This window comes from Eptatretus burgeri, chromosome 13 (genome assembly GCF_056783735.1).
Source record: "Eptatretus burgeri isolate ZD-2024b chromosome 13, Ebu_testis_v1, whole genome shotgun sequence".
Lineage (NCBI taxonomy): Eukaryota > Metazoa > Chordata > Myxini > Myxiniformes > Myxinidae > Eptatretus > Eptatretus burgeri.
The window spans coordinates 15,287,012-15,354,142 of NC_140973.1; the positions used below are offsets into that span (position 1 = coordinate 15,287,012).

General features: G+C 44.8%; 3 protein-coding genes across 6 annotated transcripts in view; 2 read left to right on the plus strand and 1 right to left on the minus strand.

The window, feature by feature from the left end:
- Positions 1 to 19,948, minus strand: part of LOC147013908 (uncharacterized) — a 53,826-nt gene extending 33,878 nt beyond the window's left edge. The window contains exons 1-5 of the mRNA XM_085851235.1: positions 19,739 to 19,948; positions 9,179 to 9,228; positions 3,860 to 3,961; positions 3,464 to 3,718; positions 1,223 to 1,351 (exon numbers count right to left, since the gene is read on the minus strand). Of these exons, the coding sequence (XP_085707361.1) occupies positions 1,223 to 1,351; positions 3,464 to 3,718; positions 3,860 to 3,961; positions 9,179 to 9,181 (489 nt within the window). The 5' untranslated portion in view covers positions 9,182 to 9,228; positions 19,739 to 19,948. The remainder of the gene's footprint in view (positions 1 to 1,222; positions 1,352 to 3,463; positions 3,719 to 3,859; positions 3,962 to 9,178; positions 9,229 to 19,738) is intronic.
- A 13,500-nt stretch (positions 19,949 to 33,448) lies between these two features.
- LOC147013909 (uncharacterized) lies at positions 33,449 to 59,013 on the plus strand. 4 transcript variants are annotated; one of them, XM_085851237.1, is made up of 16 exons: positions 33,449 to 33,756; positions 35,419 to 35,548; positions 35,739 to 35,886; positions 44,014 to 44,067; positions 44,166 to 44,257; positions 45,691 to 45,774; positions 45,891 to 45,946; positions 46,056 to 46,127; positions 46,238 to 46,450; positions 51,118 to 51,275; positions 51,772 to 51,900; positions 52,028 to 52,149; positions 52,260 to 52,370; positions 53,812 to 53,892; positions 53,984 to 54,695; positions 58,203 to 59,013. In XM_085851237.1, exons 2-16 carry the CDS (start codon positions 35,516 to 35,518, stop codon positions 58,253 to 58,255), a joined length of 2,118 nt encoding a protein of 705 aa, XP_085707363.1. In that variant the 5' UTR covers positions 33,449 to 33,756; positions 35,419 to 35,515; the 3' UTR covers positions 58,256 to 59,013. The 4 variants fall into 4 exon arrangements, with proteins under 4 accessions (XP_085707363.1, XP_085707362.1, XP_085707364.1 ...); XM_085851236.1 differs by having other exon boundaries at positions 33,452 to 33,883; XM_085851238.1 differs by having other exon boundaries at positions 33,674 to 33,707.
- A 4,398-nt stretch (positions 59,014 to 63,411) lies between these two features.
- The window catches only part of LOC147013910 (alpha-soluble NSF attachment protein-like), a 17,452-nt gene continuing 13,732 nt past the window's right edge, over positions 63,412 to 67,131 (plus strand). The window contains exons 1-2 of the mRNA XM_085851263.1: positions 63,412 to 63,715; positions 66,414 to 66,496. Coding sequence (XP_085707389.1) covers positions 63,618 to 63,715; positions 66,414 to 66,496 — 181 coding nt within the window. The 5' untranslated portion in view covers positions 63,412 to 63,617. The remainder of the gene's footprint in view (positions 63,716 to 66,413; positions 66,497 to 67,131) is intronic.

Below are 67,131 nucleotides of genomic sequence, written 5' to 3' on the forward strand. Positions count from 1 at the left end.
AGCAAGCAGCAGCTTCTTCACTCACTGCAGATCTGTGTAAAATCACAAACTGGTCCAACACGTGGAACATGTCTTTCAATCCGGACAAATTTCACACTCTCACTTTGTCTCTCCAAAGGGACCATTTGGAAAACCCCCCCATCCACTTTCTCAACAATCCTCTGGAAGAAATCCTTCCTTTCAAGCTTCTAGGTCTCACTATCTGCCATGATCTTTCCTGGGAAAGCCACATTTCCAAGCCGGCCTCCAAAGCCAGTCGCCGACTGGACATCCTCCGTCGTCCAAAATCCTTCCTCAGCGCACCTGAGCTCCTGACCACAAACAAAGTTTTCGTCCACAGCCTGATGGAGTACTGTTCTCCCCTCTGCTCACCTTCACTCTTTTGTTCCTCTTTTACCCCACCTTTGGAACAAACTCCCACACTCTCTTCAATTCTGATCTTCCCTCCAGGAGTCCAGGTCTTCAAAACTGTTGTTCACCAACATCTCTTATGTAGTCCTCCCATCAGGAAGGAAAGCAGGAAATTTAAAGGAGGTAGGTCTGGGGTGGATTAACAGGGGTAGAAAAGATCAAGGATTTGGATGGGGGACGATAAGAGGAGGTGGTGAACTGCTGTTTCGAAAGCCTGGAGGGAAGAATGGGAGGGTAATCCGAAATTCCTCTTCCCCGCCCCATCCCTCTCTCTTCCACAGATATAATGTCTCTGTTCCCCACTGTTTTGTCCTTCCCACTTCCACCCCTCTTGTCTCATACCCCCTTTGCTGTGCGTTGTGTGTTAGCTCTCATACGAACCTCGACAAGGCATACAAAAAAAAAAAAATCCAAAACCGCAATCTTTTCTTCCCCCCGCTAATCCACCCAAAACCCACCTTATTCAAACTCTCTACTTTCCTTCCTGAAAGTTCCTGTCGTGTCCATCTTGTTTACCCTGTGTACTCCACCCCATCCCTCTCCCTTCCACAGATCTCCTCAGGTCTCTGTTCCACACTGTTTATTCCTTCCCTCTCCCGCCCCTCTTATACGTTCTGTGTGTTAGCTCTCATATGAGCCTCGACATTGTATTTAAAAAAACAACAACAAAAACATTTACGCTGCCTTTTTGAGCACCCTCTTGGTTTCCCCTCTATTACACTTTCCCCCTGCATTACAGCCCAATGGAATACACTTGCTTTTCAAGCACTTTTCCTGACAACCGTTGGTGAAACAAATCGGGACAGCTTACCTGACAGCGTTTATCCTGCAAAGTCGGTTGAGAAGATCTGTCACCTCTGCCACGACCTCGACCACGGCCACGGAATCCACGGACATCCCTACCACTCACTGGAGGGTAATCCATTTGTGGATCCTGGCGCTGTAACAAAATCCTTTCCTGCTGGGATTACTATAGACAGAGCAGTGGACAGCAATGAACACTTGAATGGGAAAATGTGCAAATACCAGGTGAATATGTAAGCACATAAGGATTTTTTTTTTTTTAAGTACATCAAAAAATAATGGGAACGTGAGAACATTCAGGCAAACCATTATACATATATGTATATATATATATATATATATATATATATATATATATATATATATATATATATATATTTATACATAAATAAAATCACAGAATCATTGAACATCCATAAATGAAGAAAAAAATGAAAAAAAAGAAAAAGAAAAAAAAATTGCAGGTGAGCGACTCGAGACAATGTCCCCATTGCAATATGAGGGAAGGTAAGCACGGTTTTTTCAAATAATTTTTTGCTATATAGAAGCACACAATATGAGGGAGGCATGGTTCATATGCTTACACGGTGTGTAAGCATACCCCACTAGTATACACACACACTGGCCTGCAAAAGTATTCAACTGCCCCTCCAACTTTTTCATATTTTGATGCCACCTGAGCTTATCTCATGATTCTTTCAAATCAAGCTTATTGTAAAGCATCTTAACAAACGATTGCAAGAGTGATTAAGCTAAAAATGCAGAAAAAAAAAATGTGAATAAGTTTGCTTTACAAAGAAAAATCAGATGATTCTAAGTTACATAAGTATTGAAACCCTTTGCTTAATTAACCCTTAATCACTTCAGGAGGAAATTCTTTGTTTGAAAAGTTACAAAATAAGTTTAATTGGTTTCACCTGTATGTAATCATTGGTTTAACTTAAAAATTCAATTCCCACTCTTTTCTGAGGAGTTTTAAGGTGCGACTCACTTGGTCGACCAATAAGGCAAATATGAAGACCAAGGAACTTTCCAAGGAAGTCAGACATAAAGTGGTGGAGAAGCACCGTTCAGGAGAGGGTTATAAGAAGATTTCAAAGTCACTTTTTATCCATTTGAGTTCGGTGAAATCCATGATTAAGACGTGGAAGACGTATAGTACCACCCAGACTCTACCAGATAAGGTCGCCCATCCAAACTCAGCAGTCGGGCAAGCAGGAAACTGATTTAGGATGTCACTGTAAATCCAACAATGACTGAAAGATCTGCAAGGCTCTATGTCCGACATGGGGGTCAGTGTTCATCAATCAACAATATCCCATTCCCTTCACAAAGCTGGCCTCTATGGACAGGTGACAAGAAAGAAGCCATTACTGAAGAAGACACATCGAACAGCTCATATGGAGTTTACGAAAAAGCATCTTAATGATACTGCAGGCATGTGGAGAAATGTTGTGGGTCAGACGAGACAAAAATTGAACTTTTTGGTCTAAATTCAAAGTGAAACATCTGGCACAAACCTAACACTGCACATCATCCAGTGTACACCATCCCTACTGTCAAGCATGGTGATGGCATCATCATGTTATGGAGTTACTTTTCAACAGCAGGGACTGGCAAGCTTGTCAGGATAGAAGGGACAATGGACGTTGCAAAGTACAGGAGAATCCTTCATGAAAACCTGCTCGAGTCAGCCGTGAATCTGAAACTGGGTAGGAGATTCACATTGCAGCAGGCCAATTATCCGAAGCACAAAGCTAAAGCCACACTGGAGTGGCTGAATAAGAAGAAAAATAAATGTTCTTGAGTGGCCTGGTCAAAGTCCTGAATTAAACCAAACTGAACATTTATGGTGACACTTGAACATTGCAGTCCATCAATGATCCCCATTAAACATGGCAGAGCTCGAGCAATTTTCACGTGAGGAATTGGCAAAGATTTCACTATCTCACGGTGCATAGCTTGTGGAGACCTCCCCAAAAAGATCATTCATGCAAAAGGTGCTTCCACCAAGTACTGACCTCAGGGGCTGAATTCATTTGCAACCAGTGAATTTTGATTTGTACATGTCTTTTGCAGGTATTGCTGACACGTAACCTTCTTCAACTATAACAGCGTTTAGTTTGGTCTCTTCGGTTATGAATAAAGAAGTTCATTTGGAAAATTCATTTCTATATACTGTATATATATGAATGTATAAAAGCAAAAGTTTGTACCGCAGAACAATAATGATAAAAAAAAAATTCACCGGAGGTACACCCTTTGGTTTTCTCATGGCAGGATCATTGTGTGTCATTTCTTGCTGCTTTCGGTCTTCGTCAGAATCTTTTCGCTGTCGTTCCTTGTCCCGGGTCGCCCAATTTCCACCACCCAGTCTCTTGCCTTCATCTGAACTTCTCCTCTGTGATCCACCACGAAATGGAGGCCGTGAAGGTGAGGGCGGTGCTTTTAGATCAATGGCCATACCTTCTGCTTCTGCATGCTGCTTGTCTGCCTGGATTTCCTGCTCGCCACAATCATGGGTGAGAACACCAAAGTCACAAGAAGAAACACAGATGTCTTAATGAAGAAATTGATCAAACTCATTGCAAGAGTTAGCTCATCCACATGAATGAAAAATAAAGAAATCTTTCATCATAATCACCGCATATCTTTTCATGATCGCTTCATTTTTCTTGCGAATTGCTTCCATGCGCTTGTCCAACTCCACATCTTTATCAGGCATTTTGGAACCTGGCACAGATGTCTGACAAAGAATGGGAAAGAGAAACACGTTCCTATGCATACGTGAAATACCTTGGAGTTTGAACCAACACCACCACCACCACCACCACCACCACCACCACCACCACCAATGTACGACTCCCAAGAGTAAGGGTAATAATTTATTGTTTGTTCAGGGTGCTGGCAATAACTAGCTGACTCTTTGCAAACATTGTGGGATCTTTAACATACACCAACTAATGCAAACAGATGGGACATGAGGGACAGCACACACATCCTGCATGCAAAACACGAAGATGACAGTTTATAGCTGTGTCAAGAGTTGAACCCTGGCTAGACAGCTCAGAGCCAAGTGCACACACCTCTGGGCTATCCTGCCAGCCTTGAGGGTTAACAGTAGTGGGTGAAAATACCATATACAGGCTGAATCAAAAGTCTGGAAACATAGGAAAGTTCCTTTGTTTATTTTTTGCTGTCCTGATGATGTTTCCAATTCCGGATTTTTGACCCAGCATGTACTGTATATACATATCTACACTAATAAATGTAAATGTGTGTGTTCATAAAGTACAACATTCTCTCTGTAAACTTCCCTACCCCCACCCCTCTCTCTCTTTGAACAATCTTCCCTCCACCCCCTCCTAATACAGTGCGGCACCATCTTCCCACACGTCTCTCTGTCTCTGGATGGTGGTTATCTCCATACGTGTCTGGATGGTGGTTATGTCCGGGCGGTGTTTGTCCCCGGGCATTTCCGGGCGGTGTTTGTCTCCGGGCATTTCCGGGCGGTGTTTGTCTCCGGGCATTTCTGGGCGGTGTTTGTCTCCGGACATTTCCGGGCGGTGTTTGTCTCCGGACATTTCCGGGCGGTGTTTGTCTCCGGACATTTCCAGGCGGTGTTTGTCCCCGGACATTTCTGGGCGGCGTTTGTCCCCGGACATTTCTGGGCGGCGTTTGTCTCCGGACATTTCTGGGCGGTGTTTGTCTCCAGACATTTCTGGGCGGTGTTTGTCTCCAGACATTTCCGGGCGGTGTTTGTCTCCGGACAATATTTATAGTATGAGCAGTAGAAAATTGATTTCAGACATTATTTTATTTCCATATTTACCGTTATTCTATGCAAAATCATTTTGATGAGACAGTACGAATCGTAATTAGTGCTCCACCGCACGTCTGCCTTCCCTTCCCCTCACACATTTTTCTATTGATGTTGGAGCAGTGAGTCATGAGAAGTCGGTGGCTTATGCCAATGGAGAAAATTTGGGAAAGCGGGAAGCTCAAGACCAGGAGCGGCTGCAGAGAGGGGGCAGAAAAGTCTGACAGGAACAAGATTTTTGTGTGCAGTCACATTTGGACACATGAGGGACATGAATTTAAATTTATTTGAAAGCAAAAGTGGTGGGAGTTGGTCCCTGGGCTGCAGAATTTGGACCAGGAGAGGTTAATGGGGTCAGCCTTGTGGGGAATTGCCCCCCTGGGAGATTGAGTTAGGCCAGGCAGTTGGGGAGTTGCACTAGCAGAATTTGGACGTGAGGTACGACCCGGGCCCCATGGAAAGTCTGGTGGAGTGTGGCGCCCCCTGTCCATCGGGGTGCTGTCTGAGCGAGTGTTACGGGCCAGTGGGGTTGCCGGACCCTCGAGACGGTTGAGATCTCTGGGGGACCGATTTGGTTCCTTCTGCACCCCAATGGACAGGGGGACGCCACACTCCACCAGACTCCTCGTGCACCGTGAGGACCACTCGGGAGAAGTGTTGCGGGCCGTGCTCTGGTAGCGGCACCACTGAGGTCCAGTCAGAGCCTAACGAGGTGACCGCTCGGGTAGGTGGCCTAGCGGCCTCTCCCTGAGGCTCTGGGACAGCCAGCATGTGGCGACCTATCATGCTGGGCTGATCTATGGATGTGGTTCGATCCGTATGGACTGGGTATGAGTGCAGCCCACCGGAGAACCACCAGAGTATCGGAGGAAAGTTATGATGGAATGTTTGGGAAAAGCCCAGAGTGACCCACATGGCCTTCCACAGATGGTTCGCTGAGATTAATGGGTTCTCAGTTTGGGAAAAGAACCCTGGGTTTTTATTGGCATGGGTTATATATGGGAAGATAGGCTGTACCTGCTGGTATTGAACGGGCTCCACAGTGGTAAATGGATTTGTTGTGTTAAATTTACATTTCCACATTGTCACGACTCACCATTCTTTGCTATTGGGGATATGCAGGTGAGTTGGGGAATTGGTATGGGTGATGGGCAAGAATGATCATGAGAGCAAAGCATGTGCATTGAGTGGAAAGGGTTAAAATGTAATGTGTGATGTGTGTTGTGAATAAAGAATTGTGTTTTGTTTGAGTGTTTGTCATGATTAGCGTGTATGCAGGCCATGACAGGGTGGGTACCCAGTGCCTGGTGTTGTGGGTGATGGAATATTGAACGACAGCAGGGGAAGGAGTGCCAATTGGGGTTTTATGAGTGGGGAAGGTGTGTGTGTCCACAGGTATGGATCGGCTGTGGAGGAGTGGTGACTGTGGCCTCTCCCAAGTAACTCTTCCCTGGCAGCCGGTGGTGTCTGGAGTTTGGGGCCCGTCGTTGGAGGGTCTGGTTTGGGCGACCAACAGGTAGGGAGACCCTTGGCAACATGGGGAGAGGCCAGGAGTGTCTGTGTTGGAGACCTTTTCTGGTGGAATGTACAAGAGAAGGCTGCTTGGCTGCTGGAAGCTGAGAAGTTGGAAGGGAGTGGGTGGGGGGGGGGGCAAAAAAGTCACAAGTCGAACGACTTGCTTTGGACTGTGGCAACCACAGCTTGAAGTGCCCCCACCATCTTGTTTGTGCAGGACCTCCCCACCACTGAGTTGAAAGCCATGCCTGCAGTGTGTAAAGGCAAAGCCATGGCCTTGCTCATCGAAAAATAGTGTTGCTGAGTATTGTGCTTGTGATGGAATATAAATGATTGTTTATTGATGGAAATTCTTGTTTGCTTCAAAATCTTGTGTCCCAAGCCCATCGCTTTCTGTACCCACCTTACCCAGTCACACCCAGCTGTTCTTGGACTCAGTGTCCTATTCTCTCCACAAGGTGGAGAGTTTGCTGTCAAACCTTGACTGATTCTGTGACCGGTCCAGATGGCATCAGCCCATTTGTCCTAAAAACTTGCTCCGCTGCTCTTGTTCAACCTCTCTCTGTTCTATTCACCTGTTCATTTGCTCAGTCATCTGCCTTCTGCTTGGAAATCGGCAACCATTACCGCTCGGCCTGTCATCCTTCCAAGGATGGCAAAATGAGTACAAGTGTACTGGTATAGGGGCACAGCATCAGTGGCATAGTCACGCCCCAACAAAATGATAGCTACCTGGCAGCCAAGCTGTCATATGCAAGAAGAAGAAGAAGAACTGAAAACATTTTTTACTCATTGTAATCATCTAATTTATTTTGCCTTCAAAACCTCGGTATAGAATCAGGGTATTACCATTGATTGAAGCTTGAAGAACGCGTGCCAAGTGGCTTCATCAAGCAATCCATGAAACGGTTGAAGAAGCTTTTAAAAATGAAATGTTTAATTTTTATTTGTATTTATTTATGCCGAAGTGACAGGTCGTATCATGGAAGAACACACAAAAAGGAGAAACATCGTGGAAAATAAAATTTCACATTTTCAGCGAGCAAGCCATCGCCTGTTGCACTGCAGACAATGTGCGGCCAACACACGCGAATGTCCCTTGAACTTTGTTCAAGTCGATTGATAAAGTATTAAATGACAATGCAAATATTGTAGAGCGCTCGCTAAGTGGCCTAAACGAAATGGTTGATAAGTAACGGCTTGCTTGATACATGATTAGCAATCACCGAACCATCATATTAAACATAAACCTCCCGGAGATGCCCAAAATGTCAATTATGTCCGAATTGGACAAATGAACACTTTTTCAGAGTTGGAACTGCTGCTAAGTTCGATTCTGGAGCTTAAATTTTGTAATTCAGATTAATTTAAGAGATTCTCGAGGTTATCGCATGTGCGGAAATGAAATAAAGCCACGAACGCTGGCGTCTCTGGGCGTTTATAAGCATTATAATATACCCAGCAATTCGTAGCAACGATGAACAGGCATTCGATAATACGAGTGAGGAAAGTCAACAAAAAAAACGTGATAATTAAGAAATTGTTGTGACCTGATCCAAATCAGGGCATGGTTGAGCAGGCCAAAAAACATGGTGGCTTCAGACCCCAGTTAGGTAACTCAGGATACGCCTTAAGACCCCAGAGAGTGAAGTGGCCAAGGAGTGCCTGATAAAGGATATAATTTTAAAAGGCCGTTAATTATTATCTTCAAAAGGGGTGTTTTTATTTAACCCAAACACCCACTTTTCAGTCACGTACTTCCTTGGAGTATTCTTGTATGCACGCAAAGTTTCAGGTTGATAGGTTTCATGGTTTTGGAGTAATGAAGGGGACACACACACACACAAACGCACAATTATGTATTGAATCCCTTTTCTTCTCCTCTGCTGCCGTCGTACCCTCCATGAGATCAATCTTCCATAGTTATATTTGTTTGTGAATAAACCCCATTTTAAAAGAGCAAAGGTTCTCTTGTGCACAAATCCACCATTATTCAAACACAGTCCAAGGGAGTTCAAAACTGTTCAGTCCATCTGTTCTCTGTCCGGTGGCCGATGTTAAAAACGAATCGATTTGATTTGGTGAAGATCTTGATCCGGGCGGAGGTGTGCACTCCACCGAGTGCCCTTCTCGTTGTTATTAGACACGGCCTTGGAAAAACGCCAGAAGCCATCGATACACCTCAACACCGAGTTTGTTATGGGGAGTGGCACAGGGTGGGGATTGGATGAGTATGACTATTAGTCCCCTTTGATAGTTTGGTTGATATTGGATGAGCAATGACCGAATGTATCGCGGTCAGACAGACACTAAATTGCATATTTTAGTACGTGTGGTGATGATACAATACTTATATAGTACAGTATGTAGTATATACCAACTAAAATGGTTTAACTCAAGGCGTGAGTGGGACAAATGCAATATCCTGCAAGATGTGCACAATTGTAGTTACAGTACCAGGAGCCAGAACTTCATGCCAAAGACAAGAAACATTAAATGCAAAGAGTTTCACGACATCGTGTAAAGGCAAGATCGACTTGAGAGATTAAAGACAGCACAGAATAAATAAGTTCCTTATAAAACGAGTTAAACATCCAACCCTGTGAATGGGATGTCATTAAAACTTACCATCCGAGCTTCAAAGTTGCTGCTACAGGGTATGGAACTTGAGAGACGACCTGAACACAGGCATTGGCTTGTAAGACAAACTACAGAGCAGTCAGAAAATTATTCCCTCAATCTCATACGAGTGATGACAACAATGGGTCGATCATTATGCAAATTACTTGACATCCAGTCGTCTGTTGATAATGAAATCAATTAATAATAATAATAATAATAATAATAATTGTATTTATACAACACCTTTTGCCAATGGATACAAGGTGCTAAAACATCCAATTTTCAATCCCCGTTCCACTCTTTGGGAACACAGCTCGACCCTGAGTCTTTACGGGTTGTAGTTGCACTGTGAGTTGGAACATCACTCTGTGAGCGGCATAAATTTAAATGCGGTAGTATGATGGATACACTTGGACACCATGGCCTGTCATGCTATTTCAGTGCCGGTCGATCTTTTCGACATTCGGCCTTAAACGATGTGGTCAAATGTGCCCTTCATGGGGCAGGGATACCATCTGTCCTGGAACCCCTTGTTTTAGACCTTGACTAAAACACCCGCCCGGATGGCTTGACCATTGTCCCATACAAGAATGGGAAAAGCCTAACCTGGCATTGCACTTGTGTCAACACTTTCGCCAAATCGCATGTTTACAATACAGCCTCAACGGCTGGAGTGGCCGCCACCGATTCGGAAGTTCTGAAAGGCAATAAATATGCCAGCCTCAGCCAAACTTATTTATTTGAACCATTCGCCATTGCAACAACCGGGGTGTATGGCCGATCTACGTCCATCATCATTTGTGATACGAGTAGAAGGCTTGTTGCATCCACTGATGATGTAAGGCAACTGGTCTGGTTGAAGTGGCAACGGAGCTTGGCCGTCCAGCGGGGAAACGCCATTATTATTCTGGATTCGGCACAGGAAGAACAAAATCCGCATTAACACCATTTTAAAGTCCCTGTTTTTTTTAGGGGGGTGTGGGGGTTTTACTCATTTATTTTTATTTATTTATTTTTTAAAAGGTGCTAAAAGAAAGAGAAAAAGATGGGGGTGTGGGGAGATGAAAGCAAGTGGAGGTGTTGCCTGTAAGGCACTCAATTCACAAGAGACATTCGAAAGAAAAAAAATCCAACTGCATGGCCATTCCTTGCAGAACTGTCTCCTAAGGTACATAATCATGGTTGTTTTTTTTTTTAAAATTGCTCAGCGGGTTCTCCGGTGATGTCCTCCATGACTGGTAATGGTCCTGGTCAGGGACTAGTCCACATGGCCTCACCATTTCCGTTGTTAGCCAAGGCTCTTGGAATATCGAGGGCATGGAAAGATGAAGAATGATAAAGGACAGCATCTTGCTGCATCTATCCTTTGACAATACAGTAAAACTTCCTCCAACGCGGGGGATACGTTCTGGGATAACCTCGTGTTGGAGGAATCATTAAACGTATGGGGAAATTGGAGATATGTTCCAGGCTCCCAAAAAACTGACCCGAAAACAGCCTTTCTTGCTTTTTTTTTTAAAGTTTCTTTGTATGGAATGGTGCAGCATTATTAAATAAACATTAAAACAAGTGTTAGTATCATAATCGTAATGTATTATTGCAAAATAACACCTTATTGTGAGGTGCTTGTGAGAGGTTTGGGTGATTATTTGCTGCTGGAGGGTGTTCAAGTGCTGCTAGTAGTTGCTGAATTAGGCCTAAATAATTGTTTTCGGCACTTGCTTTGCCTTCCGTTTCAACTCCCTGTGAAGTTCTGTGTAGGGATTTATCTTCGGCCTTCCGTACCGTCCTAATGGTTGATTCATTCACGCCATATTGCCTGGCCAAAGATGGAGCAGAAAGTGATGATAATTTATTCAGGATATCAAGTTTGACCTCCATGGTCATTATTTTTCTCCTCTTCTTGTCTGGTTGGTTCAAATTGGGTCTTCTGGGAGCCATAATGATCGATATAAGTTCACTTGATGGCGGCAGGTTTATTTATATAAACGCGCATTTTATAATTTCATTTATATACATGTGTAGAACGAGCTGCTGCTCGTGTGTGTGTGTGTGTGTGTGTGTGTGTGTGTGTGTGTGTGTGTGTGTGTGTGTGTGTGTGTGTGTCTATACATATAGTGTTTCGGCTGTGGAAATTCGCAATACACCATAAAGGGTCCTTAGATCAGTTATGACGCTAAGTTTAAGTTCAGATAGTTCCCCACCATTGTTTAAAGGGATTTATTCGTGTTCACCGGGCTGCGACCCTTTGAGATAGCCGTTTTTCTCTTTCTATTGTTATTTTGAACAAACCTACACGCAAGCAACAAGCCGCGTTGAAAACCGTCAAACGAAAAAGGGAACCAAAAGAGTTCCAATGGGCACGCGGATTTTTCCCGCCTGTTTTTCTGAGGAGTGTGACGGAGGCAGGGGGAGGGCAGCTCGCCGCCGATTGGTGGATGAACAGCGTGAGGCGGTCGGGGTGAGGGAACGCCCCTTTTTGGGAAACTTCCAGAAGGGAGGTGGAGCCAGAAGCGGGGTGGGGCGAAGGGCGGCGCCTCAGATTATAAAAGGGCAGACGCGCACGAGGCTCGCTCTCTCTGGTCCATGAGCTCTCGCCCTGTGGTCCATCATCCGTTCTCTCTCTGGTCCTGAAGCCCCTTCTGCCCTTCAGTCTTTTCTTGTTCGGTCGTGGGTCGTGAAATACCAGCAGCAACGCCGGAGAGAGCTCGCTGACCACGCCAGGGGCCCGAGGTCAGGCGCGGCTACGCAAGGCCGTGGGGAGTAGACGTCGCGACCTGCCCACCATCACGCCACGAGGGAGCGGGTAAGACCCTTCGGTCTCACGGGACCCATTCGGTCCTCCAGGTCCCGTGCCATAAAGGTTTACCAACCCCGTCTTCCTCCCTGCCTATGGGGAGGGTTTTTCTTTGTTTTCGTATGCATGCTGTGGCACCGTGTCCTGCCAAGTAGAAACTGTGTAAGTGACTGTGCTTGTAACTAATAATAATCGTAGTCGGTGGTATTGCTTTTGCTTCTATGTGCCTGTTCATTGCATGACTGCCTTGGTTGTATATTCATGTGCTGTTTAAATAAATGTCCTTGTGTGAAATGTATCCCGTTCGTCGCCTTTTCCCCTTTTGAAAGTGCCATCTTGAATCGCGGAATAAATTAGTAGAGGGTTTTGAACGCCCGGTAAACAGATTCACATCCGTCGAGGTCGGTGATAACACAGCTCGGTTATCAGTGTAGCATGGAACGGACTGCTTAAGCGGTTCGTGTCCTCGACCAACCTGCGGCGAGGTACGATCGCCCGGTCGACTACTCGTGCAGGTACTTCGGTAGGTCGAATTTGGCGAGCAACCCTATCCTGCGCAGGTGGGCAATGGGCACGATCGTGGTGAGGTTAAACCCCCACCCGTGACTGACTCCTGGCGGTAGTTCCACGAGGGTCACGACTGAATTGTCCGTCCGGTGGGAGACGTGGTTGTGATTGGAGTTACGCAATTGCTTGCACTTCAGGCGGGCCAGAATTCGTAACAATATATATATATATATATATATATATATATATAGCTCTGGAAAATATTAAGAGACCACTGCAAAGTTATCAGTTTTTCTGGTTTTACGACTTATAGGTATGTGTTTGAGTAAAATGAACATTTTTGTTTTATTCTATAAACTACTGACAACATTTCTCCCAAATTCCGAATAAAAATATTGTCATTTAGAGCATTTATTTGCAGAAAATGACAACTGGTCAAAATAACAACAAAGATTCAGTGTTTTCAGACCTCAAATAATACAAACAAAACAAGTTCATTTTCATTTTTAAACAACACAAAACTAATGTTTTAACTTAGGAAGAGTTCAGAAATCAATATTTTGTGGAATAACCCTGATTTTCAATCACAGCTTTCATGCATCTTGGCATGCTCTCTACCAGTCTCTCACATTGCTGTTGGGTGATTTTATGCCACTCCTGGCGCAAAAATTCAAGCAGCTCAGCTTTGTTTGATGGCTTGTGACCATCCATCTTCCTCTTGATCACATTGCAGAGGTTTTCAATGGGGTTCAGGTCTGGAGATCGGGCTGGCCATGACAGGGTCTTGATCTGATGGTCCTCCATCCACACCTTAATTGACCTGGCTGTGTGGCATGGAGCATTGTCCTGCTGGAATAACCAATCCTCAGAGTTCGGGAACATTGTCAGAGCAGAAAGAAGCAAGTGTTCTTCCAGGACAACCTTGTACGTGGCTTGATTCACGAGTCCTTCACAAAGACAAATCTGCCCGATTCCAGCCTTGCTGAAGCACCCCCAGATCATCACCGATCCTCCACCAAATTTCACAGTGGGTGCGAGACACTTTGGCTTGTAGGCCTCTCCAGGTCTCCGTCTAACCATTAGACGACCAGGTGTTGGGCAAAGCTGAAAATGGGCTCATTAGAGATCACCTGACTCCAGTCCTCTCCTTATGATGTTTTGCAAACCTCAGCCTGGCTCTTCTTTGCTTCTCATTGTGCTGTGTCACGTGATTGGGTTTTCGTATATCATGCCTCGCCCGCTAGGGGTGGCAGGACTGTGCTTCTGGTCGCGCAATAAAGCGGAGTAGATGGTGGCCCGCGTGCTTCTTGCGTCCCACCGCACCTAGTACACACTAGTTGGCTGACGAAGATGGGATCATACGGACTTATGCCCGTTTTCGACGGGGACGACTTCGAATCGTTTTCAGAGCAATTGGATTGCTATTTCCACGCGAACGATGTGGTCGACGAGAGCAAGCAGAAGTCAATCTTGCTCGCTTTGCTTTTGCCGGAGCATTATCGGCTGCTGGGTGACTTAGTGGCACCGAACAGGCCCCGGGATGACGGGCTGGCGTTTCGGGACATCGTGGAGAAAATGAAAGCACACATGGCGGTTGAGCAGACTCGCGGGGATGTTCGAGCCATCACCGGCCACGCGGGGTCGCGAGCGCCCCGGGACACGCGCACGACCTTCGATGCGGGTCGGACGTCGCCGCGCGGCCACGCGTGCGGCGGGGTGACACCGCGGACATGCTTGGGATGTGGAGGTCGACACCTGCGCCGTGCATGCCCGTATAAAGGCAACGTGTGTTTGAAATGTCACAAGGTGGGTCATTTGGCGCGTGTGTGCCGTGGGGCGTCAGCCACCGTTAAAGTCGTGGACGGCGATGTGCGACGCGACTCGGGGCGGAACCAGCGGCCGGTGTTGAGCCTGGGTTCAGTTGGCCCGACGATGGCGCGCCCGATGATGGTGGAGGTCGAAGTGAACGAAACGCCAATCACGTTCCAGGTCGATACGGGAGCAGCGGTGTCGCTCATCGGCGAACAGACCGCGCGTAGACTCAACGGCTTGAAGCTTATCAGGTCAAACCTCGCGCTGTTCACGTACACCCGCGTGAAGATAACGCCAGTCGGGATGGCAGACGTGTCTGTGCGGTATCAAGGCCAGGTCGTCACGCTTCGGGTGTACGTCGTACGGGGGAGGGGGCCGTCTCTCCTCGGCCGAGATTGGATGACCCGCATCAGGCTAGACTGGGCCGCAGTTCACCTTGTGCAACCCGTGCCGAGCCAGTGGGAGGATCAGTTGGAGGAGATTCTTCAAAGACATCAACGGTTGTTTAGAGACGACCTTGGGAAACTCAAGGGCATGGAGGCGAAACTCTTCTTGAAGGAGGGGGTGATTCCTCGGTTTTGTAAACCGCGTCCGGTGCCGTATGCCCTGCGGGACAAGGTCAAGGGTGAACTGGATAGGCTAGAGGCCTGTGGAGTGATCGAACGGGTGTCATGCTCGGACTGGGCCACCCCGGTTGTCACGGTGCTGAAACGGAATGGGGACGTCCGATTGTGCGGGGACTTCAAATCCACAGTTAACCCGGGGCTCAGCGTGGAGCAATATCCATTGCCGTCAATCGATGAAATATATGCGCGATTGGCGGGGAGTCGATACTTCACGAAGCTAGACCTGCGTGATGCATATTTTCACCTGCCGATGGATCCCGGGAGTAGCGAGCTTTTAACAATGAACACGTGTCAAGGACTCTATCGATATACCAGACTCTGTTTTGGGATTGCTTCGGCTCCAGCTTTGTGGCAGAAAGCTATGGATCAGGTTTGCATTGGCCTGCCCGCTCAGACCTACCTGGACGATGTACTCATTGCGGGGAAAACGGCGGACGAGCATCTGGCGAACATTGCCCGAGTGCTGACGAAGCTAGAAGCGTGCGGCCTGCGCTTAAACAGGGACAAGTGCGCGTTCTTCAAGCAGCGCTTGGAATACCTCGGGCACATCATCACGCCGGAGGGGCTGTTGAAAGGTCCTCGGAAGGTGGAGGCGATTCAGCGCATGCCACCGCCTCGCGACAAGACGCAGCTGCGCGCGTTCATTGGTATGGCCCAGTATTACCAAAGGTTCGTGCGCGAGCTCAGCTCACAACTTGCGCCGCTGACGCGGTTGCTCAAGAAGGACGAGCACTGGATTTGGGGGCCTGCACACCAGGCGTCGTTCGACCGCGTCAAGCGGCTGCTCACAGAGGATATGGTCCTCGTGCACTACGAGCCTGCGCGTCCGCTCCTATTGGCATGCGACAGCTCTGCATATGGCATCGGGGCAGTGCTCTCCCACAGGATGGACGATGGTTCCGAGCGGCCTGTTTGTTTTGCATCCCGGACCCTGTCCACAGCAGAGCGCGGATATGCCCAGATTGAGCGTGAGGCTCTCAGCCTCGTCTGGGGTGTGCGGAGGTTTTATCAATATCTGCTGGGACGGCATTTCATTTTACAGACGATCACAAACCGCTTCAATTCATCCTGAGACCCGAACGCGGAGTGCCGGTGGTAGCAGTCGCGCGAATACAGCGGTGGTGTCTGTTTCTGGGTGCTTACGATTATGATATTCAGTTCCGAAGCACCGAGAAGCATGCTAACTGCGACGGGCTCTCACGCTTGCCGTGTGCGGAGGGTCCACCTGCATCTGAGCTGGGCGACCGGGTCGACGTGTTTGCGCTGGACCAGGTCCAAAGCGGGCCGGTCACGGCCAGGCAGGTCGCGGTGGAGTCGGCTCGTGATCCGGTGCTTGCCCGTGTCGTCCAGGCGATTTCTACGGGGAATTGGAGCGATCTGCCTTCGACACCGGCATTTCGACCTTTCACGTCACGCGCAGCGGAGCTGTCGTTGGTCCAACGGTGCATAATGTGAGGAATGAGGACCGTGATTCCACCGAGGTTCAGGCAGCGGTGTTTGGAAGAACTGCATGTCAGTCACCTGGGCATCGTGAAGACCAAGAGTCTTGCTCGTAGCCTGTTGTGGTGGCCGGGGTTGGACAAAGACATTGAGCAATTGGTTAAGCGTTGCACCACGTGCCAGACAGATGCTGATAACCCGCGTCGAGCTTCGAGTCTCTGGCCTGTGCCAGACCGAGCTTGGCAGAGGGTCCATGTAGATTTTGCAGGACCGGTTAATGGCAAGATGTTTTTGATTGTGATTGATGCATTCTCTAAATGGCCGGAGGTTGTAGTAATGCAGCATACTTCAGCAAGCATTACGGTAGAGAAGCTGCGGATGATCTTTGCTAATAAAGGGTTGCCGGAGATCCTGGTCTCTGATAATGGTCCGCAGTTCATCGCGGGTGTACTTGATGAGTTTATGCGCCAGAATGGTATTCGACATCTAAGGTCCGCACCGTATCATCCTGAGACGAATGGCCAAGCTGAGTCGTTTGTCAAGATGTTGAAGCGGGCTTTACGCAGGGGGGGTGTTGCACCTGTGCAGACGGTGGTCGATGTCTTTTTGCTCCATTACAGGAACGCAGTTCATCCTGTCACAGGTGATTCGCCTGCTATTCGTCTCTATGGACGGGCTTTGCGGTCCAGGCTGGATTTGCTGCGACCTGGAGGGTCGGGGAGTGGGGCTGTGTCGCGTCCGACGCGGCTGCGCAGCTTCGAGGTGGGGCAGCGGGTAATGGTGCGCGATTATTTCCACGGTTCCAAGTGGGTGCCGGCGGTGGTCTCTGTGGTGCTGGGGCCGGCGAATTGCATGGTGCGGACTGATGATGGGGAGGTGTGGAAGCGGCACGTGGACCAGATGCATGATTGCTGTTCAGCGTCACCCCCCCCCACACCTCCCCGAGCCGAACGTTGCGGGGCCCCCACCGGTAGTCTTGCCGGCACCTGACGTTGTATCGCCAGGACTGGCTGGGCCGGCGCCGAGGGGGTCTTCGCCTGATGCCGTCCTACCCGGGGACGTCGAGCAGGCTGGGCAGTCGGGGGTAGCTGGTGTTGCGGAAAGTGCGAGTCCGGCGAGGGTGTCACCTCGACCGAGCCGGGAGGCGTATGAGCCTGGGCTGTCTGGTGGCGCTGCCCGTCTGAGGCGGGTCAGGGTGCGGCCGCGGTACTTGGAGGATTATGAGTGTTGATGGGTTTCTGATGGTCATGTTGTGAGTATCCGTTCGTTATGTGACGGGTCATTTTACGGGGGGAGGAGTGTGCTGTGTCACGTGATTGGGTTTTCGTATATCATGCCTCGCCCGCTAGGGGTGGCAGGACTGTGCTTCTGGTCGCGCAATAAAGCGGAGTAGATGGTGGCCCGCGTGCTTCTTGCGTCCCACCGCACCTAGTACACACTACTCATTGATGAAGGGCTTTTTTCTGGCTTTGCACGACTTCAGCCCTGCCCCTCGGAGCCTGTTTCGAACCGTCCTCGCCGTGCACTTCACCCCAGCTGCCGCTTGCCATTCTTTTTGTAGGTCACTTGATGTCATCCTACGGTTGTTGAGTGACATTCGAATGAGTTGGCGGTCATCCCGGTCAGTGGAAAGTCGTTTTCGCCCTCTGCCCGTCTGTAGCTTTGTTGTCCCCAATGTCTGCTGCTTGACCTTGTTCTTATGAACCGCAGTCTTTGACATTTTAAGGATGGAAGCAACATGACGCTCACTGTATCCCCCTGCCAGTAAAGCCAGAATTGAATCCTTCTTTTCCTCACTCAAAACTTTTCTTTTCAACTCTTTTGGCATGGTCAATAGTTATTTTTTTTGATTCCAATTACTTTTGAGGTACTACTAGCACTGTTATGGCCATCCAGCTGGTCCTATTACAAGAGGATAGTGATGACCACAGCAGTGGTTTTTATACTTTTCCTTGTTAAGTAAGATTCGGTTCAGGTGATCACCTAATCAGTACCTTACTAAGTAGAATGAGGTGTGCCTGTGTTGGAATTCAACAGAAAATGGAATGGAATGGCTGCCATACATGTAGAGATGCTGATATAAAAAAAATTTGTTGTGGTTTCTTATTTTTTTCCAGAGCGGTGTATATATTTTTTTTTTATAAATAGTAATTAAGTGAAGTTATAAGGAATAAGGAAAAAATAATAAAATGTTTGGGAGAACACCGACCGTTTTTTTTCGAAATTAATCCAGAATGTAAATTCGAAGTGCGATCACGATGGCGGCAGGTGGCGACTCGTAACATCGTATGTATAAATTAAATATTAATTAACCCTTCTCCACACAAGGGGGGGTTCTTTTAGCCTAAAAACACCTCCCTTGTGAGGACAAGGGTAAAGTACAGTACAGTAACAAGGAAAAATAATATATATATATATATCTTGGTGGGGGAAACACCAGCCACGATCGCATAAATGTGAAACACACCCTCACGTTGGGGAGGTTTTGGATGCATTTGATTCAGCGTGTAAATTGGAAACCGCGCTCGAGGAGGTTTTACTGCATGCAGTTTATATAGAGGGGGAAACAAGAGAGTTTCAAGCCAACCACGACTCTACAGATGATGGTCCTGGTTTGCGAGCGCAGAGAAACTGAAGCAGTTTCAGCTTTCCAAGTCCACGAATTGCAAGCGTCATCACGCGTGCCATTGCGAACATTTCACGGTCAATGTGGACGGAGCATGGACTGAGAAGAAAGAGGAAGCGAATTGTTGTTGAAATTATCTATCTATAATTCCAGCAATCTCTGTGTCTGTGACCGCTGTTTCTCGACAACCGCTGGTCCGATCTAAGTGAAACTTGCCAGGTATATTGCTGGGGCCCTATGGACGTGCCTTTTCAAGGTTTGATATTAATCGGAGAAGCGGTTCCCAAGTTACGGCCATTTATTTGCCAACCAATGACAGGACACGGTGCTATGACGTCACGATTGACGTCATTTTTTTGCACGATTGACGTCACGTCTTCGTTTGATATGACGTCACAATTGACACTGGGGACCTGAGTATGTGCCTCCACATCGGATCACTCTCAAGGTGGGTATGGAAACGGCCTGCGTGGTTATTTTTTTTACGCACGTACGGGCCCGCACTAGTAACTAATAATGGACATTTTAAGTTACCTTCTCTGGATGGAGGGGATGATAGATTGCCCACATAACTACTCTCCACACAGCACATCAATTCAGAACTTCCGGGTTGGGGTTTTGCTGCACCTGGACACGCAAGATTGGCAGTTCTTCCTTCCAGATCATTAAAGATAAGTTTTTCCGGACCTGATGCATGGTATCTTTCTGTTATAATTTCGTCCCCGTGTTTTCGTCCAATTTTCCATGTTAAATCATACCTTGTGATGTTGTGTTGTCGAATCGGTGTCCATGTGGCTCAGGCCTTGTCCTCCGATTGCCGGCATGCGACTTATGTCTGCTCTGATGCCATGTGCCTGGTTTTGCTGCTTTTCTCCCAAGTAGTGTTATTTCAGCCTCCAACTTTATCTCTGTAGACCTTGATAGAATAAGGACCCCAACAAATCCCACACACTGATCCTGTCTCTCCAGTTAGTGTGTGTGCGCTCAGTCTGAGAGGTTGGTGGTTCAAACCCCTGCCGAGTCATAGCAAAGACTTGAAAAATGGTCCATGTTTCTTCCTTGCTTGAGGTTCAGCATTTAATGGGTTAAGAGCATGTACAATCCCCAAAGGTTGGCATCTGTGGGGAGGAGGAAATTCCTTCTTGGGAAATGCTCTGCTGAGTGCAGTGATAAAAGCGGCACCATTGTTGTGATGTCGTTGGTACACAGAGTACCCTCTCTGATGGCACTTCCCCCTAGCTCAGTGTGTGTGTGTGTGTGTGTGTGTGTGTGTGTGTGTGTGTGTGTGTGTGTGTGTGTGTGTGTGTGTGTGTGTGTGTGTGTGTGTGTGTGTGTGTGTCAGCTCTACCATGAAACTTAGATCATGTATTAAAACAAACAAACGAAAAAAAACACTTGAAGAGGTTGTCACTCAAACTGTTGGACCTTACCATCAGCCATTATCTTTCTTGAGCAGACTATATTTCCAAGATGGCCTCCAAAGCCAGCCGTCGACTGGGCATCTTTTTTCGTGCAAGGTCTCTCTTTGGCCAGTCTGAACTTTTGACAACCTAACCAACAAGGCCTTCATTATTTTTTTTTGGGGGGGGGGAAGTCTCTTTTTACCAACCTCCATCCAATTTCCCATTTTGCTCTAACGAAGGATAAGGCCCAAAACATCAGCTTCTCTTCCCTCCACGGTGGATCAATCATAATTTAAGGTATTTTATTTCCTATTTATTTGTTTTTACTTATTTTGCCACCCGTGCAGATCACAAATTTTGTGTCGACAGAAGCGATTACATTCTTTCTTTCATTCTCTTACTGTGACCGTCAGCATTACAACATGCCAGACCTCAAACAGCCTGTAAACCAGCTACACTGGAAATTGGCGGGTCACCTCTCTCCCTTTTCTCCTACTCTCAGAAATACTTCATTCACAGCTTGATGGAGCACTGCTCTGCCTCACCTCACACCTTGCCCTTCTTGATGCTGTGAAATGCCAGGCCCTCAAAATCATTGGGATCTCCCATGACGAAGCTGAGCATCTCTGCCTGTTACTCGTTGGTGGCCTCTCTGGATTCTACCACCTCCTTTTTGGTCTTGCACCCTCTGACCTCTCTTGGCTCTGTTCCTGCCAGGTTTCTGCAGAGCCCACATGGTCTGCCAGTAACCCTCTTCTTGTTAAACTCCAAAGCTCCAGCTGACTGCTCATTTCCACTCATTTGTTCCTCCTTTCACTCACCTGTTGAACCAACTTCTCTCCAGGTCTTTAAAACAGCTGTTCACAACTACCTTAGGTCATCACTCATCCATACTCATGATATCTTCTCCCTCATATGACTTCATTCCCAAGCACTCCCTTTTTCCAGGTTATTAGAGTTCCACCCCCCCCCTGCTCCCCTGTCATTTGTGAGTGGTTTGTAGGTTTGTTCCTTTTCTGGTTCATCCCCACCTTCCCCTTCTTGCTGTGTTTCATTCAGCTTGTTCACCCTCATGTGTCCCTCTCTCCCTTCCCTTGAGCTCACTCTTCTTGCTTCACTGCTCTTGGTGTTTCCCCTTTTCTATTCTTCTTTCGCTCTAGCACTTCCACAAGCATTGATAATGTATACAATTAAAAAGTGGAATACAATTCTAGTCCATTTCAACAATACGAGTAAGGCACGAAGCTTCAAATGTAGATCCAAAAACATCAATCGAGTTTCTGTATTTTTTTCTGAAAGCATTTGTGGTATCATTACATGACCACCTTGAAGACTTTGAAAAGCAAGAAAAATAAATTTCAGACACGTCAGAATACAAAGCAACCAGAAGTGACTGTTCAGGAGCAGACAATATGACTACAGTGACTCATAAGAAGACAGTCTTCTTGGTTGGAGAATGCTTCCACTGCAAGACATTCTTGGTCTTCTAATATATATATAAAGCTCATTTTAACCATTCACTGACTGATATTAATGTTTGGTACCTTCCGGTTGACGTAGAAAGCTGAAATGTCAAGTGCCAACGAACATTGAAGCCATTACATCGGGACAAAAAAAAAGTCGGAAAGCATCTGTAAATTCAAATATACATAAATGAAAAATATAAATGCAGGTGAACGACCCAAGACAATGAGGAAGCACAGTTCATGATTGCTTGCAATGTCCAAGCACACCCCACTAGTAATAAGCTTATATTAACAGATTTAGCAGCCAGATGGTCTGTGTATGAAATGGTCAACAATAAATTGATTAGGGATTCCTGTAACTTTAACCAGGAGCAGTTCAAATCAGAGGCTGGAAAACTGGCACAAGAATACTACATGCAAGTCTTGAGGTTCTCATGGTGAGACGATTTAGTTTTGCCAAGCAGAGAGACTAATTCCCCAAGAACCAAAGCTCAGCTACTTTACAAGGAAGGACTTGCAGCCACTTTCCCAAATGTTTGTCAGTACCTACTCTACCGGTCAAAAGTTTTAGAACACCCCCATTTTTCAGTTTTTACTGAAATTTAAGCAGTTCATGTGCAGTGAATAACCTGAAATGGTACAAAGCTAAGCAGTAAACTGCCAGAGGTTAAAAAAAGTTGAGGTTACCAAAAACTGAAAAATAATGCAAATTTCAGAGTTGTTGTTCTGCTGCAGCTGTTCTGCAACAATGGAAGTAAATTAAGCCTTGAAAGTTGATGCAAACAATTCCTACAGGTGTCCCAACTTTTGTTGATTAGTTACAAACCCTCTGTCTGTATAAAAGCAGTGTAGGAACAGACTGTGTTACTACACCCTCTGAAGCATTATTTGGACAATATTGCACTGCAGGAAGTACAGTATGTATGATGGTTATCTAACAAACGACCTACTGGACAAACTGCAATGGGGAGAGATCTTTCGGTATGCTTGCTCTCATCAATAACAAACTGCATGCTTCGATGCAACACAACCAGGCTCGTTGCATTGTGGCTCCTTCACATCGAAAGCAATCTACTGCGACAGCTGGACTTTGAAGATGTAATACATGAATTTGCAGCTTTGAAGTCTCGCAAGTGGTTCTTGTGGAAAAAAGTCCTCCTTTGCAATCAGGATCATATTTTCCCATGACAACACATTTCTATGTTTATAAAAGTGACTCGATTCTTGGAAGAGAAATAATGCATCCATCTCAATTGTATATTCAAGTTTAGTGATTTACCTGTGATGCACTATAATTGCGATTTAATCATATCCTGAATGAGCCCCCTAAAGCTTAATATAGCCCTGCAATCTGTATTTCTTGTACTGTACTTCATATCTTCCTTTTCTCAATATCTCCAATCTGAATACTCATTGAATGAAACACATCTTCCTTTAAAAGCTCTTAAATGGTTCACCTTCCTTATTTCTCCATCACAATCAATTGCTCTTCTTCTTCACAGGATTATTTTACAAACCTGTCTCACTCCGAAACGCTTGGTTCAGCAACCCTCCTCCCGCACCACTTTCCTCAAAATCATTTCCACTCCTCCCATGATGTCTGTCTCCACATATCCAGTTTGCAGAGGGTGTCTGCTCATGTTAGTGCTGTGACTCAGGATGAAAAACTCAGTTCGGATCTGGCTCAAAAATGATACCAAAAAAATTTGTGGGGTGCCGGAGCGGCTCGGAAATTGGATGTTTGCAAAATTTTTTTTTTTAATGTTTACAGCAAACCCTTAAATATCGCAGAGGGAAATGAAACGATATGTAAAACTAAGGGTCAATGGGGAAAAGGAGATTAGGGTCCTGGGCTTTGAAAAAAAATATGGAGGAAGGTGGCAGCATCCAAAAAAAAAAAAAAAAAAAAAAAAAAAAAAAAATCACAATTGAAATAAACAAGTAAAATAAATACTAAATAAACAATCATAAGACCTTTAAATTTATTCTAAAACAGTGAGGTGAATGAGGTAAAAACATTATGTACTGTACATGGCTAGTGACCCGGTTTTTATGGGTTTGACCCATTTTGTTTGTGAAAGCCCAGAGGCCCATTTTAGTGTGGTCAAAACCCGTATTTGATGGAAAGTACAATTGGCTCACGAAAAAAATAAGTGACCACTATATTCGTGATTGGTGTGTGTCTGCCTGTTGGGTAGTCGATCTAGTCTATCCTTATCAGTATTTCCGTCGATATGTTTGTGTCTGTCTGTCTGTCTGTCTGTCTGTCTGTCTGTTGGCTGCTTTTAGAGCACCCTTATTCTGGACATTTCCATCTGTCTGTCTGTCCGCGAAACTTTGGTCAAGCCTTGGGGCTATACCACTCAACCGATTCCAATGAAATTTGGTAGGTGGGACCAATATTTCTGGGAATTGTGTGCTTTTGAATATAAGACCCCGGGCCCTAGCAACGGCATAGCAACGGCCCTTTAAAGTGGTCAAAAAATCGAAGAAAAAAAATTAAAAAAAAAATATCGAAAAATCGAAGGTTAGAGTTCTGTGCGCAATCTATCGAGCTCCCTTCATGCCAATTTGCAGCCCTAACAAAAAAATATTTGTAGGAGGAGATAGGTTTTGGGCAAGTACATGTCGAACATTTCAGTAACAGTTAATTGCTAATATCTCTAAGGGAAAGAGTCTGATTTTGATGAAACTTGGGTGAAATGTGTACAATGTGGCGAGCATGTACACAGAAATGAATGGTTGCTATGCACACCTCTGTTGCTTAGCAACATCTAAAATACTTTATCGTACATAGTACACTTATTGTGGACTGTACAAAAAAATCAATACCTCCGAAACTGGACCTCCGAGGGACCTGTTTTTTTTTTGTGCCCAAGGAGAATGTCTTGCAGCATCATATAAAAAAATAAAATATTTAGCGAATAGATAAATGGAATTACCAGGGCTGCCATTTGTTGGAGTCTCTTTGGAAACATGCCTGAAATTTCACAAGGCGGGTTTCTGGGCGCAAACTAAGAGGGCTGTGATAATCATATTTATTGTGCTAAATTGATTGATAGCATGTACATGAATATCGGCTAGTCGCGTCGGCCAGCTTTCCATCTAGAGCGAGCAGCCATGTCACCTACCGGCTTGTCTGTATGTATGTCTGTTCGGTCCAGTGCTCCGTTAATACAATGGCGATTTCGATGAAACTTGGTTGGTAGGTTCATACCATGACCTAGTTGTGTGCAAATGAGAACTGTTGCTATGGACCCATCCATTGCCTAGCAACGGACCTTTGAAATTTAAAAAAAAAATCTCAAAAATTAATTTTTTCGAAAATCAAAAATCGGGCCACGAGCGACTGTGGGCAGTCAATATACATTCAGGGCAATATACATTCAGCCATATTGTCAAACATTTCCCGCCGGATCCTATGAAAACTGTTGGAGAAGATAGACTTTGAATGAACCCTGGTCGAAAACAATAAAAAAACGAAGTTCGTTATATCTCAGAGACTATGAGTCAGATATACATGAAACTGGTATGGTAGGTTCGTGGTATGTCCTAGTTATGTGTGAGAAAGAACCGTTGCTATGGACGCTTTTGTTGGCTAGTGACGGCTGAAAAACGACTAAATTCGACTTGATTGACTACCCATGTCTGCCTACCGGCTTGTCTGTCTATCTGTCTGTCCCGAGCATAGCTCCGTGGGTTTTGAGCCGATCCTGATAAAATTTTGGTGGGAGATTTATATCATGATCTAGTTGTGTTTTCCTGAGAATGGGCGTGGTGCGCCCATTATGGGCAGAGCCACGCCCAAAAAAATTTGTTTTTAGGGGGTAGCCGATTTCAATTTGCACCTTCTCCTTGGGGTTTGTCGAATCTGACAGGGGTTTCGGTATTTGGTTATCCCATTGGCACCTGCATAGCCCCACGGAGCTCGATTTTTCATTTTCGTGTCAAGGTCACAAGTTCACGAACTTAGAAAATTGCGAATTTTGACATAAAAATCCATCTTCTCTGAGGGGTTTGTCGAATCTGGCAGGGGTTTCGGTATTTGGTTAGCCCAATGGCACCTGCATAGCCCCACGGAGCTCGATTTTCATTTTCATCCCAAGGTCACAAGGTCACGAACAAAACATGTGTTTTTAGGGAGTAGCCGATTTCAATTTTATTCTTCTCCGAGTGGGTTTGTCGAATCTGACAGGGGTTTTGGTATTTGGTTAGCCCAATGGCACCTGCATAGCCCCACGGAGCTCGATTTTTCATTTTCGTCCCAAGGTCAAGGTCACGAACTTAGAAAATTATGAATTTTGACATAAAAATCCATCTTCTCAGAGGGGTTTGTCGAATCTGGCAGGGGTTTAGGTATTTGGTTAGCCCAATGGCACCTGCATAGCCCCATGGAGCTCAATTTTTCATTTTTGTCCCAAGGTCAAGGTCACGAACTTAGAAAATTGCGAATTTTGACATAAAAATCCATCTTCTCCGAGGGGTTTGTCGAATCTGGCAGGGGTTTCGGTATTTGGTTAGCCCAATGGCACCTGCATAGCCCCACGGAGCTCAATTTTTCATTTTCGTCCCAAGGTCAAGGTCACGAACTTAGAAAATTGCGAATTTTGACATAAAAATCCATCTTCACGGAGGGGGTTTGTCGAATCTGGCAGGGGTTTCGGTATTTGGTTAGCCCAAAGGCACCTGCATAGCCCCACGGAGCTCGATTTTTCATTTTTGTTCCAAGGTCAAGGTCATAAGGTCAAGAACTTAGAAAATTGCGAATTTTGACGTAAAAATCATATGACCGCCCAAACTTTGAGAGCTTGGATGACAATATTTTTTTATGCATAATCTTGAGGTCATTCCCCACCGAAAGTCTTGAAACCATTTTGCTCTATCTCGAACACCTTGCCCGTGGCGCCCCCTTCAAGTTTGTTTTTACGCTGATTTCATCAAAGTCTGGTTAATCCGAGGAGTGCGAAATGCCATATAGCCTATATGACGTTATATTGTTCCTGGAATGTTCCAGAGGAAGTTTTGCACCAAAGGTCATAATCCTTGACCTTTGACCTTTAAAGTTCACAAAGGTCAAATTTTCAAAGTTGTGGGAATCAAACCGGGTTTTCCACCTTCTTCGACGAACTAACTCCAATAAGCTATAGCACGTATCCTGTTTCCTTATTTGAATGTCCACGACATTGTTTTGTGACCTTTAAAGGTTATGCAAAGGTCAAATTTTGAAAGATGTTGAACGAAACTGGGTTTTCGACATTTTGCAGCTAATAACCTGTCACTCGTACCACATCATGTTGATCATTTTTATAACTTGGTCAAACATTATCACATTGTCTCATCCTTGACTTGTGAAACAATCTACATCGTCAAATACCGCTCGTGAACCATCGTCGTCTTCAGATTTGTCAATATTAAAAACGCAAAGTTTATCTTCCATTCCACTCGCATGGATCCACACACAGTGACAGATGTGTTGTGATCTCTACCCGATATGCAAGGTACCGCTCTAGTCTGACTATTGGCTGTGTGACGTCATGAGCTTTACCCAACCGACCAATTCCTTCAATCCTCGTTTATATGCATCGTCACTTCTAGTCTACCATTTGCCATTACCCCAAATCAATCCGTAGGTCTATTTGGTTTCCAATTCACTCTTCGACTTCTTACTGTGATATTTATCGGTACTTTTGAGCATTTTGAATGTTAGGATTTGATTCGGATCATTTTCATTCGTATTCAGGATGTCCACAAATTACCGTTCCAAATTCAAACCCTCATTAAAAAAAAAGGAATGAAATGGGATACAATTATGTGGTTCGATGCTTGTGAACGAACGAACATTTCACAAAGTTTAATTGTCAAGGTCATCATCTCTCATTCATCACCAAAAGTAAATAAAACTTTGAGAAATGTTATGTATGTATGTTGTCTTACTTGGAACCTCCATATCAGTCCTAATTAGTGAACATATCAAATAGCGTTTTCATTACTTTGGTTAACCCTCTGCAAGCCGCATTGTTTTCAGCTGCATGTTTAATTTTTTTTTTCATAGAACTGTGAATTTCATGTGGTATTTGCAATTAAAACACACACACACACACACAAAACTTGGTTGTCAAGTTAGATGAATAACCAGAATTACAACAAAAAAGTTTCAATTTTTTTAATCTCGTCACAAATCTGCGACCACAACACTCGAAGGGTTAACCCCCCCCTCCCCCCCCGCTCTCGATTCCTACCAACCCGTTGTTGTCGCCTTCAACTTGCCATGTATGCAGTAAATAGGTCAGGTATGGGAGCGTGTGCCAGAACAGCGTATCGCTGCGTCCACTTTCCGCCGGTACTCCAGGGGCCTCCGTCTGGCCATCCCCCAGGCAGATGCCAGGCCCATCCCCATGTCCTTGAGATGCCGATCAACCTGCTGCAATCACGAGGCACGTGGTCGGCCCACCGGCCTCCTCCACTCACGAGACTCCCTCGCTGAAAGAATCTGGTGAGCAGGATCAGCGTCAGGAAAACGAGCCACATGTCCATAAAGCCGCAGCTAACGCTCACGGACTATGCAGGTAACACATCTTATCTGAGTCTCTCTCAGCAACCGCTCGTTGGACACAAAGTCCGACCAGCGATAGCCAAGGACTCTCCGAAGAGATCTGGTGCCAAAGGAATTGAGTCTCGGTCTCAGATCATTGGTCAGAGTCCAAGTCTCGCATCCATAGAGCAATACTGGAAGCACCAAGGACCTGAAGACTCGGACTTTCGTCCTCCCGCACAGGTACCGGCAGCGCCACACCCCATTATCCAGTGAATCCATGACTCCCCAGGCCAGACCCAGACGTCGATTGACCTCTCACTCACAGCAGGCAGAGACATGAATATCACTGCCAAGGCAAGTGAATCTCTCCACGACCTCAACATCCTCACCACAAACAGGCACAGACAGGACAGCGGCATCCAAGATGTCATTGAAAGCCTGGATCTTAATTTTGACCCAGGAAACCCGTAATCCCAGCGGCTCCGACTCCTCATTCAACACCTCGAGGGCCCCCAAAAGGATATCTAAAGTCTCCGCAAAGATGACTGCATCATCTGCAAAATCAAGGTCAGAGATCTTGACATTTCCAAACGATGCACCGCAGCTTGATCTCTCCAACATCCTCCCGAAAATCCAGTCCATACAAGTGCTGAAAAGTGTGGGGGCCAGTACACACCCCTGACAAACTCCAGTAACAGCTGGAAATAAGTCAGAGATGGCACCACCACATCTCACAGCACTCTCAGTACCAGAGTAGAGTTCAGACATCAGATCGATCAATTTTGGTGGCACCCCACGAAGACCAAGAATCCTCCAGAGGACATCCCGATTCACCGAATCGAACGCTTTACAGAGATCAACATAGGCTGCAAGCAGCCCCTGCCGAAACTCTCGCCTGCGTTCGGTGAGCACCCGAAGAGCAAGGATACGGTCAATCGTTGACCTCTTTGGTGTAAAGCCTGACTGCTCTGGACGCTGGTGCTCAAGCAGATGGTGGCGAACCCTATCAATAATTATCCGAGCAAAGACCTTGCCCGGCACTGAGAGCAGCGTCAACCCTCGGTAGTTGTTGCAGTCTTGGCGATCACCCTTCCCTTTCCAGAGAGGGACACCAAGGCCCCTCTTCCAGTCAGTTGGGATGATGTCTGTGTTCCAAGCAGAGCACAGAAATGCATGCAATGATACGAGTGCAGCATTTCCACCAACCTTGAGAAGTTCAGCACGGATGCCACAGATCCCTGGAGCTTTACCCCATTTCAACCGGTTCACCGCAGCATGTGTTTCCACAGGCGAAGATGGACCACAGTTGATTGGAGGGTCAGCAACAGGGATTGCAACACCCCTGACATCCAACTCAACAGCTGGTGGATCAGCCTGGTACAACCGCTCAAAGTAACCGGCCCTGCGGGCCTTCACTTCGGACTCCTCTGTCAAGAGCCTCCCACCCTCTGCTCTAACTGCAGTACACTGAAGGTTGGGCTTGGATGAACGCAATGCGCGAACTCCCCTGTAAGCAGGACGAGAATCCCTTGACCACAGATGATGCTCCACCCCCTCACAGGTTCCTCGCACATAGGCCTCCTTGTCCACCCCAAGCGCACATTCAGTTTTACGCCTCAGCTCCCTGAACAGCTCAACTCTGTCATTCAGCCTGGCCCTGCAACTCTGGTCAATGGTATCCAGTGTCCCGAGAGACAAAATTCTTCTTTGCCCGACGGTGAGTTCCAAGACATCCACCGGCAACATCAAGGACGGTGGTCTTGAAGGCACTCCACAAACTCTTCAGGACCCCCCAAAGCACCCAGGCTCCTCAAATCTCCACTAAGCCTGTTCGCAAACTCCTCAGCTACCCTCTCATCCTTGAGCTTGCCAACATGCAGCCTAGGCTGGGATGGTACCATTTTCCTGGATTTAAGATGCAACTTCAGAGTTGCTACAACAAGCCGGTGGTCAGCATTGAGGAACTGAGCACTCTGGTAGACCCTGCAGTTCTGGGTCATCCTCCAGTGACCATCAACGAGGACATGGTCAATCTCCTTTGCCACACCGGCAGCGTTGGAATATCAAGTCCAGCGATGAGCTTGTGGGCGCTGAAACCATGAACCAGCCACCCTAAGTCCATGACTTCTTGCAAAGTCAAAGAACTTAGTGCTATTTAGGTTCATAGTTCCTGACCCATGGGGACAAACACGTCTCATAACCATCCCTTTTAGTTCCAGTCGATGCATTGAAATCCCCCAAGACTAGAAGTGTATCTCGTCTGGGGCACTGATCAACCACAGACTCGAGCGTGGTGTAGAATGCATCCTTCACGGTGAGATCACTCGCCTCAGTCGGAGCATAAACAGAGACCAGGGAAATGATAACCAAGGAGTGACGAATCCTTAATCTCATAATACGCTCGTTGACCGGTGTGACCTCAATTATCATTGGAGTCAGCTTATTGGACACAGCTACAGCAACTCCTTGGGAATGGTAACCATCAGAGCGACCAGACCAATAGTAGGTGAAACCACCCACCATAATCTCGCTGCAACCCGGTCTCCGAACCTCAGAGAGTGCTGCAATACCGATGTCCAAACACTTAAGCTCAGATAACAGAGACGGGTGATCATCCTCTCTTAGGGATAGGACATTCCAGGCACCCACCCGAAGGGACTGCCTCAGGTTAACCCAAGGAGACAGTTGTCTGGTGGACGACACCTCAGCACCACTCCGACACACTCTCCCGCAATCTGATCCGGGAATGTTACCCCGTGGTTTCCCTCCTGTCATCAAAGATTGGGGGTCCCGAAGGCTTTGCCCCAATCCCGTCATCCGGTGAACTGCCCTGCGGAGGGAAGTGGCACAGGAAGTGGAGTGGGTTTTTAGAATTTTTTTTATGCATCTAGATTGTTTTGCGGAATGAAGGGTTTTACGGTGGCCGGAGTGCAAATCCTGCCACCAACCTCCTAATAAAAAGTAACCCAACTGCAGGAGGATGTCCGCAGACACAGTTGGGCACTAGATATGGATGGCCGTTGGCTCACAAGGAGCTCCTCCGCACTTTGACAGGTTTTGTTTTTAATCCTGCTGGGTGTCCATATCCAAACACCCTCCTCACCAAAAAAAACCTGGTGGGGGAGACGGTTTAGTCGCCGACAACCCGGCCATGGAACAGGTGAGTACAGGTTTACATGCTACCTGTAGCAAGTACTCGAAATTCTTCAGTCTTCAGTCACCCCTGAAACGTCAGGGGTGTGTACTGGCCCCCACACTTTTCAGCACTTGTATGGACTGAATTTTATGGAGGATGTCGGAGAGATCAAGCTGCGGTGCATCGTTTGGGAATGTCAAGATCTCGGACCTCGATTTTGCAGATGATGCAGTCCTCTTTGCAGAGACTTTAGATATCCTTTTGGGGGCCCGCGAGGTGCTGAATGAGGAGTCGGAGGCGCTGGGATTACGGGTTTTTTGGGTCAAAACTAAGATCCAGGCTTTCGGTGACATCTTGGATGCTGCTATCCTGTCTGTCTGTTTGTGGTAAGGATGTTGAGGTCGTGGAGAGATTCACTTACCTTGGCAGTGATATTCATGTCTCTGCTGGCTGTGAGTCAGAGGTCAATAGACGTCTGGGTCAGGCCTGGGGAGTCATGGATTCACTGGATCATGGGGTGTGGCGCTGCCGGTACCTGTGCAGGAGGACGAAAGTCCGAGTCTTCAGGTCCTTGGTACTTCCAGTCTTGCTCTATGGATGCGAGACTTGGACTCTGACCAAGGATCTAAGACAGAGACTCAATTCCTTTGGTACCAGGTCTCTTTGGAGAATCCTTGGCTATCGCTGGTCGGATTTTGTGTCCAACGAGCGGTTGCTGAGAGAGACTCGGATGAGATTTGTTACCTGCATAGTCCGTGAGCATCAGTTGCGGCTGTATGGACATGTGGCTCGTTTTCCTGACGCTGATCCTGCTCACCAGATTCTCTCAGCGGGGGAGTCTCGTGAGTGGAGGAGGCCAGTGGGCCGACCACGTGCCTCGTGGTTGCAGCAGGTCGACCATCATCTCAAGGAGATGGGGATGGGCCTGGCATCTGCCTGGGGGAAGGCCAGACGGAGGCCCCTGGAGTACCGGCGGAAAGTGGACGCAGCGACGCGCTGTTCTGGCACATGCTCCCATACCTGACCTGACCTGTAGCAAGTCACAGATCTAATCTGACAACAAGCTGTTAGTGGCGATTTCAAGAGTTACCAGGTAACTTGGCTGGTTGTTGGGACCTCTCTCACCAGCCATATGGCATTTTAGCAAAGGACTTCTGTGCCTCCATGTGACTGACTCAATGGTGTAAACTTTCCAAATGGCAAATCCTCCCGTTCTCCACTTGGTGATGACAAACTTCCTTGTGCAAATATCTCATCCTTGTTCTCTCTGCTCCACTTGATTCATCTGATCAAATTCTTGTGAGAGGAACCCCCTCAGGGTCAGTGAGCAGTTCCTTTTGTTCGGATCAGGTCTATGTTCTCGCTTCCCCACAAAAAAAATATATATATATATATATATATATATATATATATATATATATATATATATATATATATATATATATATATATATATAATCACTAACCAAGCAAAGACAAGCTGTTACGGTATCAAATGAGTGTAGTATTACATCGTAAGCACAAGTAGTAACTGCAAAGAAAGCACTTAATATCTTATTTAAACAAACATTTGTCACACGGTTCAAATAAAATGAAGAACTCAGACCGAAACGGCGAGTTGAATTCCATACCAACGCATCTTCGACAACACTGAAACACCTTGAAGTGGAATTACTCTTCTTCTTCTTATTATTCTTCTTCTTCCTTCTTCTTCTTCTACTTCTTCTTCCTCCTATTCCTCTTCTTCTTCTTCAACTGCTTCCTCTTCTTCTTCAATTATTAGAGTTATTATTATTTAAAGGTCGAGCTATTTCCGGTAGTCTCTTAGGTCGCCCTTGTAAATGTTCGTTTCAAGAAAATTTAGGGCTTCTTTTGATGTAATTTTTCTCATTGAGCTTCGATACATGACTCACGACTGAAAAGTCGTCGTGCAAGACTAAAAGTTGTTGGGCGGTGTATAACTTCTTAAAACAATTTTCGTCTTTTTTGGCCTCCCGTTGAAAAAAAAAACTTAGTTAACTTCTTGTCGATTCACCAGGATTAAGGTGAAAAAAAAAGTCAAAACGCATAAAGAAATAACAACAGGGTTTAATGTTTTGAGTAATTACCGTCGATAGGAAAGCGATGATTGGCTGTTCAAAAATTAAATTATGAAAGGGGATGAAGGGACAAAAACACCGTTTCTTGTGTGAGGAAAATAACATGTATTAAAATTACCAATACTCCTGCAGTTTGAGGTAATATAAATTGGCGGGAGGGGGATCTTTTGCTTCCTCTGCCTTTGTCAATCGATCGATCGATTTCTCCTCAACTTCTCTTCACCTTTCGTGGTTTTTCTCTTCTCTTCTCATCTCATCTCTTTCGGTGTGTGCTGATTTATTTACACAAAGGCTGGTTTTTTAATTACCGTTGCTTCTTATTGTCAACATCCCAATGAATCTGCCTGTGCCTGATCCATGAGAACATGTCGGGCCCATGACATGAGATGTTTGAAATATCGTGCTGTGTCATCGTTTTTGAGCCCGATCTCTTCAGTGGTGAATAATCGCTTAAAAAAATTAAATAATTCTCATATCTGGATTCGGATCTTCACCAAAATCGAATCATTTCTTCCTTGTCACACACCCGACGTGTCCGCCAAATTTGGTCCGAATTGGTCCGCAATTTTTTGAGATATCCTGCACGCAGACAGACAGACAGACAGACAGACAGGGGTGGAAACATCACCTCCGTCACCTTCGGTGGTGCAGGTAACGAGTTCCTTTACACTTTGGTGAACTTCAACGCTCATTAAACCTGCACAATGGTTGCTTGTCCATTCTCTATCCACGATCCTTTTCAAATGCTGAGGGTCAACAAACAATTTTTTTTAACCTTTGCTTTGATTCGACCGGATTCGAACCATTGACCTTCTAGACCTGGAGCTATCCAGACTTTCAGACTCGCACTCTGAACCATCACACCACCGAGTCTTGTTAACGTGGTCCATATCCAGTATATTGTTACGAATCTGGAAACCATGCGCACTCAACATTAAGGTCCCAAAGTTAGTTATGCCAGTAAGTACTTGTGTTGTCAGGACCCCGTCCTTTTGTTTAGTGGGAGGATTAAATGTGTGCGTTGTGACGTACTTAGTTAGGTTTTACATCCAACGAACCCTGGAACAAGCCATCTAACAACCAACAACCATCCCATCTGCATGACCCAACCTGCCCATCACGCGCCATCACCACCCATTGGCTGCTCGTACCTTGACTTGCCGAGAGGTGGGGGGGGGGGGCTCGCAGTTCCAGTCCTCAGCTCGTAGTTCTTATATGGCTTTTTCAGCGTTGACCCTATTACTCTTCGCGAGCGAAGCCACGTGGAGAATATGGGGTCTCTAAACAGGGGCCACGGCTCCGCCTCGGTAGGGGACGGCCGTAGGCCAATGAGGGACGGACAGCGAGATGATTCTCGCCAAGGCCCCTCCCCGTGTGGGGGGAGATATATATCCCCGAGCAGACTTGTTTGTCGGTTGTCGTTGGTGCTGAGAGATTTCGAGTACTTGAGTGGTACTTGAGCCGGAGTTGGTAGGTGGAACTTGATACTCTACCGTAGCTGGTAGAGTGATCCGGTTCGGCCAGACGTTCGGAGGGCGTGAATCTCCGGTAGCCGAGACTGCGTGTTTACTTAGGTATATTGAATCTAGACAATTAACCCTATGCCACGCGGTTGAGATATTTGCGTTTCATGGTAGATTAATCGACCCGTCGGCTTCGGAGTTATCCGGAGCGACGGCCTATTATTCCGGGGAGACCGGTGGGAGACGGCGTAAACTTCCCCACCTCGCGGTCGTTCTCGCCACCGACCCCCAGCCCACAACAATATGTTTGCATTTACCACAAACTTTCTGCTTGCAGGTGCTTTATTGTCAAGAAGATTAATGGGCGAAGACACCAAAGAGAAAGAGAGAGAGCGATTTAAATCCGTTTTGTAAGAGGAGGCGACAAACCAGCAATGTCGACGCACATGTCAACGGCCATTGTCGAGGTGGTCTCCTCATTCATTGCTGATACTGTGCAGTGTACACATACATTTTACAGTCGATATACTGTACTGATACGTTTTACCATAGTTGTTAATTTTTATTCGCTATTTATTTGTTTGGTATTGATTAATGCCTTGAATGTTATTTTTCATTTTATTGATTGTTTTTTGCTTTTTTCACCTCGATCTGTAGGCCATGGAATGCATCCTACTGCAGAAATACCTTACAGAGAGGAGACTAAAGAGTGCAAAGAAATGTAACTCGAGTTGTAAGCTTACAGTGTCTGTAAGCACCACTGGGGACGAGTATGGTTCACTGAAACCACGTTTTGAAATATCAGGTATGCATCATGCTCGAATCAAATGGAGGATGTGGCTTCAAGCATGCCTATAGGTAGCGCAATCATCATCATAATAAAATAAGCAATTTGGTGTCTGTGTGTATTTTGACCGCGATACATTCGGTTGTTACTTATCCAATCTCAAACAAACTTGACAGGGGGACTAAGGGTCGCATGATGGAGGTTGGAGCAATTTAATTTGCCCACTCCCCAAGGGGGGTTTCCGCCTTTGGCGAAATCCGTATTAAGGTGTATATCCGTCTTGAGATAGCTGATTGTGTCATTCTTCCAAGGCCGCTTCTAAGCACAAAAGCAATAACACCAAAGATAATATCATAATATTAATGTTATTTCAAAACAATATGAATACCAATAATATCCTCTCCTCAAGGGGTTTTTCCTCCTTGGCGAAATGCCGTGTTAACATGTTTAAAAATGGTGTTTTGTGGAGCAAGCCAACCAGAAGTAAAAAAATATTATCAACCACAAACACTATGATTACCTTTATAAACAGTCGCTACTGCTGTTTAACACTAAACTGAAAGAAATCTGGAGGAATCCCAACATCATTGAGGAATTCTACACTTATCGCATCCACCACAGACAAACAGACCCTCGCCTAGATCTACTGTAACCTATATATCTCAGGGAGGATAATAACATGCCCCTTCCTCTCACTCCTCGAGAGAGTGGGTGTACTCGTGTAAGAAATTTGGATTCTATGCTTTTGTCGAAAGAATTTCCACATAAACACCCATCTTACTCACTGAGGACCGATAGTTGAATCTGCCTGTATATTTTATAATTGAGCATGCTTTGAAAACTGCAAGCAGATGCTGGGGTGCATTGTACATGCAGACATAATAAATATAAGCTTTATATATTATTTAGGTCAAAAGTTGTGAAATAAAATTATTGTTTAAATCTAATGGGTTGCTAGGCAAAGCTAAGAGACAGGGTTTATGATTCCAAGTCGATAAACATTGAAGGGTGGATCTTTAAATGGCAGTTGACTCGCCCACGTGAGCTGTCTCGCCTGAGTTTGAATCTCAGTTTAGCTATCGGTTGTCATCCTCCCAGCTAACACAAAACATTTTCACAATATTTGAAAGAGTTTGTTGCCAAATGTTATGAAACATTATTTTCTTTCGTTTCAAAAATGGCATGAAAACATTATCAGAACACAACGAATGCTTAAAATACTTCAAAAACATTTTGAAGTGTATGATGTTAATTTGTAATACTTTGTCATCATAACGGATTTAAAATGTTATAAAAAAACAATGTTATTTGCTAACGTTTTGATGTTTTAAAAACCTTCCAAAATTATGTTTTCACAATGTAGGCGTAATGTTTTGATGATGTAACAACTATGCTGGTGTTTCTTATTTTGCAGGTAGGGCAATTAAATTCATCCATGTGTGCTTTTGATAATTAATTCAGGCAATCTCATCTGTATTTTACATGCATGGTGTTGGCTTAATGGTTAGGGTGGTGGGCTTGGGATTTGAGGATCCTGAGTTCAAATCCCACTCGGCTGTTGAGTTAACACCAGGTGGGGTTGACCCTGCCTGTCATCCTTCCGATGTCGGCAAAATGAGTGCCAGCTTGCTGGTATCCTGTGTCGGAGTGGCGACCCGTCCAGGATTGTACCCAGAGCCAAGGAGACTGCTTTGGCAGCACCAACGCTCCGCACAGAGTATGGTCCCAATGGATGATGATGATGATCTGTACTTTGACGATTTCCTAACACAGGGCCTAGTGTTTTCAACCTGCTGAGACAAAGCAATATCTGGGTTTTCTAGCAAAGTAGATTGTTAAACAGGGTGAATATGTATTTGTTGAAACGCGTTCTGAATGTCGTGATCATCGTAAGAGGGACTTTGTTTTAGCCAGTGTGCCTTATGCAAAATCCTGATTGTATATATATATATATATATAAACATGCAGTACTGTACTTAAAATATGCACTGTAACACCACTGTACACCATACGTTTCTACCATTGTAAAACACGAGCAAGTGCACAACATCCTAACCCTAACAGTTCCGACGTGGATGAAAATATTTAGCTATCCACCTTGTCATTCCAAGCAGTCTTTTGTGGTGTAAATGGCCCAAGGATGGCTTAGTGGTATGCACATGTGCCTTGTGATTTGAGGATTCTTGCTTTTGTTACCCTCGCCAGAGGAGAAGGTTTGTCCATCTGTCCACAGATAATGTGCTAACGTAGGCCATAGATGCCACCTGGTGGTAGACAGGATTACACGTTGTTTTTTATTTTATCCGAGTACCTCTTTGAAGTACCATATGTACAATTACAATGTGAGCACGTCTATAAAGTACGTATTATTACGACGTGAGCACGTCTATCAAGTTCATGCTATTACAATGCGAGCAAGTCTATAAAGTACGTACTATTACAATGCGAGAAAGTCTATAAAGTACATACTATTTCAATGCGAGAAAGTCTATAAAGTACATACTATTTCAATGCGAGAAAGTTGATAAAGTACATACTATTACAATGCAAACAAGTCCATAAAGTACATTCTATTTCAATGCGAACAAGTCCATAAAGTACATACTATTTCAATGCGAGAAAGTTGATAAAGTACATACTATTACAATGCAAACAAGTCCATAAAGTACATTCTATTTCAATGCGAACAAGTCCATAAAGTACATACTATTTCAATGCGAGAAAGTTGATAAAGTACATACTATTACAATGCAAACAAGTCCATAAAGTACATTCTATTTCAATGCAAGCAAGTCTATTAAGTACATACTATTACAATGCAAACAGGTCTATATAGTACATACTATTACAATGCAAGAAAGTCTATAAAGTACATACTATTACAATGCGAACAAGTCTATAAAGTACATACTATTACAATGCGAACAAGTCTATAAAGTACATACTATTACAATGCGAACAAGTCTATAAAGTACATACTATTACAATGCGAACAAGTCTATAAAGTACATACTATTACAATGCGAACAAGTCTATAAAGTACATACTATTACAATGCGAACAAGTCTATAAAGTATGTAATATTTACAATATGAGCACATTCATAAAGTATGTCCGATTAAGAATGTGAGTATGTCTATAAAGAATATGAGTGCATCTGAAATGAAAGCGAGAGAAGAACCTTCCGAGTTTAGGCTTTATTCCATTTGATTGGAGCCGCTTCTACGGGCACACCAGGAAATACAAACGCAGAATGGCGTACAAGCAGTAAGGTACACACGCGCAACTAATCACCGCAAAATAAATCAGTATTATATATCAATCAGTGTTCTCACCATTCAATGAGCACCAAGTGAGCCGGCGACATACAACGGCAATGCCCCAGGGACAAAACCCCGCGGCCGAGCCGAACCTCAGCTTTATCTCTTCTGTGCTCGAGCCGGGCAACATGTGATCACACGTCACGACCTTCCATTCACCACATTTTCCCCGTCTTTAAAATGTAACTAGAGGCCCAGCTCACGCACCAGGATTACTTCAGCGCTACAGGAGTATACATTTCAAGCAATGCGAACTATCTAAACTACAGAAGCATACATGCCAAGCAGTGAGGATTATTTTGAGTTGTAGGAGCATGGTAATGAGCATCGATATATTATGTAACGAGCATATAGGAGCATGAGCATCGAGGATGCCGATAATCCCCTTTACAGATTGAGTCGGCGAGGGGGTATTATTCGCCGGCCTCTCCGGGAGTAGATGGCGGTTTCACTTGAGGGAGGCTTCCGATCCTTTTGGTGAGCCTCGACTCGTGCCGGAGATGACTCCCCGATCGCCCCCGGGTGGAACGCGGTAGCTCCGCCGTCACCCTTCTCGGGTGGAGTCCCTGGGGGAGAAACACCTGGGGAGGGAATGTCAGAGGGAGGTGTGCCAGATGGTGGTGTACCGGCGGGGGGAGTACCTGAGGGAGCCAAATGACGAACCGACACAGTGGTCTCCCTGCCATCCGGGAGCCTGACATGAGCGTATTCTGGATTAGTATCGATGAGCTCGACCCCTTCCACCATGGGTTCATACTTGCTTTGTCGTACCGGGCGTTTCATGAACACTGTTCCGGGATGGGTTAGCCAGTCGGGCACCGATTGGCCATCAACATAACGTCGTTGGTGAGTAAACATTCGGTCGTGAGGAGTCGCATTGGTGGACGTGCAGAGCAGAGAGCGTATGGAATTCAGAGCGTCGAGAAGGGTAACCTCCCACCGCTCGGGGCCCAGTCCTCTTGATTTCAACGCCAGAGTTACGGCTTTCCAAATAACTCCATTATAACGTTCCACCTGACCATTACCCTGTGGGTTGTAACCCGTCGTTCGACTAGTTGCTATGCCGTGCTCTAATAGGAACTGTTTTAGCCCGGCCGACATGAAACACGGCCTTCTGTCTGAATGTATGTACGAAGGTTTCCCAAACATAGCGAAGAGGTCAGACAGACATTTCACGACAGTGCCCGAGGTCATATCCGAGCACGGAAACGCGAAAGGGAACCTTGAATACTCATCAACAACAGTGAATATGTATCTGTTGTCTGTCTCGGTCGGCAGGGGCCCTTTGAAGTCAATGTTTAGTCTCTCGAAGGGAGAAGTGGCCTTGATCAGTCTGCCAGAAGCCGAACCATAGAATCTGGGTTTTAGTTCAGCACAAACAGGGCATGAAGCATTCATTTGTTTAATATCTTCAATAGAATAGGGCAGGTTCTGTCTGCGAACGAAATGTGCCATTCTGGTTACCCCCGGGTGGCAAAGAGACACATGGAGGTCTTGCAAAGCCCGACTGATTACCGCCGAACAGTTGACCCGCGAGAAGGTGTCTGCAGCAGGGTTTTCCCTCCCGGGCCGGTAAACTATGTCGTAACTATAGCAAGCTAGGTCTATCCGCCATCTCATAATTTTTTCATTCTTAATTTTCCCGTTATTTTTCCCATCAAACATGAATGCCACGGATCGTTGGTCCGTAACGAGCGTGAAGTGGTTTCCCAGTAAATAATGTCTCCATTTCCGCAGCGCTTCGACGATGGCGTACGCTTCTTTCTCTATCGCTGAGTGTCTCTGCTCGCTTTCAGAGAGAGTTCTCGAGAAGAACGCGACGGGTCTCCCAGACTGATTAAGCGTAGCAGCTATGGCGTGATCTGAAGCGTCGGTCTCCACCACAAAGGGCACCGAGCTATCGATCGATAAAACCACGGAATTACTGATATCGTCTTTGAGGTTGTGGAAAGCTGTCACAACAGCGGCATCTGATGGAAAGTTTTTGCAATACACTAGGGGATGTATTTTCTCGGAGTATTGCGAAATCCATCTCGCATAGTAAGCAAACATGCCGATCACCCGGCGCATCGTCTGCAGGTCCTGAGGTGGTGGTAGCTCACGGAGCGGGCGCAATCATTCAGGATCAGGCTTAATTGTGCCGTCGGCTATTGTGTAGCCGAGAAGGTCAATTGACCTTGCCGAGAATACGCATTTCTCATAGTTGAGAGTCAGATTATATTTTCTAGCAATGCTCAAGAATCTGTCCAGATTCATATCATGTTCCCCCTGATCCCTACCGCACACTGTGACATTGTCCACGTAAACAAAAGTGTCTTTGAGGTTTTCATCTGAGATTATGTCGTCCATAACCCGTTGGAAGCAAGCTACTCCATTCGTGACACCGAATGGTATCCTCCTGAACTGGTAGAGGCGCCTCCCTGCCTGGAATGCGGTGTAAGGTTTGTCTTCCTCTCGGATGGGAATTTGGTGATAGGCGCTTCGCAAGTCGATGGTGCTGAATACCTTATAATTGGCCACGCGTTCGACCATCTCGTCTATGCGCGGCAGGGGGTAGGCATCGAGTTGGGTAAAGCGATTGACCGTTTGGGAATAATCGACAACCATTCGTTTCTTATGGTTCTGACTGCTGGTTACTAACACCTGTGCGCGCCATGGCGAATCGCTCGGTTCTATAATTCCTTCTTCCAGTAATCGCTTGGTTTCTGAAGTGATGAAATTCATGTCAGCAGTGGTATATCGCCGCGATTTGATCGCTATCGGTTTGCAGACCGGCGACAGGTTAGCGAACAGCTGGGGGGACGTCACCTCCGCGGTGGTCAAAGCATTTAAAATTAGACGAGGTTTGCTTCCTCCAAAGGGTATTTCGACGCTCGTGTGCTGCTTGAGGACATTATGACCCAGAATTACGTCTGCGCACAAATCACGAAGCACCAGTACCATTACATCCCGATGCGTGTACCCTTTTACGTCCAATTCGACTTTGCAGTACCCTCGTACGCGGGATTGTAGTGAGGTGGCGGCCATGCATACCGTATTGTCTGTCGGGTGGATTATCCATTTCCTGCCCTTCACTAGCGAGCTGTTGACAAAACTTTCAGAGCTACCGGTATCAATCAGTGCCTCAGCCATATGCCCGTTAATTCGTACGTTGATGATAGCCTTGGATAGATTCCCCGGGGAGGCTGCAGTTAATTTATTTTGCGAGTAGAGAGCCGCAGAAGTGGGTTTATTTCTCCTTAGAGTAGATTTACATACCCTGGCATAATGCCCTTTCTTGTCGCAATTCATGCATGTGGCATCTCTGGCGGAGCATTTTTGACGGGGGTGCCTTTTGTACCCACAAAAGAAGCATTTACCAACCGGAGCAGTTGCTGAGGAGTTTGACGTGGCCTGGGTATCCGGCTCCTCGGGTGTTTCTCCATCCCCTATGTCTGGCTGTGTCTGTGCCAGTGGGGTTCCTTGAGTTCCCATCGTAGCAGCGTTCATTAGCAGCATCGGTGTCCCAAATGACTCAGATTGCTGCTGTGCCATATCCATCGCTCGAGCCTGATCGACTACCTTGTCAAGAGTGGGTTGCGCTTTCTCTAGTAAGCGTTGCCGTATGTGGGCTGATCTGAGTCCTTGGATGAATGCCTCCCGTGTCGCTTCCTTTCGGTGTTCCTCGGCGCTTACGGCCCGGAAGCTGCAGTCTTTTCCCAGCTGATTCAGAGCTTGCAGGAACTGATCGATTGTCTCCCCGGCAGCTTGCCTGCGTGTGTTGAGAAGATGTCGTATGTATACTTCGTTCTTGCGCTTCACGTAGAGCGCCTGCAGCACGTCGATCGCTGCTTCGTAAGTGTCGCACTCCGAGAAGAGCCTGTACACGCTGGGCGAGACATGATTCACGAGAGCGGCAAATTTGTCAGCTCCCTCTTCGATGATGGTCAGATAGTGTGAGAAGGAACAGAACCAATGCGACCATTTCATTTCTGCGTCAGTCGCGTTTGGGTCTGCGTCGAACCTCTCTGGTTTGTAGATCTTGTCCATCGTTGGTTGAGAGAGCCGAGAAAACCAAATGGAATAAATTGAAATGAAAGCAAGAGAAGAACCTTCCGAGTTTAGGCTTTATTCCATTTGATTGGAGCCGCTTCTACGGGCACACCAGGAAATACAAACGCAGAATGGAGTACAAGCAGTAAGGTACACACGCGCAACTAATCACCGCAAAATAAATCAGTATTATATATCAATCAGTGTTCTCACCATTCAATGAGCACCAAGTGAGCCGGCGACATACAACGGCAATGCCCCAGGGACAAAACCCCACGGCCGAGCCGAACCTCAGCTTTATCTCTTCTGTGCTCGAGCCGGGCATCATGTGATCACACGTCACGACCTTCGATTCACCACAGCATCTATAAAGTATATACTATAAAAATACGTCTACGCCAGTAAAATACGTGTTCCTATAAAATACGTATGTAGTCTATAAAATACATATGATTGGAATGTGAATCTATTCGATAAAACCTAAAATGTCTATTTGTCCACTGAATGAACATAATCCTATGTCATCAATGCATCGTCTACACACCACACAAACACAAACACACCAGCACACTACCACCACACAAAACAAGTCCCGGTGAGGGTATGCAATCTCTGATTACTCTTTCTTTGTTCTGTTATCGTGCTGGGTTGAGCAACCTCGAATTTCTCAATTTCACATTTCAGGCATGCTGTTTGTACAGCACAATAGAAAACGATATGCAATTTCAAATAACTCAGTGCTTTTACATTTATTCATTGTGAATATTTCTCTTTCATTCACCTTTGTGAACAGTGATGTATTCAACTGCTTGGTCCTCTGAGGAAGCAATGCTGGAACTTCATCGAGGTATGCAAAAATGTTATTCCTTTCAGTACATTCTGATTTTATTCTTGCAACTATTGTACAGGAAACCTTATTGTTCATCTGCCATTATTTTGTTGCAGAAATTATTGCAGTTTTCAGACATCATGGCTTTGAGACTACAAATGAATTGTGTTCAGTGAACGATGAAAGATCTATTACATCTCAGTTCTGTGTAAGAGTTAAAAAAAAATTATCAAAGTAAATTCAGTTGAGGTGCAGTGCTGAATATTTCTCACCAGTCAAGAACTAGGGCAGGGTGGTAGGATGGCCTAGAGGTATGCACACTCACCTTTGACTCATCTCGCCTGTGTTTGAATCTCAACCCAGCTATAAATTGTCACCCTGGTGTTTTGCATGCAGGAAAATGCACCAATGTATGTGCAATCTATCAGGAGGATGTTAACCCATAGAACCCGCCTGCCACCAGCACTGGGATCATTGTTAGATGTTCAAGACCCCACATGTGTCATCCATGAAGAATAGAGTAGGCTAGCTATCGTCAACGCCCTTGCAAAATTCTCATTCCCTGCCACCTTCAGTCGAACATCATGCCTGGCTCGCCTGATCATGAAAGACATGGGCCAAAACCTTTCCCCGGTCGACCCCACAAGACTATGGTAATCGTTTTGGCCATAACCCTTTGAACCCTGAGCTCCTTGGACTTTCGCCTCCCCCACGCTGGGCTCCCTGGAGAAAAATCCGGCCACTTGGGTATATGGAGGTTTGAATCACGGCCGGTAAGCCGGTTGCTTGGGTATATGGAGGTTTGTATAGCGGCTGGTAAAGCGGCTACTAGGGTTCAAAGGATTAAAGACGTAGAGAGTCAACAGCCAGGATATCCCGCTGCACAATATCCTGGCATTTGACTGGAGGAAAATGCTCCGCTTGTCTCATAAAGGCATTGTTCTATGCTATTATGCATGGCCTGATGGTCACTTTAATATTAATATGTAAAGGATTTCTAAAATAGCTTCAGCAAATTTTGAAGGCTTACAATAATCGTCATTGTTTGTATGAACCACAAGGCTGCGCAGCAGCATCATTGTAGAGTGCACGGCTGTGCCACTGATGCAATGCCCTCTGCTGGTTAGGGCAGGAATTTGGAATTTGTTCATGGTGCCAGTGATAGCTCGCCTACTCTTCACGGAAGACACCATGGGATCTTTAATGTCCACCAATGAATGCTGGCAGATGGGACACCCGTTTAATGTCAATCCGAGGGATGGCACACACATTGATGAATCACCCTGCCTGTGAAGCACCAGGATAATCGTTTGTAGCTTTGTCGGGATTCAAACCCAGGATAGACAGCTTAGAGGCGAGTGTGCGTACCTCTAGGCCATCCTGCCAGCCTTGCTTACCATGATATCACACAGTTACATCATGATAACTTGTCTTGCAATATCTTAGTTTGTCATGTCAAAGTACCATATATTCGTTTCTTAATGTGCACCAACGCCCTTGGGTTTCCTTATAATACAGTATGTACAAAGACCCTCACATGAGCCTGAGACACTGACAAAACAAAACAAGGAAACCCATCTTTGGGGCTGTGATGCAGGAAATTAAACTTCCCAAGATGACATTCCATTTTATAAATTCCAGGTGAGTGCTGAAAAATGTGACATGCTACCTGAATGCCTTTTCATGAGCAAGTGCCTTCACAGGATCAACATCGCACACCCAGAGGTAGAGTGTTATTTCAACATGTGACTTCAACAGCAAATACACTCATTCTTTTATTTATTAATCCCACTAAAATAATCTGTACATTTCACAAGTTGTTTCTATTATGTATTCCACAGATGATTATTATACTCTCCGTAACGGTGAATGGTGAGAATTCACGGACTACATACAAGTACGTTGAAAAAGTTTTTTTATTAATCTTACCTGATATAAACTAATACTCTTTCGTACAAATATGATGGTATAATACATTGTTTCAATCCATTCATATTTCTGAACAGAAACAGCAACAAAATGCAAAGAAAGATCATGGATAACAAAATGCTTGCAACCAATATTGAGCATTACAGCAAGTACGTTTTGATGGGCATTTCATTTTTACCCATTCATATTATGTTTATTTTCTGCATCATGTAGGATAACTCTTCTTCATTTTTTTTTTGTTGTTGTTTTCTTACAACAGGAGTAACCCACCTTTAGGTATGACTTGGAACAAAATATTCCTGAACAAGTCTCGCTCTGTGCAAATACCCTGCACAATGGATGAACATACTTTTCACAATGGATACGTGATGGATGGACAGAGCTATGACCAAATTATTCGCCTTGTTCCAGCTACTGCTATTGTCTCTCCGCAGAACACCGTTGCTGCGACGATGCCTTGTTTTACCTTTGTTAAAATATCCTTTCCTCTGACTGAGTGCAAAGATTTCATGTTCAGAAGTATGTCTTTCGGATTAAGCAAGAGACCACTGAATGATGGGGATCTCTGACAAAACGAATGCATCATATAAATCACAGAAGCATTTCGTTACATTGATCAAAGAGCAAAGTCAAAAAGGGAATTACCATATTTTTCGGCGTATAAATCTATACTTTCTTTCCCGGAAGTCTGCGTCTCGACTGACAATCAGAATCGACTTATCTATGGTTTAAGACATTAAAATAAATTGTATAATTGTTAATTTAAATACACTACAGAAATCGCTACCTGGAACATTTTCCAATTGGATGAGGATTAAACGTTAATCTGTTCACTGACGCATGTGAAATGATCCAATCAATAACGGGCACGCACTCACCAATTACGTTTGATCCATCCCTTTCAATCCCAATCATATGTACCCATCCTTACAAGTCATCTCTAAATGCCTCCCGTAAAGTCACGCAGGTCATACACGCCAGCTTTTAAGTTGAAAGTTGTTAATTTCGCTGAGGAAAATGGTGGGACTATGGCTGCCCACAGGAAATATGGGGTCAGTAAGAAATGTGTTCGGGACTGAAAATGTAAAATGCAATGAATCAGTGCTGATTATGATTCTGTAGCTTGTTTTAAATACTGTACCTCAATATGATAACAAAGATGTTGAAATACTATTTACATTCATAATTTATTTGAGAGGTTGTCTGACAAAGTACAGTAATTCAAATAATATGCACAAAGCAGCTCATTCATGTTCATGACTCTGGAAGTACAATAGGCAACAATGCGTTGTGAGTGTCAGGGAGGAATTAACACCTCTATTGTTCTGATTGACAGTTTTGCTGATGACCATAGTTGATGTAACTTTGTCTTGTACTCCAAATTGACTTATCTATGAATGAAGGATAAAAAATGGTAAAATTGGCTAATTCGACTTGTGCTCTACATTGACTCATATGCCAACAAAAAATACGGTAGTTTAGAAAACTTTAAATTCCAGGATAATTGAATTTGTCCAGTTAGGTCAGTGTATTTTTTTTGTTGTTGTATACATTGTCGAGGCCCAATCGAGAGCTAACACACAATGCACACCAGGGGGGAGGGGGAGGGGCAAGAGAGAAGTGGGGTGGGGCAAGGAAGGACAAAACAGTGGGGAACAGAGACATTTGGAGATCTGTGGAAGGGAGAGGAATGGGGTGGGGAACACAGGATAAACTAGAGGGGGAGCACTCGGTAGAGTGCAAAACCTCCGCCGCCAATACTGCTAGGTCACTTAAGTGAACCTGATATCCTATTCATTGTAGGTCAAAACAGATCAGACTCTACTGAACCACGATTGAATAAACTAAACTAGATCGATGCGCATGTAGAAATGCCAAAAAAAGAAAATCGAAATTTTTTTGAAAAAAAAGTTGCAAAATTTCTAATCTTTTTTTTCTCTAACAAATTTTTTGGGGGGGGGGGCTGGAAATCACTTAAAACATGTAGAAATGCAAAAAAAAATTCAAATATTTTTCAAATAAAATCTAAATTTTTTTTGAAAAAAGTTACAAAATGTTTTTTTTTCTCAAACAAATTTTTTTTTTTTTGGTTGGAAATCACTTAAAACATGTAGAAATGCAAAAACAAAAATTCAAATATTTTTTTCAAAATGACCGCCATAGCGGCCATATTGGACTTTGGACCAAGTCCAAAATGTAATGGCATGATCCTTGGACCATACCTAATCCCCCCACCAAGTTTCGTCGAAATCCGTCCAGGAGTTTTTCCGTAATACTGTTCACAAACAAATAAACAAACAAACAGACAAACAGGGGTGAAAACAGTAACCTCCGTCCATGTTCGATGGCGGAGGTTAACAAGATGGACACCACAGGGACTTTCAGGACCTTACACGAGAGAGGCCCAAAGACTCAGCCTCACTGTGAGAGATACCAATGATCCTAAATGCCTTGGTTTCCACAGCGTCAAGCCAACAAAGGTGAGAGGCAGGATCACCAGCCCAGAGGGGAAAGCAGTACTCCATCAGACTGCAGACGAAAGCTTTGTATGTGGTCAGGAGCTCAGGTGGGCCGAGGAAGGACTTTGCACGATGGAGGATACCCAGTCAGCGACTGACTTTGGAGGCCAGGTTGGGAATGTGGCTTTCCCAGGAAAGATCATGGCAGATATTGAGACCCAGAAGCTTGACTGAAAGAAATTCTTCAAGAGGATTGTTGAGCAAGTAGATGGGGGGAGGGGTGGGGGGGGGTTCCAAATGGTCTTTTCAGAGAGACATCGTGAGTGTGAGATTTGTCCGGATTGCAAGACATGTTCCACGTGTTGGACCAGTTTCTGGTTTTATCCAGATCTGCAGAGAGCGAAGAAGTTGTGGCTTGCCGGTCTGAGGAATGACAAATCGTACGGCAGTGGGTGGAGTCATCAGCAAAGAGATAAAGAGGATTTTCCAGAGAGTCGGAGAGATCATTGATGAAAACCAGAAAAAGAACAGGGCCCAGAACACTGCCTTGAGGAACTCCAGCCTGGACATGAAGAGGTGATGAGAGAACTCCATTTAGGGCCACACGTTGTTGGCAACAAGAGAGGAAGTCTGTGAGACATGAGTGGAGATGGCCTTGTATACCATAGGAAGAGAGTTTGGTGAGCAGCGCAGGGTGCCAGACCATGTCGAAAGCACGCAATATGTCTTGGGATATGGCTCTGATTTCATGTCTGGCATTGAGGATCTCCATCCATTGTTGAGAGAGCATAAGCAGCACATCCAGGGTAGAGTGACCTGGTCTGAAACCAAATTGATGATCGGAAATCAAGCCATTGGAGAAGAGGAAGGATTTCATGTCTGAAGTGATGATGGATTCCAGAAACTTGCTGATGATTTGAGGATGGCTGATTGGTCTGTAGTTGCAGGGATCTGTTTTTGCACCTTTTTTATGCAGGGCTGTAATGTTTGTTGATTTCCAAGCAGATGGCAGATGACTTTGAGCAAATGAGAGGGTGAATAGAACAGAGAGAGGGTGAGCAAGAGCAGAGGAGCAGGTTTTTAGGACATGTGGGCTGATGCCGTTTGGACCGGATGCAGAATCTGAGTTGAGGTTTGACAGCAAGCTCTCCACCTTGTCAGGAGAAAATGATACAGAGTTCAGGAACAGCTGGGTGTGACTGGGTAAGGTGGGTATAGAAAGCGATGGGTTTTGGACACAAGATTTAGATGCAAACACAGAGTTTAGGCATCGAGCCTTTTCACGTGCGGTGTCAGCAGTGCGGCCATTTGAGGTAAGGGAGGGAATGGAGGGGGAACATACACCAGAAACAGATTAGATTAGACGCCACCAGGATTTTGAGGAGGGAGACAGGTTTGAGAGTTCAGACTTGAGCTTAGAAAGATGTTTTCTGGCTCTCCTGAGGGTAAACACACACTTGTTCTGAGCTTTGTGGAAGGAACTGAGATTGCCTTATTTTGGATTTGTCTTCCATGAGGTGAAGGCAAGTTGTTTCAGGACAACTGCCTCGCCACAAGCTTCAGTGTACCATGGGCGGGAGGAACGGTTGGACAACTGAAGATGAGAGGGGATAAGTCTGTGCGAGAGATAGCAAGTTCAAAACCATCTCACTGTCTTAAGCATGACGATCACCATCTCACCTATGAGCTGTCAAGCCTGGGCTCCAATCTCTGCCTAGCGCCAAACTATCATCCTGGTGTCTCACAGGCAGGGTGATTCATCAATGTGTGCGCTGTCCCTCAGATGGGTGATAAATTATGTCATTGGTGGAGTGGTCGTCCATCCGTAATTGGTTGAATCGATATAATAAGCATATGTGCCTATTTTTCGATTTAGTGGAACACATGTGCTTATATTCAAAAAGCCTGATGTGTATATTTTCCAAATGTGCTTATACATATTGAAAAAGCCATGACATACGCTTATAATGGTAAATGTTCTTCAGATTGGCTGCATCGATGTCAGTTTTTATGTTATTGCAATTTTAATTGTCCGTACCTCGAAAAAAAAAATACTAAATAAATACATTCAGTTCTCGAGCACGTATCTGTTAAAACTCTCCAACAAGTTTGTTTCCCATGTCCGGGTGAAAGGGCCAGTCTTGCGCTCCCTATCTTCTTTGAACCTTTCGCACTCTAAACATTTCCTCATTCTTCACCATTCGCATCAAAGTCCTCATATTATGTCCAAATTTCTTACATTTCTGGGACTGGTTCTTACAAAAGCTGTAAAAACACGATAATCTCAATCTTCTTTTCATGGGTGTATGATTGACGCTTCACTGGCATGTCCATTTTGATCACAATGAAACTTGTTGTTTTATAAACCTTTATCATAAAGGGTCGAAAAAACCGCCTTTTTTGACCCTTAATAAAAAAAATTTTTAAATATTGTTTTGAATGTACAACTCTTGTAAGTACCAGTACCAGACGTGTCAGAAATTCGGACTTAAAGTTTATGTGCCAATAAAATACGAAACACTGTCGTGTTTGAGTTGATAATATTTTCAGTTTTCAAAGCCTTACTATGACGTTTTTGCTTTGTGCTTATTTTTAATGGATAAATAAAATAGGAAGGCCCATGTATGCTTATTTTTCCGATGTGCTTATTATCCAGATTCTACTGTATTTCTTAACAATGTAAAGTGTTTGTGTACCTCCCAGCAAGCCTTCCAGCATTGAAGTGGAGACTGCTTAAGGAAGATGTTGTAGTTTTTTTTGAAAACCCACAGAACCTAGCAGACTGGAATGATTTCCATGTTTCTAGTTTGTTTTTAATGAGCGACTCATCTTTTGAAGGTAGGCATCGACCCGTAAAATCAACAACTTGGTCAATAACTTTGCTGAGAATTTTTTTGTAATGAAATCTGAAAATATCATGCTTCCTTATGAGTCCAGGCATAAACAGGATAGGAACTGTAAAGTGTGAGTGCAGTCAAAATTATTAATATATTTGATTTTATTTATATCTGCATGACTGAATGTAATAGCACACTGTGTACCTGTTATCTTGGCTCGGAGGTGGTTTTGTTGTTCAGGACAACACGTTATACAATCTCAGTTGAACACAAGCAGTTTTTCGAAACAGTTGAATCATTCCCCAGCAGAAAATCCCATCCATACAGTATACAATACACATTTACATTGAGGTAATTGGGGTCACCATCACCCTAAATCCCTGGTACTATTATTTTTTTTATATTTTTTTTACTTCCTACAACATTCCTGTGCACACGTCTAATACAACCAGCAGTTTTCGACTCGTATTGGAGTACGATTCATTATTTGTTTGCAGGAACTGTCGATCCTGACATCGTGTTCAGCACAAACGAATTTGAAACTGATCTTCACCAATCATCATTGTTGGTATTCTTGTTCTTTGAATTCACCTCAACAGTGCCTTCCAGCTTACCTGAGTTCAGAGGTCTTACAGAGCTATTTATCGCAACAACAACATATTTTAGTTGTTAAACCTGTATTCCTGTAAACAATGCTTTACAAATTTTTTTACGTGATACTTCCACTGTATAATAATCAATTATTGTTTCCAGTCTTTTTCAGGAAGAGTGTGCAGATTTTGGCACGTGCTCTTCCGGCAAACGTACTCAATGTCAAAAAAGCAATCAGCAATGCAATAAAAAGAGCATTGTCATTTAAGCAAAAGCATGAAAGTGTAAGCTAATCATTTGTTGTATATTTAAATGAAAAACATTTATTAATCATTTTAACCAATCCTACGTTTAAAATTACATTTATTATTATACACTTTTCTTTTTGCAAAAGTTGCATTTGAAAGCAGGGAAAGCAATTCCCATCATCACCGAGGCCGTACACACCATTGTGGCTAGTAGCACAAATGGATGTTTTCGTACCAAGTGTCTGCAAATGTTCAAGGTAAATAACTTTTATTCACATGGACAATACGTATATCACAATGACAACTAGAGCGAAGTCAATGTTGTGCCATTGCAAATCCACACACTTTCTACCAAATGCAAAGTTGAAAGATGGCAAAAAGTTCCACCAGGAATGATCCAATATCAAATTTTGAATTAAATTTTTTTTCATGTTTTGACTGCTGTGACACTAAGTCACTGGGGTATATGAACCAGAGGGTAAATCCAAAACAATCTTAACATATTTCATGTGTCCCCCAATGTTGATTTCAAATACAAATTTCATTTTAAAATGTGGCTGTAATTGCATTTTTTGGTATTTGACCTTTTGACCCCACCCCATCGCCCCAGGGGCAGGACCAAAAATGATACTGCTGTCACACATTTTTGTCATGTGGTGATTGTAACTACCAAGTTTGGTGAATTTCTGTGCAACAGCTTAGGAGCAGATGGCGTGACAGACAGACAGAGCCAGTTACAATTTCCCCCCATTTTTAGCTCACCTGGAACATCGTTCAGGAGAGGTATTAGCATCACGTGGTGTCCGTCAGTCAGTCAGGCTCTATGTAAACACTCGGAACAACTTCTCCGAAACCACACACATGATTTCGATGAAACTTGACCACAATGTTCATCACCTGTGATGTACCAAAGTTTGTTCATGGCATTAAAAAAAGTTTGGGTTTAAGGGGGTCTACCAGGGGTCAAAGTGGGTCCAGGTTTGACCCCCCCCCCCCCAAAATAGGTATTTGCTTTCTTCGCTGAAACTACACACATAATTTTGATAAAACTTGATCCCAACCTTCATCACCCATGCTGCACCAAAGTTTGTTCACGGCATTTAAAAAAAATCAGGGTCGAGGGAGGTCTACAGGAGTTTGACTCACCCCAAAATAGGTATTTGCTTTCTTCTCTGAAACTACACACATGATTTCAATGAAACTTGATGACAACCTTCATCACCTGTGATGGACTAAAGCTTATTCATGGCATTACAAAATAATCAGGGGTTTGTCTCCCAAAATAGGTATTTACCTTCTTTTCTGTTACATATTCTGTGGGTCATCCACGTCTACCAGTGGTTCCCTGGTTCTCAGGTGAGCCCAGGGTTATTTCCCCTATTTTTGTTTTTTGTAAGTGTGGGGATAACAAGACAGAGCATTTCACAATGCATAGTCTCGCCTGGGTATATAGCTTACATTAGATCAGAGAACGTGCAATCAGTATTGAAGTAGATTTGCATGCGGACTCACACACTCACTGACAAACAGACCGATTACAATAACGCCTCATCTATTTCAATAGCAAATGACGATAACTGATGGAAGAAGAGCACAATAGTAAAACGCTTTTAACCGATTCAAGTATCAGGGGGTTTATTGTTCACAGGGGCAGAGGACACCTCACTGATTTCAAGAACAAAATGATTTGTTTTTCAGGCTACCGATTCGAAAGACTTGGCGAAAGAAATCCAGAAATCTTTGCAAAATCTAATCACAAGCAAAACAGATTTTGAAAATGTAAGATCTATTTATTTACACTGATAGTGTTATTGTTATTTCAAGTGAATTGTAATCATGAATAATAGAGCTTGGCTTTTCTCTTGCACAGGTCTGTCAAAAAGCAAAGAATCATTCAGAAGCAACATTTGGCTCATTTCCAAATGATGAAAACCAGAAAAATAATGTAATGGCCTGTCTGGACAAAGAAAACGAGGACCTTTCTACCATTCCACCTCACCCTCAGTGTCATCGTGTCAACAAAGGATATTTTCAAGACCCGTCAAATGAAGATAGCCAAGTTGCAGTTTTACAGTCAAATGAAAGATTTATGAACACGGGATGTGGTCAGACAGAAATACACCCGGGTTTAGACATATATTTCAAAGAAACAAGAATTATAAGGGATGTGTCACCCAAAAGAACTCACCCATTAAATGCTGAGTTTTTACAAAGGGGGTGTGCAATAGATATATCACAGGCATTACACCTTTCCTCAGGAGATACCCCAGATAAAACTTTTACTTTTCTCGAACATGCACAAAAGAATACGTTTAGCCAGTTTGTAAACCCCCAGGGAAATACCTGTAACCCAGGTGAAGCGATTAAAAGATTCCCGGAACATGAGTATTTTGATACCCGAAATAAAAGACCTTGTACTGGGATCGCTTCCACCAACTTCAATTCAAGAGCACTGAGCTCATCTAATCACGAGAATTTTACAGAAAAATCGAAATCACCTTACGAAGTACCTTCCGGAATGATTACGTTTCCTCAAGAGTTCATGAATAAAAGCAAAGAAACACACCTGCTTGTGCGTTCAGGTAAGAGCAACTGTGATTCTCCTAGCACAATGACAATTACAATGAAGGCAAGATATTGGGTGGGGGAAATGGGGGCAGATAAAGTGATGGCTTTGAGTGAGTAACAGAGTAATCTATTAGGCTCAGGTGGAATATCTTTATGCAGGTTGGTAGGATGGCCCAAAAGTTATTTTACTGTGGACAACAAACTAATTATATGTGGTTTCTGTATTATACCCTCCAATTATCATGCGAGAATATCAATTGCATCATGTTTAGGAAGCGAAACGGAATTTTCTCATACACCTTGCTCCGAATGGTATCAAATTTGAATTGCGTCAGTCGTGACTGATAACCCAGCGAGCACACTGACATTGGCCCAGTGTTGCAATCGACCCTCCTGACCTTTACAAACATCAGTTTGATAGCTAGGATTTGTCTTGGACAACGGCACGTGGTACATGGTATTTCTTGTTTACCAAATAGCTATGCTGAGAAGGTCCACAAGATCGAAAATGCCATGCACGAAGACTGGATATTGTTAGCTTGTTTTGTTTTTTTTCATTAATGGTGCAGGCTCGTGAAAGAGCTTGGACACAAAACAGATCAGGACACAACATAATAAAGGGAACAGCAGGAGAAAGGGGAAACGCCAATAGTGGGGCAGAGGGAGAAGGTAGACTGAGACGGACAAACAAGGGATGCAGGAAACGATGAGGATTATGGGAGAATGCAAGGGGTGGACAAGATGGATACATAAGCAAAATTTTGGGAGGGGTGGGGGTGATTTAACGGGTGTAGAAAAGATCATGGCTTTGGATGTGGGATGACCTGAGATGGTGGTGAACAGCTGTCTTGAACACCGGGAGAGAAGAATGAAATTGAAGAGTATGGAGGGTGGTTCCACATGTGGGAAAAGAGAGTAGTAGATGAGTGGAGGTGAGCAATTGTTCTGGATTTAGGCAGTTTCACTTGGAGGGTTTAGCTGATGGACCGTGTGTGTCCTGCAGATACTTGGGGGGGGGGGGGGACAGCACAGAGAGGGCAGAGGGTGCAAGACAAGACAGGAGACCACCAACCTGCCAGCAGTGATGATGAAGTAATAGGCCCATAGATTCAGTTTCATCATGAGAGATTCCAATGATCTTGAAAGCCTTGGTTTCCACGGCATCAAGCTGAGCAAGGTGTGAGGCAGGGCAGCAAGCCCAGAGGGGAGAGCAGTACTCCATCAAGCTGCGGAAGAAAGCCTTGTAGGTGGATAGGAGCTCAGGTGTGCCGAGGAAGGACTTTGCATGACAGAGGATGCCCAGTCAGTGTCTGGCTTTGGAGGCCAACTTTGAAATGTGACTTGTCCAAGAGAGATCATGGCTGAGAGTGAGACCCAAGAGTTTGAGTGAATGAACCTCTTTGAGATGGTTGTTGAGAATGTAGATTGAAGGATTTGCAGAACAGTCTATTTGGAGAGCGAGTGTGTGGGATTTCTCAGGCTTGAAAGACATTTTCCAAGTGTTTCACCAGTTTGTGAATTTTTTTTCAAGTTCTGAGGAGAGGGAAGTGGTTGCTTGCCTGCCTGTCTGTCAGAAGGATGAGGGATGTGACGGTGGAGAGTGGAGTCATCAGCAAAGAGATAAAGAGGATTTTCCAGAGTCAGTGAGATCATGAATGAATATTAGCAAGAGGCTGGGGCCAAGAACACTGCCTTGGGGTACTCCAGCCTTGTCAGGGACAGGAGAAGAAAGGGTTAAGAGCCACACATTGGCTATGAGTGGAGGAAGTCAGAATTTTAAGAGTGGAGTTGACCTTGGATTCCATAGGCAGACTGTTTGGAGAGCAATGTGGGATGCCAGGCTCTATCGAAAGCTCGAGATATGGCCAGAGAGATGACCCTGATCTTGTGAATGATATTGAGGGCCTCCATCCATTGTTGGAAGAGTAGAAGTAGCATGTCCAAGGTAGAGTGACCAGTTCTGAATCTCAATTGATGATCTGAAATGAAGCTGTTGGAGAAAAGAAATGATATTATTGTCAACTGCAATGATGGATTACATGACCTTTCTGATGATTGGAAGTAAGTTCTGTAGTTAAGGGGGCCTGTTTTTGCACCTATTTTATATAATGCTGTGATGTTGACTAATTTCCAAGCATACAGAAGATGACCTTTGGTAAATGACAGGGTGAAAAGGGCAGAAAGAGGAAGTCCAAGAGCAGCAGAGCAGGATTTTAGGACACGTGAGCTGATGCCATCCAGTCCATTTGCAGAGTCAGAGTCAAGGGTTGTCAGAAACCTTTCCACCTTCGGTGCAAAAGAGCGGAATCCAGGAGCAGTTGTGTACAAGTGAGAAGGGTCTACGCAGAGAGAGGCGGGTTAGGAACAAAAGATTTTGAAGCAAACACAGAATTGAGGTATTCGGCCTTCTCAACTGTGGTGCAATTTGAAGAGGGGGAAGGGATGAAGAGTGATGGGGAGCATGCTCAAGAGACTGACTTGACGATGTCCAACCAGGTTTTAGAGGAGGTAGACAAGTTTGGAAGTTCATTCTTGTTGATTGGACAGATGTTGTTTTCTGGCTCTCCTGAGAGTCGACACACATTTGTTACGGGCTTTGTGGAATGACCTGAGGTTGCCTTCAGTTGGATTTGCCTTCCACGAGGAGAATTGAAGTTGTATGAAAGCAACTGCCTTGTCACAGTGTTTTATTACCTCTGCACCGAAGGTGAAGGAGGTTATGTTTTCACCCCTTTCTGTCTGTTTATCTGTCTGTTTGTGTACAGAGTATCTCAAAAAGTTGTAGACGGATCTGGATGAAATTTTGTGGACAGGTTCGGTATGTGACCGTGACGAATTGATTCGATTTTGGTGAAGATCCGCATCCGACTGCTAGAATTTAAAAAGTCATTCTTCACCATTGAGAGATAAGGCTCAAGAACGATATATGGCACGATATTTCAAAAATGTGTTGGGCCAGATATGTTCTCGTGGATCAGGCATCATAGGGCGGAGGTACGCGCTCTACCGGGCGCCCTTCTAGTTTTAATCATGCAATCGAAGCAGTCACGAAGTTTATTTTATGTGATGCAATCTTCACAATTAACATGGTCGATAGAGCAGGAAGGATCGCCTCGAAGCTGTCCAATCTGATTTTGAATCCCGACCTATAAACTGTCACCCAGGTGTTCCATAGGCAGGGTGATTCATCAATGTGTGTGCCGTCCTTCGGGTGGACGTTAAACTGGTGTCTCGTCCGCCAGCATCAGTTGGTGGATGTTAAATATCCCATTGTGTCCTTTGTGAAGAGTAAGTGAGCTTTCGTCAGCACTTAGTCCAAATTACAAATCCTGCTCTAACTGACAGGGGGGCACTACATCAGTGGTACGGGCACACTCCCCAGTAATAGTGCAAAATACATGTGATAACCTAAGAATCATGCTATATGTATTAACCATGGTCTGACGTTTTCATGAAGTGATTACAGTGATGTTGTTATATTTTAATTTGAATATCCCTTCAATTGTTCTGACTTCTCACAGCAACTCATGGAGACGGGTTTGATGCTTTTGAAAATTTTCTCCCAGAAGAATGAACATGGAGTTGTTTGTTTTTTCATTTATCATCATATGAACCTTTTTTTTTTACATTAATATTATTAATTTAGAGGCAAAATACCACGTTGCAGGTTTGTTTTCATCCTGATTTGAAGGTAACACTTATTTTAATGAATGAAGTTTGCATTTCCCTGCTTATCCTTTTTTTTTCACAGTTGTTTGTATTTAATTAGTTGAAACACATTAAATTGTCATCCTTTTGCATTGTTTATGAATTGTTTTAAAACAAACTCCAGTAGTTTTTCACCAGCTGACACCATCTTACCTGCCACACACCTCTCTTAGTGCTGTTGTGCAACCGTATGCTTTGTCTGCCTATTTCCTCTCCGCCGCACCATCTGTTGACTCTTTACCCTTGTTCTGCTCTTCCATGAACTGTAATAGAAGATTTAACATGAAGAAGGCATGCATGTTCATGATTGTTTAGGGCTTCCGACCACTCACTGTACACCAGCTGTAAATAAGGATGTTCATGACTTCATACAACTGTACAACATCCATGAACGACAACAACCTACAGATGCTGGGGTGCATCCTCCATGCATACATAATAAATAAAACCTTTATATATTGGACGAATTGTGAGTGCATTCTGCAAGCAGCTAAATAAATCAAGTAAATCAAGAATGAGTGATTAGAATGAGCTCTTCATTTACCAGTTTACAGCTATATGATTTTTTTTTATGTAAATACTGTACATCAATATGATTATAAATAAATACAGCATTTAAGCATCTTTATCACTACTCACTGACTTATTTACTCCTATAAACATGCAGTACTTTCTCGATTGGCTCGAAGGTTTTTTTTAACCTGGTGTTGGCTTACTGGTTTGGGTGGTGGCTCGGGATCCAAGGGTCCCGAGTTCAAACCCCGTTCCGCTGAATTAACACCAAGGGGTTGACTCAGCCTGCCATCCTTCCGAGGTCAGTGAAATGAGGATGAGTACCATTGCAGCAGCCAAAAGACTGCACACAAAGTGAAAGGGAAATTATTGACGGATTTATTAAATCTGGTATTGGTATGGCGTAGGCATGATGGGCCAATTGGCCTCCTGCGCATAATATCCTTGTAATTTCTAGCAAAAAAAAGTTAGGGTCTCACTCTGTCTGTCTGTCTCTCCCTCTGTCTCTGTCTCTGTCTCTCTCGCTCTCGCTCTCTCGTTGCCTATTCTAACATGCCATGTCTCTCTCGAGCACTCTAACGGGTGACGCAAGACCACCGGAGAGTGAACTCCCAAGATGCAGAGCAGAGGCGAAACTGTGCATACACAATATGCCATGATGGTGTTGTGTTTTTATTAATTTAAACACGTGGTTGGTTCAGCATGAGCGATCAGCTTAATGGGGGGAATTTAGTTATGCCAGAGGACAAAATAGCAGCTGAAAATACAAAGCACTCTAGAAAAGCAACACAGGTTTGATAAACAATAGGAATAGGGAGATGGGAAGCAAAAATGTAATTAAAAGCAACCAAGACGACCGAACGGCACGCTTAACTGGTGGTAATAATTTCCATGGCTTCCTTAATGCTACCCCAACATGGGCAGACTCAGTGGGGAACACAGGACAAAAGAGGATGACAGTGTGTTTGTGTCTTTTCTGGAGCACTGAGAGGTGTAATGAAGGCATGGCCTTAGACCCCTCTCCTGGTTGAACCTCGTCCTTGGTCGTCCATTGCTGTGCGGCTTGGCAAGGTGTCCCGGGCTTTGCTGCTTGTGGCTCCTCCGATCGCTATCCCGGGTTATTCGTGCCATGCCGATGGCTGTGTGGGGGGTCTCGGATATGTGACTCGGCTGAATGGCTCACGCTCTCGAGGGTCCCAGGCCGAGATTGCTCTGTGTGTCTGAGCGTCCCGGTTGTGAGTGAGTGTGAGGTGCTATCATCCTGATTACACAGTATGTGCCACCCTCTGCTCCCCTGCTGCACAGGTTTTGCATATGTGCTGTGTGCGGTTGCACACTTGGCTATGGCATGTTTATAAAACCCATGTTCAAGTTTGGCATAGCACACGTTGAGGTACGATGTTCCATGTTGAGGTGCGATGAAAGGACAACGGGGATGATTTAAAATATGTAAGTGATGGGAGATGGGGAAAGAGATAGACCTGAGGATATAATAGGGTGATGGAATATTGCTAATTGTGGCTTATCAATGCTCATGCTGACGCTCATTATGGGGCACAGTGGAGGCACCCTTCAGCAGATCAGCCCTAAGGCCTAAACGATAAGTAAGAGCATAGAGACCCCTGTGGAGAATAGAGTAGAGCACCCCTTGGTGAGAAATAATGGAGTAGCCGATGTGGGCAGTGCAGTAAAGCACAAAGCGGTAAGTTTAGAGGTCAGTGTGTGGCCCAAAAAGGCAGGTTCATTGCCAATAGGAGGTGTAGTAGAGACTCGGGGATGTTAGCACCAGAGATCACGGGGTGCTGCATAGTGGAGCATGCCACGAGGTGTGGGGTGACAGAGTCTACTGGTCGGGTGAAATCACAGAACCCACGGCATGTGTAAAGAGCATAGTCTCCACTTTGGAGGTCGAAGAGGGTGAGAAACAGGTGGTGAACAGTGACCTAGTGAAGAGGTGCGACTGTCTGGAGTAGCAGGCGGTCTCTGCCAGGTAATTGACTGCACACATTAATTGTGCAGAGGAGACTCGAGAGGTAGGGAACACCTGGGTAGATCAGGCTCCTCCCACTGGGGGGTTTGTGATCACCTGTGTGATTGAAGCATGTACATGGTTGGGGGCACTGTGTGTAAGGCTGAGCAGCGGGTAAGAGGAGAAATTCCACCAGTGAGAGCTTAAGTTTTAACAGGTTAGAATGTCGGTGGGGTAGAAACCTGCTCAGCCTGAGACTGCTCACCCTTGTTCGACTCCCAAGAGCCAAGGAGGAAAGGTGGGGGTGTCAGCGTGTGAAACCAGGTCAGTTCCAAGAGCCTTGGAGGAAAGGTAGGGACCAATACGGGCATCACTATTGGCTCAGGGCCCATCATGGAGTGGAGGAGCCAGGAGCAGGGTTTGGGGCTATGGAGCCCTAGCAGGTGACATCGCGAGCAGTCGAGTGACGGGTGTTGGAGAGCGGAGCGGACGTTAGAACCAATCAAAAGTTGACGTCCAAATTATGTGAGAGAATTGGAACTTGGTAAATTTGAGAAACGTTTGTGAAATTTTAGAGTTGAGGAAATTGTATCTGGATTTAATTGGTTATAATTTGGTGATTTATAGGATAAGGGTGTACCTTTCTCCTCTTTTCTTGCTCCAGCAGATTTGGATGACTGGAGACCAAGTGAAACGGTGCTGATGCGTGAGTATGGGCAAAATGTAAATGAGGAGCTAAATTTTCATCTCCATGTCTTCAGAATGCCTTGGATCGATGCTCCCACGACTTCTCTCCCACTTGGCATACTGCTTGCATCATATCTGCACAGCTTCTTCCTTTCCTAAAGCCACATTGAGGTTCAGACAATTCATCCTCCGCCGGTTGCTGCAGCCTATCCTCGAGTATCCTTTCCGGCACTTTCCCAACAACATCCAGTCAGCAGATGTCACCTTTCCTGGGATCACCTTTCTTGGGAATGGGTATTAGTACGGCATCAAAACCAGAATAGGTCTTGCTCACTCCTGGAGGAACCCTATTGTCTTTCCACACGAAGTGAATTCAATCAAGCAGTATGTCCAATAAGTTGTCATCACAGCATGTTGCTGTCACCACCTCTGGGAGTATACCAGAGCTGCCCCCCAGCCTTCCTCTTTTTAAACTTCCTGAACAGCCTTTTGTAGCTCTTCCTCTGTTGGAGCTTCAGCCACCATGGTGCTCGCTGTCATACCCTCTCCATTCTCCAATGATGTTGCATCAAAAAGCCTTTTTTTAGGTCCTCGTGGAGGATCTCTTGGTCTGACTCACGTTGTTGTTCTTCATCTTCTTGTGAACTTTTTTGTTTCACAGCCTACAGTTTTCATCGAAACTTCCTGAAACTTGGCATATATATGTAAAAAGACCCCGTGCAGACAGTAACCATCTCCGATTTTGAAAATTCCTCCTAGAAAAAAAAGTTACGACGTCAAAATATCTCCGCTAATGTAAATCGGCTAAAAATTATCTCCGAAACGAGGCAAGCTTTTTGAATTCTGCTTGCGGGAATCGAACAGGGCATTAGCAGAGATGAATTACCGCACATACGATACATCACAATGACGTCATATCAATTTTTATGACGTCATTCCTATTTTTTGACATTTTTGTTTCACAACCCAGAGTTTTCATCGCAAACCTGATACATCACAATGACGTCATATTCGTTTTTATGATGTCATCATTAAGAGGATGAGGATCTTAGCTCATTTGAGCTTGTTCTGTTGACGATGTTCTCTCCATTTCGACTGTTAACCCTGGGAGAGTGGAAGATGGTGCAGGGATATCCATATTAATCTTTAATTACCAGATATGTTTTTCCCCGTGTTTGTCTGTTTGTGTTTGTCTGTGAGCAGGATAGCTCAAAAAGTTGTGGATGGATTTGGACGAAACTAGGTGGAAAGGTTAGGTGTGTGACGAGGACAATTCACTTCGATTTTGGTGTAGATCCGATTCCGGATCCGGTTAATAGGATTTTTAAGTGATTCTTCCCATTGAATCTGCCTTTCTGGACCTATTAATCATATTTTGCCTGAAAACAGGCATTTTACGTGGGATAATTTTATACATATGGGGGATGAATATATGTACTGTGTGGTTAATTTTTTTTAATCTTGTTCGTGTCGCGTGTGACGTTCCCACGCCGGACCGATTGTTGCGGTGTGGCTGGCTGCACCCTAACACTGATTTGCTCACTTGGTCGGTTCAACACTTATTTTACGCGTTCAGCTCCATTCAGTAGCTGGCACAAAAAAAGCGGAAATACAAACCTAAGATTGAGGTGGGTCGATGAGTAAATTATTATAGGAAGGGATGAACGGTGTATGATGTGTGGGAAGAGAATTAAAAGTCTTCGTACGCGTGACGTCAGGTCACACGCGGTGACGTTGTGGATACGCAAGCGAAACACCTTCATGGCAAACGTGGTGACGTCTTAAAACAGACGCAGTGACGTCATGTTAAAAGCGTGGAGACGTGTGTAAACGGGCGTAATGACGTCATATAGAAGGCGTGCTGACGGTTGAGGAAGGTGTGGTGACGCTACACGTATCGCGACTTCGTTGTTGATTGTTGAAGGGTGTTTATTTATTTTATTTCTAATTTCCCGGCCCGACAGCCTCACGCCCGAACCTCACCCAGAACCTGAGAGGGAGAGACAGTCAGTAGACCCGTTATCTCCACGGAAACGTCGTTCCTTTCCAACACCCGACCATGGATAACAGCGGGAAGGAGAAGGAGGCCATGCAGTTGGTGGCGGACGCCGAGAAGAAGCTTTCTTCATCCAAATCCTTCATGGGCGCTCTCTTCGGGTGGGGAAACAAAAAACGTTCACATCTCGTCTTGTCCAACCCTTGTTGATTCATCCTGCACCAGATACATATTGTCTATGTCTGTCTGTTTGTCTGTCTTTGTCCTGTTCTGTCTTTGTCTGTTTGTCCTGTCCTCTCACTCACGGACTGCGACACTGTGTTGATGATTAATGGAGATTTTATTTAATTTCCCCCCACATGTCCGAGAGAGGAGTTTTGTACATTTATCCCATGGAGGACAAACACGTTGGTAGACACGTCTGTGTGTGTGTAACACGAGGTTCCACGACATCCATGGACCAACCGACCGCCGGGTTACATGAACTTGGTTTCCCTCCATCATGATTCGTGATGATTGGGGTTCTCAGGTGGGGGACGCGAGCAGGTGAACCCGAGATTAACGATTTGTTTGATTACGTGTTAATTGGCATCGCGTTTCGTCTCCATGACAGTTGTCGGTTTGCACTGTACACTACTGTACACTGTACTGTACGCCTGTTACTGTATTATATTACGCACACGTTGTTTGCCTATTTTGAAGTGCAGTGCATTTTTTATTTGCACTGTACAAGCGGCATACTGTACACGCGACTTCACCAGACTATGCCTGTACACTTCACTGTACTGTAGCATGTACACTGTACTGTAGCCTGTTACTGTATTATATTACGCACACGTTGTTTGCCTATTTTGAAGTGCAGTGCATTTTTTATTTGCACTGTACAAGTAGCATACTGTACACGCGACTTCACCAAACTGTATGCCTGTACACTACACTGTACTGTAGCATGTACACTGTACTGTAGTCTGTTACTGTATTATATTACGCACACGTTGTTTGCCTATTTTGAAGTGCAATGCATTTTTTATTTGCACTGTACAAGCGGCATACTGTACACGCGACTTCACCAGACTATGCCTGTACACTTCACTGTACTGTAGCATGTACACTGTACTGTAGCCTGTTACTGTATTATATTACGCACACGTTGTTTGCCTATTTTGAAGTGCAGTGCATTTTTTATTTGCACTGTACAAGTAGCATACTGTACACGCGACTTCACCAAACTGTATGCCTGTACACTACACTGTACTGTAGCATGTACACTGTACTGTAGCCTGTTACTGTATTATATTACGCACACGTTGTTTGCCTATTTTGAAGTGCAATGCATTTTTTATTTGCACTGTACAAGCGGCATACTGTACACGCGACTTCACCAGACTATGCCTGTACACTTCACTGTACTGTAGCATGTACACTGTACTGTAGCCTGTTACTGTATTATATTACGCACACGTTGTTTGCCTATTTTGAAGTGCAGTGCATTTTTTATTTGCACTGTACAAGTAGCATACTGTACACGCGACTTCACCAGACTGTATGCCTGTACACTACACTGTACTGTAGCATGTACACTGTACTGTAGCCTGTTACTGTATTATATTACGCACACGTTGTTTGCCTATTTTGAAGTGCAGTGCATTTTTTATTTGCACTGTACAAGTAGCATACTGTACACGCGACTTCACCAAACTGTATGCCTGTACACTACACTGTACTGTAGCATGTACACTGTACTGTAGCCTGTTACTGTATTATATTACGCACACGTTGTTTGCCTATTTTGAAGTGCAATGCATTTTTTATTTGCACTGTACAAGCGGCATACTGTACACGCGACTTCACCAGACTGTATGCCTGTACACTTCACTGTACTGTAGCATGTACACTGTACTGTAGCCTGTTACTGTATTATATTACGCACACGTTGTTTGCCTATTTTGAAGTGCAGTGCATTTTTTATTTGCACTGTACAAGTAGCATACTGTACACGCGACTTCACCAGACTGTATGCCTGTACACTGTACTGTAGCCTGCACACTGTATTATGTTGCATGCACATTGTTTGCCTATTTTGAAGTACAGTGCATTTTTATTTGCACTGTACAAGCAGCATACTGTACACGCGACTTCACCAGACTGTATGCCTGTACACTTCACTGTACTGTAGCATGTACACTGTACTGTAGCCTGTTACTGTATTATATTACGCACACGTTGTTTGCCTATTTTGAAGTGCAGTGCATTTTTTATTTGCACTGTACAAGTAGCATACTGTACACATGACTTCACCATACTGTATGCCTGTACACTGTACTGTAGCCTGCACACTGTATTATGTTGCATGCACATTGTTTGCCTATTTTGAAGTACAGTGCATTTTTATTTGCACTGTACAAGCAGCATACTGTACACGCGACTTCACCAGACTGTATGCCTGTACACTACACTGTACTGTAGCATGTACACTGTACTGCAGCCTGTTACTGTATGCCTGTACACTGTACTGTGCGCCTGTTACTGTATTGTATTGCACGCACGTTGTTTGCTTATTTTGAAGTACAGTGCATTTTTATTTGCACTGTACAATCATCATACTGTACACGTGACTTCGCCATACTGTACGCCTGTACACTATACTGTATGCCTGTACACTGTATTATATTGCATGCAAGTTTGCCTATTTTGAAGTACAGTGCATTTTTGTTTGCACTGTACAAGCAGCATACTGTACACGTGACTTACCCATACCGTACCGATCAAGGACGTACAGTACAGTCACGTGTTTGACTTGTGGCTGACCGATATCCCATGCTTGACTCATCGGCCCGGTCTCTCTTTTGTCATTTCTAGTGGTGGATCGTCCAAGGTGGAAGACGCGTGTGACATGTTCTCCAGGGCTGCAAATATGTTCAAAATGGCGAAGAATTGGACCGGTAGGTGATTCTTTGTTCTTGTTTTGGTTTTTGGGTGCCATTGACAAAAAATGGCGTATGTATTATATGAATGAAGTTGTCCGACCAGGATTTATTTATTTTGTACGCAGCCTACGGCTGCTGGCTGCATCATTTTTCTGGGTTGCGGTGCCCCTGTTACCCAGTACGCTGGTACTCGTTTTTGCCAATTTTGAAAGGAAGACGGGCTGAGTTAACCCACCTGATGTTAATTCAACGGTAGACAGAGGCTTGAACTCGAGACCCTAAGTAAGATATTAAGCCAGCCACCTTGACCATTAAGCCAATGCCGGGCTTGTCGGATCAGGATGGTGTGGAGGTAGTGGGCGCACTTACCTTTGAGTGTAGTCGGTGTTCAAATCCCAACTCGATCACATTTTGCATCACAAAGTACGCTGTCCCCTCGCATGGACATTAAGCTGGGTGTCCTATGTGCTAGCATCACCTGGTGGATGTTGAAGGTCTCACTTTTTCTTCTTTTTTTTTTCTTTTTCATTGAAGAGGTGAGTTATCACCGGCACCCTGAACGATCTACAAATTCCTGTCCAAATCACCTCCAATCGGACGTGACGCAAAAACGTTCCCTGGCCGATCCCACATTCAGGCGTCAATAATTG

What these genes read in the sequence shown, in the direction of transcription:
- LOC147013909 (XM_085851237.1), top strand. Translation starts at nt 35,516, where the DNA reads ATGTCGACGCACATGTCAACGGCCATTGTCGAG. An exon ending in TCAACATCGCACACCCAGAG is followed by an intron (nt 45,775 to 45,890) that starts GTAGAGTGTTAT and finishes TGTATTCCACAG; the next exon opens with ATGATTATTATACTCTCCGT. An exon ending in AATATTGAGCATTACAGCAA is followed by an intron (nt 46,128 to 46,237) that starts GTACGTTTTGAT and finishes TTCTTACAACAG; the next exon opens with GAGTAACCCACCTTTAGGTA.